We start from the raw sequence: 71,818 nt of genomic DNA, 5'->3' as shown, positions 1-71,818 counted from the left end.
GTCTAACTTTAAATGTGAAACTCTTTCCACACTGTTGGCAGATAAAAGGCTTCTCTCCAGTGTGAATTCTCATGTGGACTTTAATGTTTCTTTTATCAGTGAAGCCCTTTCCACACAATTTGCAGGTAAAAGGCTTCTCTCCGGTGTGAATTCTCATGTGGACTTGAAGGCTTTCGTTTTGAGTGAATGTTTTTCCACACTGTTGGCAGATGAAGGGGGTCTCTCCAGTGTGAACTCTCATGTGTCTATTAAGGTTTCCCTTTCCTGGGAAACTCTTTCCACACTGTTGGCAGGTAAAAGGCTTCTCTCCGGTGTGAATTTTCATGTGGCCTTTAAGGGGTCCTTTTTGAGTGAAACTCTTTCCACACTGTTGGCAGGTAAAAGGCTTCTCTCCAGTGTGAATTCTCATGTGGACTTTAATGTTTCTTTTATCAGTGAAGCCCTTTCCACACAATTTGCAGGTAAAAGGCTTCTCTCCGGTGTGAATTCTCATGTGGACTTTAAGGCTTTCGTTTTGAGTGAATGTTTTTCCACACAGATGGCAGGTGAAGGGGGTCTCTCCAGTGTGAATTCTCATGTGGACTTGAAGGCTTTCGTTTTGAGTGAATGTTTTTCCACACTGTTGGCAGGTGAACGGCTTCTCTCCAGTGTGAACTCTCATGTGTCTATTAAGGTTTCCCTTTCCTGGGAAACCTTTACCACACTGTTGGCAGGTAAAAGGCTTCTCTCCAGTGTGAATTTTCATGTGGCCTTTAAGGGGTCCTTTTCCAGAGAAACTCTTTCCACACTGTTGGCAGGTAAAAGGCTTCTCTCCAGTATGAATTCTCATGTGGACTTTATATCTTTCGTGTTCAGTGAAACTCTTTCCACACTGTTGGCAGGTGTGAGGCTTCTCTCCAGTGTGAATTCTCATGTGGATTGTAAGATTCCATTTTTCAGTGAAACTCTTTCCACACTGTTGGCAGGTGTAAGGCTTCTCTCCAGTGTGTGTTCTCATGTGGACTTTAAGGTTTCCTTTATGAGTGAAACTCTTTCCACACTGTTGACAAGTGAAAGGCTTCTCTCCAGTGTGAACTCTCATGTGTCTTTTAAGGTCTTCATGTAGACTGAATCTCTTTCCACACTGAGAGCAGGTGAAAGTTCTAGTTCCTGTCTTCTGACCTCTTTTTAGTGTGGAAGTCTTTTTAGTCTGTGAGCAACTAAAAGATTTTTCTTCATTTAGGTCTTCATGATCTTTATCTTCCTTTTCATTCAATACTTGACTTTCCATTTTCAGCAGCATCATGCCTAAGGTAAACAGAGACAAACACAAGTTAACTCCAGTTTAATGGCATTACACGACACATATAGCAATATTTATACCTATGTTTCACAAAGTGGTCACATACTTCCCCCACTCATTATCCAGGTCCCTCACCAACCCAATGAAATAAAATGTAGTCTAATTGTTTATATTAATGTGGATTATTACCCTATTTTAAATTGAAAAATCATGCATTCAATTAGTCAAAATAGAGAGTAAAGACATTTATACTATTATAAAAACTATATGTTTTAAATAAATGCTGTTCTACAATTTCTGTTCATCAAAGAATCCTGAAAAAAATCACATTATGAAATAAATGTTTTTCTCCAAAACACATTGGCCACAATTATTGATAGCCCTAGAATTTTTTATGAATAAAATATCCCCATTAATATATTCCCATTAATATTGACCTTTTTTAGCACACCTGGGGCCTGTACCATGATGGTAGTTGAACAAACTCGGGGTTACAGGATTGGTTTTGAGTCGACAAAACCAAACCGATGCATTCAGGCTTTATTGGTACCATGACGCAGCTCATCAACTTTCTCTGTCAACTCAGGCTTTGATCCTTAAACTATGATTACTCCACACGCGCATGCACATAAAAGAGTGACGTCGACACTGAACAACCAATCGCGTTCGATATGGATAGAGCGAGAGCTATATATTTTTTCACGCAGGAGCAAGAGATTATTCTTCAGAAATACAAAGAATATAGAAGTGTTTTTCAAGCTCGCAGTAACACTGTATCTGCTGCCAAAGCAAGAGAATCTTGGAGGAAGATTGCTGATTGCGTTAATGCATAGGCTAAGTTAAACAATTAATGTAAATTTATGTAGGCTAATCATATTAAAAATGAATTAAATGCTAAAATGAAAATGTGTGTATTCGTGTTGATTTATACATACATACATACGTGTGTGTGTAGATGTATGTAAAATGTGAATGTATAGGCTATTACATCCTAAGAAAGATTGATATTCATTGATTTTTAGATGCAACCCCAACTCCAAACGGTCTTGGCAGCAGATCAAGACAAAATATAAAAATATAATTCAAAGTGGTGAGTATTTACCACAACCTTTTATTGTTGTTGTGAACATTTAATCACAAACACTTGTTTGCAGAAAACAGAAAAAAGTGTGAAATAAGGAAAACTGGGGGAGGGTCACCTCCTCAAGATTACACTGGCGGAGGAGTTGGCGCTGAGTAACAATAAGGGGCGGCCGATTATGGATGGGATTGCAAGTGCTGTACAGTCTGACCCTGGTGCTGGCTCCTCTAAGCAAGTGACACTGGGTATGTGTGTGCAATAGGGTGGTCCTTATCAAGTCCATTTTTTTTTTTTTTTTTTTGCAAAATGTTAGTGTCTTAACCTCTTAAACTGTTCCTTTTAACTTCAAAATTAGAAATATGCAAAAATGTTGACAAAAAAATGATATTTAGAGGTAGCTCAATCATGTGGAAGATTGCCTATGTTAAGCTGTGTGGTGTTATTGTGATATGCAAGTAATATTAAAAGTTGCTGCAAATGAACTACATTTTTTTTAAATCAGAGCAACACTAACATGACAACAATCTCAAAAAAAGCACAAAGTTTTCAACAATCCCTCATTTCTGATGCTCAGCAGCCAGTGTTGACTTTTTGCAGTCTGGATAGATCCGTCGGTGATCTACCACCACATAAAGGAGAAACTGCAATTGTTCTTCAGACTGTGTGAGATAGCCATTGTATTCTTGAATCAGAGCCACTCCTCTCTCGGCGTGATCATTGACTACTTTCATTGCATGGTTGCCTGTGCCTCCTGATAATCTGCTTGATTCGGCCAAAGTTCCGGGTCAATTTCAAGGAACGTAATGTAATTTTTTAAACCAAAAAATGTGCTCTAAACCAAAACAATAACCAAGGTGATCATCAATAGAAATATTGATTCCACCAGGAAAGGTAATTCTGCTAAACCAGGTCATGGATGGATTAATTTGGATTTAGTTTCTACAATAAGTAAACTGAGATATGCATCTAAAATACATATTTAGGAATATATGGTGCATTAGATGCTTTTATGGAGATTTTTTTTGGAATTTTACTAGCCAGGTACAATACCAAATCAAATAATCTGTTTTTATGAAAATCATCAAAATCTCAGAAAGTTTAAAGTTATTGAGCTACCAGTAATTATTGTGTTACTGCCATAAAAATTGGCATGCTGTATTTTCTTATATAAAGGAACAATTTGAAGGGTTAAGAGTATGACAATTGGAGACTTTAAAAATAAGGACCACCCTAGTGTGCAATGCATTACTAATGTTTTAAAAAAAGTTAAATATGGCTGACTCTGTTCTGCAGTAGAGGGAAATACAGTGTCCCTGTTGAAGCCAGCACAGTATGCAGCAGACAGAACACAATGAACATAACCTGCTTTACAACAGTTATGCTTTACAACAGTTATGCTTTACATTGGCCTTTTATATATATAATACTAAGTGTTATCAACATGTCAATTTATTATAAGCAACACAAGACTTGACATTTACAGGTGGGGAGACTGGACTGATTTTCTACTGTTTAGTGTTAATCACCATCTAACTCAGCCAGTTAAGAGCTACATTTAGCCTTAGATGTTATATGAATATGGTCCCTGAAGCACAGGTTTTATCAGCTGACAATAAAAAAAAAAAAAAAAAAAATTAAACATTATAGGCACAAATACAAATTTACTTTTAGAAATAGTGTTTTTTTTTTTTTAAAAAAAGGCAAGTTTATTGTTTTGGCAAGTTTACTGTTTAAATTAAAACATGTATGAAAACTTGTGTGATATTCCCTTAAAATAACGTTTTAATAGATTTTACTATTATTATTATTATTTTAAAATACATTTTACTGTGCAATTTCTTTCTAATTTCTTTGAGTTAGACCGAACTTTTATTTTGGTGGGTTGTAGACATTTGAGTTTCTGTGTGTTTTAATAAACTATTATTATTATTATTATTAGGCCTACTTTGAGTATACTCTACTGTGCAGTAGTAATATATTTCTGTTATAATTTCTTCAAGTTATTACGAACTTCTATTTTGACAGGTTGTCGTAAAGATATTACAGTTTCTGTCTGTGTATGAAACGAATGAATGACGATAGTTTTATCAAATGAAATGGTGAAATTCTCGTGAAGTGACTCTCATAGCAGCTCTGCGATGAAGTGCACATGTGTAGCCTACCCTACATCATGTCTCAATACAGTGAAGCGCTGAAAACACCACGAGCGTGAGTCACGCGTGCTTGTGTGTGTAGTGGAGCACACATTGAGCGCTCATTCCCAGAGACGCGTAGAACAACTGCAGTCTCTTTGAGCTTTAATATTCATAGACACTAGTCCATATCGAGATTTGATTCAGGATAGGGGGTTAGCAAAAACCTCTGGCATGCATAACCTCTATCTCCTACCAACATGCCATCAAAAAGCCCTGTCATAGAACAGAAAAGGGGAAAATTGTGTAAGTTTTGATATTAAAATTAAAACTTTAAAGTGTACTGTACCAAATTTAACTTGCCTTCCTCAAAGCGCCGACACAAAATAGACTCACGGAAAATTTGTGAGTCATGCACTGAGCCAGGCCATTTGGCATCCAAACTTGTGATCATGCATTCATGATCAAAGATTGTTGAGCATCACAAAATAGAGAGTGGCTGTAAGAAAGTAGATAAAGAATTGAAAAACCCCATTTTGACCATCAGGGCAATAATTAAGAAGTTATAATCAACTAAAGATGTTACAAATCTGCCAGGAAGAGGACGTGTGTCTATATTATCTTAATGGACGGTGAGGATGAAAGTTTTAGTGGCCAAAGACTCTTCAATAATCACAGATGGAGAATTGCAGAGATTAGTTGAGTCTTGGGGTCAGAAAGCCTATTAAAAAAACAAAAAAAAAACAAACAACCCCTACATCCCCACATGTTGTTTGGGAGGGTTTCAAGAAAAATGCTCCTCGCTCATCCAAGAACAAACTCCAGCATATTCAGTGGTCAGACACGACTGGATCTTCAAACAACACAGGGTTCTGTGGTCAGATGAAACAAAAAAAAGAGCTTTTTGGCAGCAAACACGCTAGATGGGTTTGGTGCACACAAGGATAAAAAGTACCCCATGTGTACAATTTAATATACCATTGGATCTTTAATGTTGTGGGGATATTTTTCTGCTGGAGGTCCTGGGCTTCTTATTCAGATACATGGCATCATGGATTCTAACAAATATCAACAGATAAAAAATCAAAACCTGACGGCCTCTGCTAGAAATCTTATAATGGGCCGTGGTTGGATATTCCATCAGGACAACGATCCAAAACAAACATCAAAATCAACACAAAAATGTGTTAGAGAGCACAAAATGACGCTTCTGCCATGACCGTCCCAGTTCCCTGACCTGATGAGTGGAGTGAACTGAAGAGAAGAAGCACCAACATGGATCTGGGAATCTGAAGGATCTGGAGAGATTCTGTATGGAGGAATGGTCTCTGATCTCTGGTCAGGTGTTCTCCAAACTCATCAGGCATTATAGGAGAAGACTCAGAGCTGTTATCTTGGCAAAAGGAGATTGCAAAAAGTATTTAATAAAAGGGTATGAATAATTGTGGCCAATGTGTTTTGGAGAAAAACATTTATTTCATAATGTGATTTCCCCCCACTTTCAATTATTTTACTTCAATGAAAGGTTAGATTTTTGCCAATTTTTTTATCAAAAGCATAAATGATGCAGATTTATTTTTTACAGCCATTTTTTTATCATATTTACCAGGGGTATGATTAATTCTGAGCCTGACTGTGTGTTTCTACTCCAAATCATTTTTTTAAATATACTCATTTACACATTATCGCCCAGCCCTAGCACAATCTTTTACAGTGTACAATTATTTTGTATAAATACAAACCTGCAGAAAAATCCAGCATTAACCAACATTAAAAATAAAATCAAGGAACAACCATTTTGGGACTTTTATGTTCAAACACAGGAAGTTACATCATATACCAATTTACCAAGGACCCATGGACGCAGCAAGAAGGTTTGTAATTCTCTCAAATTGGAAAAAAAAATAAAATAAACCTTTGTAATGGTTGGTATGTAGTTACCAAATTTGGATGTCATGTAGTATGACCCCCCAAAAATAATTAATATTAAAATTATTTCTAAAAATATATATTTTTATTTTAAATTTCATAGTGACCTTTTGTGGGAAGCTAGCTTGTTTTGTTTAGGTGGCCAATTCTGTGCCTGTAAATTTTGACTGAATTTGAAAATATCATGTGGTGTGACCACTGCAGACTGTTTTCCATGATAGATATATGTCCCAAAGAGGCAGGTTTTGTGCTTTTATATTCAATTGATTTAAATACAAAAAGTACTTTAATATTTAATATAATTTAGTATCATTTGGAATAGATTTTTATGCAATTTGGGATTTTTTTTATTTATTTATATTTCAGACGGTTTATGTTTACTCTTAATGAGAAAAATGCAAAAAAAAAATATATATATTAGAGCATGTAATTTTAGTTTAGTAATTATGCATTTAGTAATGTATTTATTATTGCCTCTTTATTTATTTAAAACTATTTTAATCTATTTTACCAGATGCCACTGCCAAGCAAAGTAAAAATTCTGACCCTGCAGCAAGAGCAGAGTACCTTGCTAGGAGAAGAGTGAAATATTAATACAGTTTAAAGCAGCTGTTTTCTATGTGAATATATAGTAAAGTGTAATTTATTCCTGTGATCAAAGCTGAATATCAGTATCATTACTCCAGTCTTCAGTGTCACATGATCCTCCAGAAATCAGTATAATATGATGATTTGCTGCTCAAGAAATATTTATGATTATTATCGATGCTGATCTAGATCTAACGATTTTAGTTAGCCTATACTATTTTTGTTACTATTGGAAATTGTGGAAACAGTGATACATTTTATATGTCAGGATTATTTGATGAATAGAAAGTTTAAAAGAACAGCATTTATTTTAAATATAATCTTTTGTAACATTATAGCCTAAATATCTTTACTGTCACTTTTTATAAATTTAATGTTCCTTGATTAATAAAAGTATTAATTATTTAAAAAAAAAATTATTGACCCCAAATGTTACCTGTATACAATACTTGTATTTCTATAACATTATTATTTGTTAGAAATAAATTCTAAGTCAAGTTAAATGAAATGGTGCACTTATGTTTGCGATGTGATTTTTATTTAAAAAAAGTTAAAATGTTTGTGTTAAGGAAAATTCTGTGATTTTTTTTTATAAAATTTGGCTTAAATCTATTTTTTGTATAAAATGTATTGTTCATTGATCTCTTTAAATAGATTTTTAACTATATAAGGTCTTCGTTGTCATTTGGAGCGACCACTCATGTGGTGCGACCAATAAAAGCAATCACTGTATTAAATTTAAAATAAAATATCTTATTTCTGTGGCTGAAATATGAATCACTAATACAGTATGCTTAAGTGAATTTTTTGGTATTTTAAAATTGGCCTGTTTAAAATCCTTATACGTCATTGACCCAAATTCGTTTTTTAAGTATATATTTTTTATAAGTACTATAATTTGATAAAAAAAAATAAAAAATAAAAAATCTGGAAAAATACATTTGTCTGGTCATGACTCACTTCAAAAATATATCACTCATTTCTGTAGAACTAGACATTTTAATGAGGATTAAATGATTGATTTCAGCTTTGAGAATGAAACTGACCTGTTTGTTCCTCAGTTTCTTCTTGTTTCACACTGAATGTGTCTTCAATCTTGAAGTCTTCACTCTCCTCTTTAATATACACCATCTTTATATCTTCACTCTCCTCTTTAATATACACCATCTTTATATCTTCACTCTCCTCTTTTATAAAAGCCATCTTTATAATAGTGTCACATGGATCTCAGTTGCTTCACCAGAAGCTTTTCCTGTTTATGAACACTTCATCCTATTTAAGAGAATAATTAACAGAAAGAAAAACATTCAAAACTAATTATATGTGTGTGTCTCAATCAGATCTAGTTCAGTAGTTCAGTTCACTGGTAAGAGAGTCAGTCAGAGTGAGAGTTATTGGACTTAAATGACCTGATTAGACTAAAAACACTCAAAACTAACATTAGAAGATTAGTGAAAGTTATCATTATTGTCAGATAAAGCTTTAAATTGTTACATTCAACAATCAAACATTCATTTAACCGTTAAACCTATGAAATTGCGTGAATAGTTTGCACACAAACCTTTCTTCTTCAGCCGAATCACAACAGATGCAGCGCAGCCTTATGACGTCATACCAACAGACCAAAATAAAAGTCCTGTTCACAAGCTTAAATCACAGATGTGCATAGAAATTGACATGCAAATATAAAAACTTTTATTCGGCGTTGAATTCTTGGCGAAATACATATTTAAATGATGGTGAATGAGGTGCTAAAAATAACTGCCAAGAAAGAGTTTGAACCACATCTAATATGTGTGATTCTGTTAATGGCTAAACACTAATGTTTGTGTGCAGAAACCATTTATACATGGGGTCAGGAACTTTTTTCAATAACAAAACAAATTCAGTTTTCTTCTAGAAAGAGCTTTAACAAAAACAAAAAATGTTTGCCAATAGTAAACCTTTTGTATATCCACTGACTCAAAAAACAAACAAAAAAAGCATGCAATCATACATAATAGTAGGTAAGTGTGGTGGAAAACTGAATATTATTTTTTCAATTAAAGTTTCTGTCTCTTAGTTTTCTGACATACCTCATTTCCACTTATTCTTCAACATCAGCATTGCAATGTTTGAAGTGGATGTCATAAGAGATGTCAGTTTACCAGGACGGCTTTAAAACGAGTGGTTAATTTATAAATCCGCATGTTCATGCAGAGCTAACTCAGTTTAGTGCTTTGAAAATCTAGTACTATTAAACACATTTAAAGGTGAATCGAGTTTTAAGGGAATGCAATGTGCATTCTAAAAATCTAAATAATTTGGATGATAATGTATTCAGAATATATAATAATATTGATTCATCCTTTCTTAACAGCAGTTAAAATGTGAAGTTTATCATTTTATAAAACTTTTTGTTTTAAAGATGTTACCATAGACATTTTTTAGACAATAAAAAAATATGAAACCGATAGACATAGTTTTTTTTAAACACATTGCTACCTAAACATGTAGTTCTAATATAATAATTCTCTGAAATAATTCGAACTGCTGATTCTATTTCTATAAAATGTTAGTTGCTGCTATTATAGTTGGTAGAATGTCTAAAGTGGACTATCGAAAAAGAGTTACCGTTTATTTTAGTCTAAACACATTTTTAACAGTCACTTGTCACCACCTGGTGGTGTAGGTTGTAATTGATACAATCGTTATGTGAAGGATCATGTTATTTTCAAAATGTGATTTACTCTATTTTGATCACTTCAGTGTTTATATCCAAACTATAAACATTTATCCCAGTACCTCTGTGACAATATGAATATTTGTAACTCAAATAACAATGTTGTTGAAGAGACCGTTTGTGAAGCTGTAAGAACTTACACATCCCGTCCCCTTTTTTCCTAAGAAGGTTGACCACAAAGCCAAAAATATGATACTGTGTGGTTGAAAAGACTGTGTGTTTCACACATAAACTGCTCTTTCTGGCTCAGAACGCAGATCTGAATGTTAGCTGTGATCCTCAAATGTTTAATCAACAGAGCCAAATCGCAAATGTAGGAGTAAGATTGGATGGGTGTTTGAATCAAGATCACAATCTTTTAATGATCAATCGTGCAATTTTATTGCGCAATGTATTTGTGCTGTAATCGTATCGCTTTCTTAGTCTTTTGAGACAATAAAAGCAAGTTAAAATTCCTTTCATTTCCCTAAAAAATCAAACCAAAACTGGAAGTCCATCCCCCGTCAAAATTCACTCCCCGGACTTCGGTCAAATGTCCAATGTAGCAACTCACCGATGCTCACCTTTGTCTATTTGACAAAACTGAGACAATACTCTAGGAAACAAAGTTTGAGGAGAGCATGGGGAGAGTTTGTGGTTCAGGCCAGTTTCTGGTCACTGTCATCATCACGTCTGTAAAAAAATAAAGCTAACATCTGTCAGCTGTAACATTGTAGTCCGATGAAGACAATGAAGATCCCAAAAGGCTCAAATAACTGTAGTATTTATTAAATAAATCAAACACAGGTAAAGGCTGCAAGGAGCAACTTCAGTATACAATGATAATAACTAAAATGACAAACGGGTATTCATAGTATGAGTGTCCATGGCAACTAAAGCCTGGCGGGAAACTACAACAAAGGAACATAGGAAACGGGTAACTACGTCCATATTTTTTCCCAGTCTATGGTTTTCTCCCAGTTTGCTTAGTGTCCGTGACATCACCCGTAGGTTTCTGTAGAGCAATTTTTAAGCCATCTAGGTAGCGCATCACCGCACATGCCTCCCGGATAAACGAAAATGGGCAAAAAGGCGGGATTAGCTGAGGTGATGTGACGCTAACAGACAGCAGACAAATGGCTAGTAGTGACACCAGCGGCAATCCACCTGTCACTCAAGTGGCCACGCCCTTAATTATGCAGAACATTACGACTTAATATAATTTAAATGGATGAGATATAGAAAAAATTCACCCCCCTCACAGTTGTCATGAAGGGCAAAATCAGCTATATAGACCAAAACCACTTTTTGCACCAGACTGTAAACACAGTTTTTCTGCTGTAAAGTTGGGCATTTCAACATGGGGGATATATGGTGTTGAAAACTCAGAATCGAAGACCAGGAGATGTTGGGATCGCGTTCAAACAGAAGTTATTCTTTATTGAAAACTTCGCTGTACGTTGCTGCAGTCATCCAACAAAATCTAAAGTAACATAACTTTACATGGTATCTTATAGGCATTTTAGGAGGAGGGACTTTTGAAGGTGGAGACAAATTCAAACAAAGCATGTAACAGGTTTAGGTAACACCCTAGACTGAGGGTCTGGCCAATCCTAATTCAATCAGCATAACAGTCTATTGCATTGCTAATCCAATCAGACTAACGATTCAACGTCTGGAGCTGGAACTTTGGCTCCAAGAGCCATTTGGGCTCCGAAAGCCATTTGCAGAACAGAAGGTGAGATTCTAAGTGATCTGACTCATATCAAGTGAAAACCGATTAGGCAGGTTATCCGGCTTGCTCAAGAGAAACAGGCCCAGTCAGCATAACACTATCATTCAAATTGCATAGACAAATCATTTGTGTGCTAATCCCATCAGTCTGAGTGAAACTGGGACTCCAAGGGCCATTAAAGACAATGAGGAGAAAACAGAAATTGCAACTTTGCTGAGCTGAATCATTGTCTTAACCTTAAAAGCTAAATACAATATTCTTAACCGTGATGTTATGTATGGAAGCATATTTGAAATAGATTCTTAAATTTGTTATTCCACATTATGGGATTGACTCACTTTTGCGGCCAGTCAGTGAATTACAGTTTAAGTCACTTTAGTGCTGGTTTCAAGAGAGAGACAGGAAATGTTGCCGCTTGGAGAAAACTAATCCAAAACTGAGCATAACTGTGACTTTACACCCCCTCCCGGAAGGAGCGTCCATATGCCATAAACAAAGTCCAACTGAGGAGAGATGGCAGGGGCTCTGGAGGAAGACGAGGGGCCAGCGAAGGGCTGGAGACTAGAGGCGTTGGTGGCTTTGGAGACCAAGGCGGAGTCACCGCGACGAGCATTTGAGATGGTACCAGGGGACTGAGGTGGAGCCAGTGTGACTGATGACCAAGGCGGAGCCGAAGGGGTGGAGGGAAGAAGCATAGCTGAAGGCCCGTAAGTCTGTGGCACAGGCATGGTGACGTCTGACCAAGGAGGAGCCGAGTGATGGACACAGAAGCTGGAGGTGGAGAGTCAATCCTCTTGACTTATGCTGGGTACACACACACACACACACACACACACACACACACACACACACACACACACTTGCAGGAAGCTGAGTGTTAAGATTTAATATTCATAAGTGTAAATTTGGAGGAAACAAGCCTTTGTTTTTCATTTTAAGAGCAGACATTTTACAATACCTAAACACAATATTGGGTTTGAAAAATAAGAAAGCTGCAAAGTGCATTTCAATCTGTAAACATTTGAAATTTTTTGTTTAACTTTTAAGTTTGTCACTGTTTATGTATATGTCTTTTTATGTTTGTTTATCGGCTTTACTCTTTGTACCCCCCTGACTGTAATTGTAATTCTTAAAATCAATAAAAAAAAAGATTAAAAAAAGAGGGATTATAACTTTTTCTAAAGAGACAATAAATCCAATAAAGAATAAATAAAGACAATAAAGAATGAATATATTTCTGTATGAAAGGTTATATATGGGCTAATGGTGGGTACAATGGGGTTTTTTTCACTTGAATTTTATGTGAAAATCATTCCAAACACTAACGCAATTTCTTCCTGCATATCGTCCGCCATGCTTATTCTGAAGTCTCGCGTCATTTTGCGAGAATTCCTGTGTTCACAGTTGAGACTCTGGTTGAAAATCTGTTCGTGCGTGGTGTGCTGTCTTTGTCTTATCATGGCACACCACACACTATAGGAGCAAAATGCTTAAATCTAGGATTTTTTGTCCTCATGTTTGTGGTCTATCACATTTTGAAAATCTTATAAGATGTAAAAAATCTTTTGGTGTGTACCCAGCATGAACGGAGCTGGAGACCGGCAGACCCAAGTTTCCACACAAAAGAGTGGTGTAATAGAAGTCGAAGGGCAGATTTGAGCTCCCTGTCTGCGGTGGGCTCTGGGGTTGAATCCGTGCTGCGGGGTGAAGGCTAGCTGGGCTTGGCAGGGTGATGGGTGCGAGGTGAGGCTGGACCATGAATGCCTTATTACACAGTACATGAACAAATTTGTATATTTTACATTTAGCTTTACAGTTAATAAACTGTCCAAAACAGACCAATGAAATCTTGTCTAAACACTCATTTACTTTTATAATATATTGCATACATTATAAAGTATATAGCAAAATACATTTTATATTTCAACATATTTCAGACAATTAATTTGATGAAACTTGATGCATCTTATTGAGTTGATGTGGGCGTTGACTAGTGGTGGAATGGATCACAAAATTCACGTTTTGGATCATTTACGTTTTTTGAGCCACGGATCGCATAATTGTTTCGGATCTGCAAAAAAAAAAAAAATTTAATAAATAATAATAATAACAAATATATATGGATTGGGGGGTGGGGATGCAACTTAGCTTTTCACTTATTACTTAAAGCTCACTTGAAGTTCCTCGATACTACAGCAAAAACTACTAGCTTAACTGATAAAGTTCAAACATTATTAAAAACAAGTGAACAGTCAGTAATAAAATAAGAACAAATACACAAATTACAAGCAGAGATTAATACTAAATATCAAATTTACAAAGTATAACAGTAGTATTTAGGTAAAAAAATTAATAATTAAGCCTAAATGTAAATAAGACTTTGATCACAGTAAAAATTAAATATAGTTTTATCTTTGTTAAAGCTGTATTTTGTTGTTTTATTAACATTAATGACACAGACAACAGTAGGAATATTAAGTGTCATCTGTCACTTTAAGGCTGACTGCACGGACCGAAAAAAACTGACAAACATCCAGTTTCTTTCTCAAATGTTCACTTATGACATAAACGAGAATACCAAGATGGGTATTTTGACATAATTTTGTGTTTATGTGTCCGTCCAAGGGCAAGGAAACGTGCCGACCTCTCTTCTCTCTCTCTCTACGTTTGCACGCACAGTCCCGATTTTTAGCCTCTTCTTCTGTAAATTGGCAAGTCAAAACAAGTCCAGATTAAGAACTTTCACTCTATGATGGTTAAATTTAGAAGTGAATCCGCAAATCGCATGCATGGTGGGGCACTTAAATGTTTCTATACATTTATTGTTCATGTCTGTGTGACAAGTATTCGCTGAGTTTTGTTAAGTTTTGTGAAGCGCTACAGAAAAAAGTTCACAGAGACAGTTTGTTTTCTTTATTTTACAAAAGCACAATGTTATGTTTTGACTGTAAGTGGACACTAAAAGAATAAAAGAAGACCCTTTTTATCTGAAAGACCATAAATGCCAGAGTACTGTAAGTAGATTTCGCTGCTACGTGAAAAGGAAAAAAGAAAAACAGCAGAATGCTCTGGCGTGTTATTCGATCCCAGAGGGTTCAGGTGTCCTTTTTGGTGTCTGTTTAGAAAAAATTTCCACACTTAATGAGTGAATTCTCAAGTGGCAATTAAGGGTTACTTTATGTTTGAAACTCTTTCCACACTGATCACATGTGAAAGGCCTCTCTCCATTGTGAATTCTTATGTGGACTTTAAGGTTTCCTTTATCAGTGAAGCTCTTTCCACACAATATGCAGGTAAAAGGCTTCTCTCCAGTGTGAATTCTCATGTGGCCTTTAAGATGTCCCTTTTGAGTGAAACTCTTTCCACACTGTTGGCAGGTGAACGCCTTCTCTCCATTGTGAATTCTCATGTGTTTTTTAAGGTTTCCTTTATCAGTGAAGCTCCTGCCACACAATTTGCAGGGAAAAGGCTTCTCTCCAGTGTGAATTCTCATGTGGCTTTTAAGATGCTCTTTTTGAGTGAAACTCTTTCCACACTGTTGGCAGGTGAACGCCTTTTCTCCAGTGTGAATCCTCATGTGTTTTGTTACATTTCCTTTATCAGTGAAGCTCTTTCCACACAATTTGCAGGTAAAAGGCTTCTCTCCAGTGTGAATATTCATGTGGGTTTTAAGGTGTCCTTTTTCAGCAAAGCTCTTTCCACACTTTTGGCAGGTGTGAGGCTTCTCTCCAGTGTGAATATTCATGTGGGTTTTAAGGTGTCCCTTTTCAGTAAAGCTCTTTCCACACTGTTGGCAGGTGTGAGGCTTCTCTCCAGTGTGAATTCTCATGTGGCCTTTAAGGTGATATCTATCATTGAAGCTCTTTCCACACTGTTGGCAGCTGTAAGGCTTCTCTCCAGTGTGAATGTTTACATGCCTGTTAAGGCCATTTTTTTTGGTGAAACTCTTTCCACACTGATTACATTTGTATCGCTTTGCTCCAGTATGAATTTTCATGTGGAATTTAAGGTATTGTTTTTCAGTGAAACTTGTTTTTTGTGAGGAAATCTTTTCAGTCTGTGAACAACTAAAAGAGTTTTCTCCATTTATGAAATCATGATGTTTCCAATACTGATCTTTCTCTTCCATTTCATTTAGTTCTTGACTCTCCACTTTCAGTGCCGTCAGATCTAAAATAGACAAATACAAGTTAACCAGAGTTTAATGGAACAACAACAACATACATCAATACATTTACACATTTTAGGCATTAAAACCAAACGCATGTATCGTCGCTGTCCGATGAAAACCGCGTATGTCCATTTTGCCGATTTTGAGATTTTTCGATGGATAGAATGTCCAGGTTCATTTCCGTATACAGTATGCTTCACATATCTAAATGACCAATGAAAAGTTGTGAAATCATGTCATCTGATTTCCACGTATATCCATTTGGTGTCAAAGCTGTCAATCACGCCGCGTATCTCCCGCCCTGTGGAGGCATCTCGCCGGTCTAAGCGTCTCTGGAAGCTCAGCATTGGATAGCCGAATAACTCTGTGAGGTAAAGTATCAGCAAACGTTTGTTTTTGACAACTGTTCAAGTTCATTATATATTCACAATATATTCACAACTGTTATTTACCGGTAAATGGTCTAGACGAAGTAATTGTCACTGTTTATTGTGGAGATGTTAACGCACGGGTCTGTTAACTTAAGCAATAGGCTACTTTTAAGGTAGTCTAATATTTTTTCTGACTAATAAATTACTGACACAGTAAAGGGTAGATTTAAATAAAGAATAACGAATTTTAAATAAAGAAAAACATAATTTAAATAAACAAAAAAACTAAATTTAAAAAAAGAAAAAATGAAATTTAATAAAGAAAAAAACGAAATTTAAATAAAGAAAAATGACATTTAAATAAAGAAAAAACTCAAATAAATAAAGAAAAACCCAAAATTTAAATAAAGAAAAACGAAATTAAAAAAAAAAAAAAACGAAATTAAGTTAAATTAAAAACGAGATTAATTTAGATTGATAATGGGTAAAAAGGCTAATAGCCTACATGTTGGGTCCGTGTACTTTTTCGTTCATTCATTATTCTATTTCGGAATGAAAGATGAAATGTAAAAAAAAAAGGGTGCAGCTTGTTTTTTTCTTTTAAACAAAAAAACAGAAATGGCTGTATTTTTTTGTACATAGCATAGCCTACTTTGTTATGATTGTAGTATCATAATGATTAATAAATGCACGCACAATTATCCGTGAACTTGATTTGAAGCCTTTCAACTTGTTTGTGCAAAATTCAGAATTAAATGAATGTGCAGCAATTTGTACAAATAGTGTCTGTAGGTCTACTATACTGTTGAAAGTATGAAAAGTGAACAGCACGAGTAATAGGATGCACAATTTGAGACGGGTCAGACATGATTTTGACCACTTCATTAAGTTTTGTTTTGTGAATTTTGAAAGTGAATTTCGTTTTGTATAAATTGTATCTTAATTTTAATCAATTTTTCATCAACCAATTGCCTGGAGTGGATTTAATAAATAGGAAGCAAATATATAGCAGACAATATAATTATGGAGGCGCCCGCGCGGTCACTTGCATTGCACGTTAAGCGCATCTCATCCTAACTTAACGAAACTCAGTGTAGGCTATGCCTCACACAGACATGAGAATGACATCCAATACACAAAGCTTGAAAATTCTTTAAACGAAATAATTCAAAACGAAAAGAAAAAGGCTACTCTCTGATTATGTATGATTATATGATCATAGCCTAGCCTATTTTGTGAATTGTTCATTCCCGGTTGGCACACATTTTGCTGCCCTTACAAAAGTGCCGCTCTAGGCAATTGCCTAGTTCGCCTATATGGACGCGCTGGCCGGTCAGCAATGAGTGTATTGATTCATTGTCCCTTCATAGTTTGCAAGAGACATTTAATAAACTGAGACGTATTTAATAAACTAAGCGTATCCTATTCATCTGTCAATATGAAACGCGACTTGGCAATTCTAATTAATGATCGGAAGAATGCGTATCGACCACCGTTACTGTAAAATATGCACGTATGTCCATTTAAACTCGATTTTGGTCAAATGTGGACTATATCATTACACTGGCAAGAATATGGTTACATTTAAAGATGCCGTACCAAGTATGACAACGCTACGTTCAACTGATTTTGAAATTACGGTGTTTTTTTCACTTCCTGAAAAGTAACCGTTTTGGACATACGTGAGTTTCATCGGGCAGCGACGGTATGCTAGATCCTATACCCACTAAGCTACTGAAAGAGGTGGTTTAGAAAATTCTCCAAATATTCGTAACACTTTTCTTACTTTAGGACACTTTAGGAACTCTTTTTTTCCATCATGTTTGGATTCTATGTGTTCAGGAAACTGCCAAAGGTATTATGGAAGTGGTTTTGAATGTGAGTAATGTACTGGTAAAACGTTAAAGTCATTATTCTAATCATGTGCTTTAGACTATGAAGGCAAGTTCTACAATGAGAAAGTCCAGTCTGGAAAGTTTCCAGTCCTGATCTTTCTCTTCCATTTCATTTAGTTCTTGACTCTCAAGAGACAAATACAAATTAACCCCAGTTTAATGACACCACACAACAGAGAAAGACTATAGCCGCTTTCCGACCAAGTAGTTCTAGGAACTTAGTTCTAGGAACTGTCCACTTCTAAACAGTTCTAAGAACTATTCTCCCCCAAACTCGGTTTTGCTGTTTGCATTCGCACTGGCCAAGTGGCCATAGGAACTGGTAGGAGGGGTAAGGGAGTGACGCAAGCACGGCGACTTTTATTTTGACGGCGCGACAGACCTTTATTTTGGCGGCGCTGAGAACGCCAGAGCAAACAATGCTCGCATTCTCTGTGTTTATTAGTTAGCGATCTGTCTAACAGTACTGTTTAATATGTTATTAGATAGAACTGTTATAGAAAGTAGACAGTATATGAAAAAAGGTTATTAGCCTATGCCGTGTGGTTGATGTCCAGTGTTGCTAGCTGGGCAGATAAACATAATAATGTTTGGCTTGGTTCCCTCAAAGTTGCGTTGGATTTTCTCTTCAGCATAAAGGTTTAGAGACCCATCTATAACTGTTTTCCATGTTTGTATAGTTAGTTTATGGAGTAAATATATAGGCTATAATCTGTGTATTTACATTCTAGCTGTTTTAAAAATGGCGGGTGCTGGTGTTCCACGTGCGTTCGGTCAATCAGCGTCACTAACGTCACGGATAGTTCCTATAGTGCTGGTTTAGACCGACTCTGAAGTAGGACCCAAATTAGTTCCTACAAATGGAGTTCCTAGAACTAAAATCGTTCCTAGTTCCTGCGGTGCGAACACGCCGACATCCGGGTACTTTAGCCAATAGTTCTAGGAACTGTGAAAAGGTTCCTCCGGTCGGAAAGCGGCTATTGATACATTTAAAGCATAAATGCCAAAAACATGTATGCTAGACCCACTAAGCTACTGTAAGGAGTTGTTACCAATAATCTCAGAAATTTTTCTCATTATTCATAACCCTTTGCTTCCTTTAGGACATATTCCAAAATCTTAGGAATTTTGGAAGTGGTTTGGAATGCGAGTAATGCACTGGTAAATTATTTAACTCACTGTTCTAACCATGTCCTTTAGACTATGAAAATGGGTTCTACAAGGAGAAAGAAGGGTGGACCAAACTGTGTGTGCCACCTTTGCTGTCAAAAGCCAATCACAGCACTGGAAGCGAAAAAAGCACCAAATTGCAATCCTTCTTGTCGGATGGGGATAAATGTACCCTTTCAAGAGACATTCCCCATTTTGAGTCTCTGGTCATTCCATTAGGATAATAAGACTAGAATATGACTATGAAGAAATTTTCCCACCGGTTAATTGCTGTGTGTCAACACCAGTAATACCGGTCTCAACGGGGCATTCATAACAGTGCAGATCAGAGTGAGCATTTTCAATTAATTCCTGAGCTTCCATTGGAATTAACCAGTGGACACACCGTTATGAATGCCTGTGCGGCCATGCACAGTGTACTTTTGAATTAGCACCAGTTCGGGGCCAGCAATTGCTTGAATGGTGGGTTCATTATTATTCTTAATGAAAAGCACAAACGATTAGAAAAATACAACTAATCCTCTACAGATTCCATGTTAGCATCAAGCATACACATCCAGTTTTTAATTGTAGTGTCTGTTCTCTAACTGAACGTAACGATTTTTATAAAAAAAATAAAATAAAAAAACAACAGTGGGGGGCAGTGCAGCAGTTGGGAAGCTAAACACCAGTAACACAGACTATCACAGCAAGCCTAAACAGACACAGTACAAATTTCTGCATTTCTATCATGACAGAGAACAATACATTAACAGATAGTCAAGTCACGTTGATTTAAACAATGCATATAGCTTTAAAGCAGCAGTACAGTGATAAACAAGAAAATGATTCAATTATCCTAAGATGGGATTCATATCTATGGTGGGACTCATCTCTTCACCACACCGACAACATCGTCCATCGCCGTGGGAGTTTTTAGATCAACAAGTCTCAGCTGTCCCCCGTCAGCCCCTCTGTTCCTCCTCCTCCTCATACTGACATGGATACACCTCTGGCCTTTTGTGAGCCAGATACTCCTGGGCATTTGGATCTCATGGCTCCGCCTCCAGCCGCTTATCCTGTTGCTTCGCCTTGGCCCCTCCCTCTCTCGTCTCCACCAGGGATCATTGGGCTTACGGCTCCACCGGGCTCCCTTGGACCACTGGCTCCACCTCAGTCGGACATCGCCCATCATGCGCCACAGACCTATGAGCCGTCTCTCCACCCCTACGGCTCCATTACGCCTTTACCTCAGCCCTCCGGAACCACCTAAGGGGGTCGGCACTGCAACTCTGTCGCAACCTCAGAAGCCATCAGAGTCGCCCGGTTCCATTGGCTCTCTGTCTGCACCTAGGGCTCTACCACCATCGGTACCGTCACCATCAATCATCACCATGAACATGTCAAAGAAATCTCCGCCATGACTGTGTGTTTCCATCCCGGCAGGACTCTGGGATTGCACCTGGCTTCCCCCACTACAGGCTTCTCCCTGGCTCCTCCCACCTTCTACACCACCCAGGTTTCTTCAGTTGTCACCTCATCTGGGTTTCCGTCCTCCACCAGAACCTCCTCCTTCCCCTGTTGGCGCGAGCTTGCGCCTTTCTGGGAGGTAGGGTACTGTCACGCAGTGATCATGTATATTTTAGCCTACGTGATAATCAAGCATTAATAAGCGTATAAATCAAAGCTTTTTAACATTACTGAATGAGATCTCGAACCCAATAAGAGTTAAGACAGTGCACGCTTTGGGGTTGTTGATAGACGCAAACTACTCAAACTGCTTTGATCACTGTTCTGAATCTGATCCAGACATAGCCTTTGTTAAAAACACGATTTCCTCAGCTTTTTGATCAAAATGTATATTTCTTTTTTAAATGAAACTTATCCAGATTCAAGTGTTGATAAAAAGAATGCATGAAGCTCAAATAAAATGTTTTAAAAAAGCAGAGGGTCCGTTTATTATTTTGACATATATTCAGATATTCATTCATCAAAATTTTCTGAGGGCCATAAAGGTTTTGTGAAAATCATCAAAAGCGCTGACGGGAAAAGATTTAAGGGGGACCTAAAGTGCACTGCTTGAAATGAAAGGAACAGAATGTGGAAATTCTCATGCTTCAGTACTATATTTGTGTTATTTGCATCACATTTTTTAAGCATTCTGAATTAATCACATGCATTAATGTTGGCAGCCCTAATAAATACAAGTTTTTCATGTATGTTACATGTGCAGCAGCATGTCTGTGAATGTACTGGCAGTAGCCAAGTCTCTGTACCTGCTCTGCAGAAGCAGCACCAGATCTATTCCACCAAGACCAAATACATTAAAATTGCCATATCCATTACCATGCAAATGTCCCAAGAATTGACATAACACACACATATTATATATATACCATAGACTGTAAAAAAAAATATAGATGTAATGTCTGTGATGTCACGTATACATATGGTTACACTTCACTTGAAGGGGTGTGCATAAGACTGACATGACACCTTCATAATCATGACATGACTGTGTCATGAATATGAAGGAGGTTTTATGCATGTTTATGACAACTGTCATCAAGTGTAATTCACTAAACTATGAAATTTTTTATGCAAATATGACATGTTTGAAATATGACATGGAATCAGGAACAGGCAAGAAAGCCTTCAGGGCGGACCAGACAGGCGCAGCCTCCATGGTCCTATCAAGGGACCTCCCAGTAACAGACACCGGCTCAGGGACAGGAACAGACAGCGTGGCAGCGGCCATCTCTGCTGAGGGCTCAGGTTCAGGCGTGGCGGCGGCCATCTCTGCTGAGGGCTCAGGCGACATGGCGGCGGCCATCTTGTCCGGAGACTCTGGCTCGGTGTCGGCCATCTTATCTGGAGACACAGGCTCGGCAGACGTGACTTGAACAGGCTCGGTGGCGGCCATCTTGTCCGGAGACACTGGCTCAGCAGACGTGACTTGAACAGGCTTGGCGGCAGCCATCTTGTCCGGAGACACTGGCTCAGCAGACGTGACTTGAACAGGCTTGGCAGCGACCATCTTGTCCGGAGACACTGGCACAGCAGACGTGACTTGAACAGGCTTGGCGGCGACCATCTTGTCCGGAGACACTGGCTCAGCAGACGTGACTTGAACAGGCTCGGCGGCAGCCATCTTGTCCGGAGACACTGGCACAGCAGACGTGACTTGAACAGGCTCGGTGGAGGCCATCTTGTCCGGAGACACTGGCTCAGCAGACGTGACTTGAACAGGCTCGGCGGCAGCCATCTTGTCCGGAGACACAGGCTCGGTGGCGGCCATCTTGTCCGGAGACACTGGCTCAGCAGACGTGACTCGAACAGGCTCGGCGGCAGCCATCCTGTCCGGAGACACTGGCTCGGTGGCGGTCATCTTGTCCGGAGACACTAGTGAGACACACTTCACAGAAGTGACTTGAACAGACTCTGGATCGGCAGACGTGACGTGAACAGTCTCTGGATCGGACTGATCGGCAGACGTGACGTGAACAGACTCTGGATTGGACTGATCGGCAGATGTGACGTGAACAGACTCTGGATCGGCAGACGTGACGTGAACAGTCTCTGGATCGGACTGATCGGCAGACGTGACGTGAACAGACTCAAGTCTCTGGACCGGACTGATCGGCAGATGTGACGTGAACAGTCTCTGGACCGGACTGATCGGCAGACGTGACGTGAACAGACTCTGGATCGGCAGACGTGACGTGAACAGTCTCTGGACCGGACTGATCGGCAGACGTGACGTGAACAGACTCTGGATCGGCAGACGTGACGTGAACAGTCTCTGGACCGGACTGATCGGCAGACGTGACGTGAACAGACTCTGGATCGGCAGACGTGACGTGAACAGTCTCTGGACCGGACTGATCGGCAGACGTGACGTGAACAGACTCTGGATCGGCAGACGTGACGTGAACAGACTCTGGATCGGTAGACGTGACGTGAACAGTCTCTGGACCGGACTGATCGGCAGACGTGACGTGAACAGACTCTGGATCGGCAGACGTGACCTGAACAGTCTCTGGATCGGCGGACGTTACGTGAACAGACTCTGGATCGGCGGACGTGACGTGAACGGTCTCTGGCTCGGCGGACGTGACATGAACAGTGTCTGGCTCAGCGGATACTGTCAGTTTGCAGGACTCTTTTGCAAAACCCATAGTAAGAGTTGATGCAGCCAGCAAAAGAGCATGGACAATATAATGTTGAAGATTCCAGCTAGGGTGATGAAGTGGCATAAGGGAGCTGAACGGCTTGGATAGTCCTCGACGGAAAAATATCATAAGATCTAACTGGTCCATACAGGTCAAGTGAGCCAGCTCCAAAAAGTCCATGACATATTCAAAATCAAATGTATTCTAATAAAAGTGTTTTCCAACAGTGATGTAATGAAACATTGACAATTTAAGTTTGAAGGGAGTAAAGCCTCTGTTGAGGCTATTAAGGAAATGTAATTTTGCTTTAAAAAGTTAATTTTAAATCATTCTACTTCAGTGTGATATTTTACCATATTATCATGCTTAACACTGATAATTTGAATAATTGTAATGCGATGATCAGATGCAGATATCTAAATCAGAGAATGTCGTTTGGGCGGTTGGTGTGTAGATTATTTATTTTCAACAGCAGATTCAGGTGACTCAAAGTGCACCAGATTAATTAATTTATCTTTAAAATGTACAAAATTTTCTTCCAGGGGAACATGCCCCTAGACCCCCCTAGAGATACTGAGATGGTCTATGAAAAATACTAATTTAATTATCTTACTATTAAAACACATGATCAGGAATTTACCACCTCTGCCTCGTTTTGAACCAGGAAAAACCCTTTTATTTGATTTGACATTTTAGAATAATTATTATTTTTTGGTTTTGTTTAGTTTCACTGGTAAATACCTTTTTTCTTTACAATGAATTTAAAAACAAAAACAAATGCTGAATGCTGATTAAATAGCCAAACATCTTTGTTTGGATTGATGGATGTGTGTTGATTGTGTAGTGAACTGTGCAGTTGTTGCCGTTAATTTCAGATGGTTTTAACAGTGAAAAGCCAGTTTGGCCTGGTAAATACCAAATTAACATCTTGTTTATGTATACATATTCTTTCTTGTTTGTTGAAAAACATCAACACAGATATCAGTATCGGCCATGAAAAATCATGATCGGTGCATCACTACTCGATACTGGCATATTAATTTGTGTATTATTATTAATCCCACCCTCTTGTTATCGTTTTACTTTTACCTCTTTTCCTGCACTCTAGACAATGCAATGCTCTGGTTTCAATATTTTACATAAGAGAATGTGCTGACGCTCCTAGTGCATTTACATATTTCACACTTGTATGTATATTCCCAATAAATATAGGCTATCTTAACATAAAAATTGAGTAGATATTTTGTTGAATGTTACTCAAAATAATAGTTTTTTAGGCTATCTCTGTATTATTTTGCCTAATTTTATGTGTGACGTCGAAATGTCCAACAACAAATGTCCAACATGGAAGTCAGATCTTCTCAGGTTGTAGCATTAGTTTTTGTCTGTTCATGTGATATCAACGTGGCGACCCGCTCAGTGTCAAATAAAACTACTTTAATTAGGACACTCTTCAAAAATATATCACTCATTTCTGTAGAACTGGACATTTTAATAAGGATCAAATGACTGAGTTCAGCTTTGAGAATGAAACTGACCTGTTTGTTCCTCAGTTTCTTCTTGTTTCAGACTGAATGTTTCTTCAATCTTGAAGTCTTCACTCTCCTCTTTAATATACGGCATCATTGTAATAGATTTCAGTCGCTTCACCAGGAGTTTTTCTGTGTGTTTGGACAGTCTGTCCTGTTTAATATCAGAAACAATTAACAGAAAAATAAATAAATGCAAACTTAATCTCTGTGTGCGTCTCAATAAGATCTAGTTTAGTAGTTCAGTTCACTGGTCAGTCAGTCAGAGAGTTAATGGACTTAAATCACCTGATTAGAAGAAGAAAAAAACACTCCAAACTAGCATTTGCAGCTGGTTAGTAAAAGTTGTCATTACTTGTTTGTGTTTGTAGATCTTGTTTACACTGTTTGACCAGCAGGAGTCGTCCGTGTTTTAGGTGATTCGAGCGAGTCGACACAGTGAATCATTCTGTGCAGCTTTGATTGATTCAGTTGACCCTTGAGTTTCAAAAGCTCCGTTTCTCTCATCACTACTTGCAAATAGCGGAATTCATGTTTATGATAAATTAATTCACGATGTAGGGAGCGAAATGAGACACACCTTTGCTGCTACTCATGTATGTATTTGCTTAACTTGCACAAAAAACGTACAATAATGTTAGATAACTCACTTTAATGTTATATTCAATATGAATTAACCTTTTTTACATAACCTGTAAAAGATATTAAATTGATTCACCAGTTTGCGTTCATTTAAACACTTTAAAATGCTTAAAACAAACCTTTCTTCAGCCGAATCACAACATATGCAGGAGCGTGGCGCAGCCTTATGACGTCACATCTCCTCTCCAAAATAAAAGTCCTGAAAACAAAAGTGGCGTTGGTAAAATACACATTTAATCTTAATCACTAATAACTACCACTTAAAAAGTCTAAACTACATCAGCTGTGTGCGATTCTGTAAGTGCCACTGATGTAACACTAACACTAATGTTTGTGTGCAGAAGTGGGTAACTTTTTTCAACAACAAACCAATTATTGATTGATGCATTTTTTGTGTATGTGGAAAGATTGACAAACCATTATTGTTTTTGATAAAGCTCTAATAAAAATACAAAAAACTTCCGGCCTACACTTAACAGACTAAAAATAAAATGCAACAACCATTGGGTAACATTTTGCAATATGTTATCAATTGTGCAAAATTAATGCAAATGTTCTAAATTAATTACTAAAAATATTTATTTTTAATTAAATTGATTGTGTGTCCACTGCTTTATTTTCCTTATAGTGGATGAGTGTGGTGGAAATCTCTCACTGTTTTACACACATGACCAACATTTATATTATTTTTTGATAACACTTTACAATAAGGTTTTATTTGTTAAATTAGTTTACTACTTTAGTTAACATGAACTAAGAATGAACAGTAATCTTAGTATTAATTTCAGCATTCTTAAAATCAAATGTTGTATGCTTAACATTAATGCACTGTGAACTAACATGAACAAACAATGAACAGCTGTATTGTTAATAAACAACATTCACAAAGATTAATAAATACTGTACCAAATTTCTATGAGGCTCTGCCTCACAACTTCAAGTTTGTCTGCGAGCTGACATGAGGCTCAGGTGCTAAAGTGTAATCTGTCAACAAACATCCCATAATGCACAGCGCAGCTGACTATAGACCAACGCTACTTTTGCGTCATCGAAGGGTAATGCCCCTTTTTGGGGGAAGACAAACGGATTCCCCTGAGAACAGAACTGCTCGCTCTAGATCTGCAAAGATCTCTTCTTGATAGCAAAAATGGCACAAACACACTCTCATGCCGGCCGAGGACCGTGAGCGGTATTTAAAGAAGCTACTGGATACGGGGTTACAGAGGTGTCCCTTTGAAATGGTCGAAAACTGGATTAATAATCAAATATGGACTATTCAGCCATCTACCACTATCTTGTGGAATCACCAAGTAGCAGCCTATTTTTTTGTCATTAACACACTCACAAGTATGACAAACTAGACGATGAGGCCATGTCAAGAGGAGTCGGTGGTTTACTTGGATCATATTTCACTTGATTTAAGCTATTGACATAGTTTTGTTGTAGACTAGCTATATTGTAGATTTGCGTCGACCTCAAACTACTGAACGAAAAGTATGTTCTGCCAACCTTGGATGACATCACTTCTAAACCATCACTTCTAAACTGGGAATTTTTTTTTCAGTCTGGACGCGACCAGTGGTTTCTGGCAGATTCTTCTAGATGACGCCAGCAAGAGGTTGACTACTTTCATTACTTCCTTTAAGAGTTACTACTTTCGTTGTTTGCCGTTCGGTATAACTAGTGCTCCAGAGATATTCAGTATCACATGACTGAGCTACTTCGGAATGTCGAGGGAGTGTGCTGCTACATGGATGACATCTTGGTATATGGTCATGCGCGTGAAGAACATGACCATAGACTTGATGCCATAGACTAGACTCAGCCTCAGGGCTGAAGCTAAAGAAGGAAAAATGCATCTTTGGCCAAAAGGAACTGGGTTTTGTGGGACATAGTCTCAGTCAAGAGGGCATCAGGCCCAACCCGGACAAGGTCTGTGCTATTCGGGACCTCAAAGAACCCCAAAATCTGACAGAGTTAAAGCGGATGCTGGGTATGATTAATTACCTTTGCTGTTACCTGCCACACAGCGCTACTGTGCTACAGCCATTGAATGAGCTACTAAGAGCCATTGCAAAGTCTCTGCTTATAGCAGACACGCTGTCCAGACACCCCCTGGCCAAATCAGAACCCTCAGAGCTCGAAGAGGAAGTCGAGGCCTACATAGCTGGAGTTGAGAAGCACCTGCCAGCTTCTTCTCAGAAGCTACAGCAGATATCTGATGCTACGAAAACAGATGAGGAGCTGCAAAGTGTGCTTAAATATGTTCAGCAAGGGTGGCCTAAACATGTAAAAGCGGTGCCTGTCGATTTTCGGGTCTACCTTAGCCAACAGGGTTTTTTGATTGAGTCGACAGGGCTTCTCTTGCACGGGTAGAAAATAGTAATAGTAAATACAATCATGATCCCAAAAAAATTAAAGACGAAGTACTCGCTCGCATTCATGAAGGCCACCAAGGGCACTGATCTAAAACGCAACGTGAGTCAATGTCAGTTGTGTCAGATCAATGACAAAGTGACAAAGTTACCCCCAGGTCCATGGAGATACCTTGGAGATTCCTTGGAGAAAGGGCTGTTAAGACAGCAAAGATGATTTAGAAGCAGGATGACCCTTTCTTGGTCCAATAGCAGCTACGGGGTGCAGTCCATCGTAACTTCTCATGGGTAGGCACCTCAGTACTACAGTTCCAGTGACAGCAATTAGATTGACCCCAGAATGGCCTGACTTGCAAAGAGTGAAAGTTAAGGATCACAGAGTGAAGGAATCTTACAGATACTTCTTTAATCGATGACTTGGTGCTAGATCCTTTTCACCGCTTCGTCCTGGGGACTCTGTGCGCCTAAAGTTGGATGGTGAAAAGGAGTGGACAACAAAAGGGAATGTTAAATACTATGTGCCGAGGTCATACTATGTGTCAACTGACCATGGAGAACTTTGCAGGAATTGCAAGCCATTCCAGGGAGTACAGCTACTCAACATGAACAAGATCTACCCGACTGTACGACGGATGCTGAGGAAGGTAACCTGCCCGTGGATCCAAGTTAGCAATTACCCGAGGCAAATCAGGGACATCTGTTCCTTCCTTAGAACCTTCTGCTGCTATGCCCCATACTCCACAACACATTATGTCGCCCTAGATGACACGCTGTAGGTGTGTGATAAGAAAGCCTTAGCATTACCAGTCATAATACAGAATCAAAGTACAGAAATACCTTTGTAATAGAAATAGACTTTTTTCTTTTTGTAGTTGACAAGTGCATCACAGAGACTTTATTTGTGGAAAGATTTGTTTGCATAACCTTTTTTAAGTTTATGATGTTCACAGCAGTGTTTCTGAACTTGAGTTTTAATTTTGCTTTTGTTAAAAACAATAGTATTGGAGTTAGTAACAAGTTTTCTCATTGATCATTATGTATGTGCATGTACGTTCAAGGAAGTGTTCGGTAAAAACAGTCGAAACATGCAAAGTCTAGCGTGGTTTCTGACAGTGTTTACAATGCCGCTCAACAGCCAAAGTACAGTATTCAATACTTTTTGAGAACTCTAGTGTGTTTTTGTTTTATTTATTATAGCATTTGTGCATTTGTATATCTGGGCCACATATCCATAGGCCAGGACACACCTGTAAAAGAGATTTTTAATCTCATTGAGGTCTTCTAATAAAATTAAGGCTAAATAAAATGAAATATGCGTTGTCGTCCTATCTCATCTGACCTAAGTCTACCGGGGCCGTCTCCAATCGACAATCTCCCTGGGCCGTCTCCAATCGACGATCCCGAACGTCTCCAATCGACGCTTAATAAATACCTGGGCCGTCTCCAATCGACGATCCCTAACGTCTCCAATCGACGCTTAATAAATACCTGGGCCGTCTCCAATCGACGATCCCTAACGTCTCCAATCGACGCTTCAATATATAATCTATTTCTCTAAACTATCTCACCTGCTGCGCAGCAGAAAATGACAGACAGACTTCAGCAAATGTCCTTTGAGTTCTTTATTTACGGCCGGGAGAGTACTCGAGCAATTCTCAGAGAATCTCTCTCAAGAAAAAGAATACATCAGGTTTTTATAGGACAAATACAGACACATCAAAATAAACTCAGCGTGACTAAAATCACTAACATAACGTCACCTTCTATCAATATGATTGGTTCAATTTGTAAAGCACACCCCTCCCTTCTTTACCCTCTGTTACTGGCATAAGCAAAATCATCAAAAAACATTGTAAAGGGTTAACAGTCAGTTGATTACTCAATATATATCATGACATAATGCAGGCTAAAAACAAAAGGTTAGTAAGACCTGTCCTAAAAGAAGAAGTAAAATTTAGTTTGTTATTTTTTGTTAGACCTAGAGGAGGAAGTTAGGTAAGTGTTTGTCATAATGTTAGACCCAAAGAAGAAGTCAGGTTAAAAGTTTAACAGGTTGAATTAAGGTTAGAAGTTTAACAAAGGTTAGATTCAGAAAAATTAGTTTACTATCTTAGTTATTAAAAATCCACCACAGCGTTGACAGTTTTTATGGATCACCTCACATCATTGCCATATGAATAGCGTGCACTGTCCGTAGGTGTTCACATTAGCAGTAATGAGCTAACACAAGAATGACTGGAAATCTCTCTTTTTTAATACAGATTGCATAAAAAGAGAATAATTGTTTTCAATTGAATTAGATAATTCTAAAGTAGACGTGAATATTTCTATATGTATATTGTCCGTGTCTGTGTGACAAGTATTCTCTGAGTTTTGTTTAGTTTTTGTGACACGCATCAGAAAAAAAGTTCACAGAGACAGCAGAAAGCACACTCAGTTTTGTTTATTTTACAAAAGCACAATGTTTTGTTTTGATTGTTGGTGAACACATAAAAAAAAGACCCTTTACAGTTTTGCATGAAGTATTGCTTTTATCTGTATGACCATAAATGCAGAGTATTTTAAGTCGATTTTGCTGCTATGTGAAAAAAATCCAGCAGAATGCTCTGGCGTGTTAGTCAACCCCAAAGAGTTCAAGTGTCCTTTTAGGTGTCAGTTTAGACTGAACAATTTTCAACATTTCATGAGTGAATTCTCAAGTGGCAATTAAGGGTTCCTTTATGTTTGAAGCTCTTTCCACACTGATCACATGTGAACGGCTTTTCTCCGGTGTGAATGTTCATGTGATACTCAAGGTTTGTTTCTGTGGTGAAGCTCTTTCCACACTGATCACATGTGAAAAGCTTCTCTCCGTTGTGAATTCTCATGTGGACTTTAAGGTTTCCTTTTTGAGTGAAACTCTTTCCACACTCTTGACAGTAGAAAGTCTTCCCTCCAGTGTGAATTCTCATGTGGCCTTTAAGATGTCCTTTTTGAGTGAAACTCTTTCCACACTGTTGGCAGGTGAACGCCTTCTCTCCATTGTGAATTCTTGTGTGTTTTTTAAGGTTTCCTTTATCAGTGAAGCTCTTTCCACACAATTTACAGGTAAAAGGCTTCTCTCCAGTGTGAATTCTCATGTGGCCTTTAAGATGTTCTTTTTGAGTGAAACTCTTTCCACACTGTTGGCAGATGAATGCCTTCTCTCCAGTGTGAATTCTCATGTGGACTTTAATGTTTCCTTTATCAGTGAAGCCCTTTCCACACAACTTGCAGGCAAAAGGCTTCTCTCCAGTGTGAATACTCATGTGGGTACTAAGGTGTCCTTTTTCATCAAAGCTCATTCCACACTGTTGGCAGGTGTGAGGCTTATCTCCGGAGTGAATTTTCATGTGGACTGTAAGATGTCCCTTTTCTGTAAAGCTCTTTCCACACAGTTGGCAGCTGTAAGGCTTCTCTCCAGTGTGAATTTTTACATGTCTGTTATGGCCGTTTATTTTTGTGAAAGTCTTTCCACACTGATTACATTTGAATGGCTTTGCTCCAGTATTAATTTTCATGTGGACTTTGGTTCGTTTTTCAGTGAAACTCAAGCAACTAAAAGATTTTTCTCCATTTATGTAATCATGATGTTTCCCATACTGATCTTTCTCTTCTACTTCATTTAGTTCTTGACTCTCCAATTTAAATGCCGTCAGATCTAAGAGACAAATACAAGTTAACCAGAGTTTAATGCCACAAAACATCAGACATAAAGACATTAACATATTTAAGGCATCAAAACCAAAAACATGTATACTAAATCCTAAACCCACTAGGCTACTGAAAGAGGTGTTACCTGTAATCTCAATATGTGTTACTCTTTGCTTTCTTTAGAGCAAATTTCAAAATCTTTTTCCATCATGTTTGGATTTTATGTGTTCACGAGAATACTTTTTGTGCGCCAATAAAACAAAATAACGACTTTATTCAACAATGTCTTCCCTTCCATATCAGTCTCCAACGCGCATTCACGAGAGCACCACGACACATGCATTACCTCACGTACATCTTCCTCTGCTTGAAAACACAGCCCTGCATTTTCAGGTCATATGTCAGAACCATAGACTGTAAAAAAATATGGACGTAGTGTCCGTGACGTCACCCGTAGGTTTCTGAAAAGCATTTTTGAAGCCTAAAGTGGGCGGAGCCGGCCGTCGCCATCTTGGCCTTGCGTCACTCCCGGATAACAGAAAATGGGCAGAGGCTGAGAAATCACGCCCAAATAGCTCAACGTGATTGAGTTTAGCTCAGGCTGTTAACGGCTCTGGGTAACGTTAATGCTATAAGGTTATGCTACTGACAGTACCAAGTCTGCCGCGACTGCACAGTGCCTCACGCTAAACTGACACTTGATGATGTAAAGCCAATTAAAAGTTCCTGTTTTTGCCCTTCGAAATATTATAATAGTTAATAGTCATGGCAACAAGTGAGACTGTGTATCGTGATTCTGTACTATTCTGCTAGTTGAAAATGTATTGCAGTAACTTAATATTACTCTGAGAGTGTGTGTGTGACAGTGATTTGTGCGCATACATGTCAGTCTTTTTTAGAGTCTATGGTCCGTCAGCGCGTCATCGCTCGTCAAGTTCGTAGAGAGCTTTTCAGTCCATTTTAAATTCTGACTTTGGCCGCCTCTCAAATGGGTTAAACCATAGATATATTGCCTATGAAGTTCAAGTAAATGCGCTAGAAAATCTGCGCTCATTCATGGATGTGCATTTATAGCATGGACGGAGAAAGCGCCGACGCCTGCATGATTTCATCTGACGGTACATATTATAGCATATTATAATCTATCTGTTCCGTGAGAGCAGAACGAACGAGCCTTTATTGACGTTTTTAAATTTGAAAACTCCAAAAAGCAACGAAATTGTCAGACATCCATTAGTGCATGTTCACAGAGGAAAACAACTGAAATACAGCGCTGGTTGTTCTCTCGAACGATACTTGACGATAACGACGGAATCCAAAGCCGTGGGCTTTGTACCCAAGTAATGGGTGTATTAAATTGTATGAAATAATCCCCGAAAAAAAAGCACAAACACTGCAGAGAAAGCAAGTTCAGCAGTAACATTTGCTGAGGTGAAGTGACGGCTAGTAACAGCAGACAAATGGCTAGCATTGACATCAGCGACATCACCCACCTGTCACTCAAGTGTCACTCACACCCTTAAATGCAGAAATTTAAATATTCATCAACTAAACGGATGAGTTATAAAAAAATGCACCCCCCTCACAGTTGTTATGAAGGGCAAAATTAGCTGTATAGACCAAAGCCACATAGAGATCCAGGCTGTAAACATGTTTTTTTTCTGCTGTAAAGTTGGTAATTTTAACATGGGGGAGATACAGATTTGACTCACTTCTGCAGCCAGCCCAAGCGGCCAGTTAAAGAATTGCAGTTTAACTCACTTCCGTGTTGGTTTCAAGAGAGAGAAGGGGAGGTTGCCACTTGGTCAGAACGCATCATCAACACACGTATTGATGACACACATGGTGCCCTCTTGAACACGCGTCGGAGACTGATACGGAAGAGAAGAACTTGTTGAATAAAATCGTTATATAGTTTTTTGTGGCACACAAAAATTATTCTCGTCGCTTCATAAAATTAAGGTTGAACCACTGTAGTCAAATTGACTATTTTAATGATTTATTTCCTGCCTTTCTAGACCTTCAAAGTGTTCATTAAATTGGTGTCAATGGAGCCCCCCCAAGACATCAGATTTCATCAAAAATCTTAATTTGTGTTCCGAAGATCTTACGGGTTTGAATCAACATGAGGTTGAGTAATTACTGACAGAATTTATCTATCCCTTTAAGAATTATCCATAAAAAAATGCCTTTATAAAGGGGTAAATATCAAAACTGCAGATTTAAAGGGTAACTCTCGCCAAAATGCAACCTAGGCTCTTTTTGTTTATCTACCCGAGGCAAACTTTCATTTTAAATCATAATTAGAATGGAAACGCCACTTTTAAGTTTGACAGTATTTTCATTTTAGGATAAAATGCCTTGTGAATGGGAGTGAATGGGGCACTTTTATGATAGCATCAAAAATCACTATTTTTAAAACACTAAGGAGGCTCGATACAACATGAAACTTTGCTCAAAGTATCACCAGCTCTACACGGCTAAAATAGAGCCCGTGCAGCAGGGCAATTGGGTGACGGTGAGACGCTGTAGTCGCAGGACAAAACACCGCTCTTCCGTTCCGATTGCAACTTCAAATAGGTTCTCCCCTCTCAGTGAAACACCCACTGTGAATCCTGTTGAATGTGCCCTAGTTATTGGCGATTCTATCACACGGAACGATAGTCACGTTTTCTGGGAGCCAGAGCACCTGACATCAAAGCAAATTTAAAAAGGCTGGCTAATGCTAATCGTAAATTCTCTAAGATTATTATTCATGTCGGCACTAATGATGTTCGACTCCGCCAGTCGGAGATCACCAAAATTAATGTTAAAGAGGTGTCTGAACTCGCAAGTACGATGTCAGGCAATGTAATTTGCTCTGGCCCCCTTCCTGTTCGCAGGATTGATGAGATACTTAGTAGATTGTCCTCACTCAGTGGCTGGTTGTCTAAGTGGTGTCCGCAAAATAATATATAATTCATAGACAATTGGAAAAGTTTTTGGGGCAGACCTGACCTGATGACCGTCAAATATCAGTCATAATACAGGTAAAACAATAATAATGAAGTGCTAAGATTATCACAAATAAACAAAAGATTTTTTTATGCACGTCATTCATATTAAATCATATATCCACCCCATACCCTTTACAATTGAGAATCACTTTAAGCATGCAGACCCAGTTAAGACAATTTGATGTATTCCACTTAATACACAATAAAACAGTATACAATAAGATTCGTTAACAACAGTCTTGGTGTTCTTCTAAAATGAGGGCGAGCCACAAATCCGTGAGTAAAGTTTACAAACCCGTGGGAACGGATTGCGAAAGCGTGGGCACGGTTTATGAATTTGTGCACAGATTGCAAAAACTGAAGGCACGGTTTAAAAATCTGAGAGCGCGGATTAGAAACTCGTCGTGGGCACAATTTGTTAAACAGAGGGAACAGTTTGAGAATTTGTGAGTACGCTTTATAAACTGAGCGGACGGACTGCATGACCGTCTCCACGGATTATTATTTTTTTCGCCCACAGGTGACTTCCCGGGCTCCGTAATACGGAGTTTCAATTTAACCGTCCATATCAGTGGGAACAATGAGGCCGCGCTTTTGATGCGCAGAGGCGTTCGATGGAGGGCTGCACTTCAGAGAGAAATGAACGCAAGTCGTCCTCCACCTGCAGCCTTGATCTGTATTTGTTTTTAATTAGGGTCAGTGCGGAAAATCCACACTCACACAAGTAGGTGGAGGTGAAGGGGATTAGGACTTTCATAGCCTTAGTGGAGATCTGGGGGAACTCGTTCTCCACAGACAACCAGAAACGTGTGATCGGCATTTCTCCCAGTCTCTGCTTCAAGTCCATATTCATGCTGAGCTCGACCAGGGCCTCCTCATCCTGCAGGTTCAGTCCATCACGGGGTGTGGGGGAGAAAGAGAACGGATTTCTCACCCACTGATTTCCCATTGCGTCCTCTCCGAAATACTCCCCAAACTGGTCACGCAACCCATTCAAATGCACAGTGATGACCGGTTGGACAGAGATAAGAGGCAGCCCTGTCTTCTCCGCAACATCCTCCAGGATTGGGAACATTTCCACCGAACCTCGTTCAACACGAGCACACCACAAGTCCAGCTTTTTCCTGAACCCAGACACTTGGTCGTGTGCCGAAAAGACATGACACTCTTTGCCCTGGAGAGAGGTGTTGAGGGAGTTGATCCTATCGAAGATGTCGGAGAGATAGGCCGACCTAGCAAGCCAGTTCATGTCTGCCAGATGTTTTGCCAGTGGGGAGTTAATCTCGGTGAGGAAGAGGAGGACTTGTTCGCACAAATCGCACAGCCTGGTGAGGACTTTGCCCCGAGAGAGCCATCTGACCTCGGAGTGCAGGAGCAGCTGCTGGAAGTTAGCGCCCATCTCATTGCAGAGGATTGAGAACAGGCGTTTAGGGCACGCGATTTAATTAGGTTCACACTTTTGACAGCCTCATCAAGAACGGCACGTAATTCTTGGGGCATCATTTTTGTTGCTAAAGCTTGGCGATGGATAATGCAGTGCTTCCAGACAGCCGCAGGGGCAACTGCCTGCACCTGTTTTATGAGACCGCTGTGACGGCCAGTCATTGCTCTTGCCCCATCAGTGCATATCCCACAACACCGGCCCCAGTCAAGGCAATTAGCCTGGTAAAAGTTATTCAATGCCTTGAAAAGTTCGTCAGCTGTTGTGCGGGTGGGTAGAGGAACGCAAAACAAAAAATCTTCCTGCACACTGTGCTCTTTGATAAAGCGAACGTACACCGTCAATTGAGCACAGTGTGCAACGTCAGTGGACTCATCCAGCTGAATGGCGTGAAAAGGGCTTTTACGAACACAGTCCAGGACCTGCTCTTTGACATCACCAGCCATGTCTGATATTCGTTGCTGGATGGTATTGTCAGAGATAGGGATCGTGTCAAGTTTAGCAGCAGCTGCTTCTCCCAGCATCACTGAACACATATCTCTAGCTGCAGGGAGTAGCAATGTTTCGCCAATGTTATGGGGTTTGCCTGCCTTCGCTATACGTAGCGCAACACGATAAGATGCTTCTGTCGCCTTCATGTTAATAGTGCCAAACGACTTTATTATACTTTTTTGTGACTGCAAATCATCACATTTCATCTCAAAAAACTCAACTGGCTTGTTCACCAAATTTGTGTGCTTAGTTTCAAGGTGACGCCGAAGTTTGCATGGTCTCATGCTATCATTTGCTAGCACCTCCTTGCAGACCACACACTGCGGCAGAGGTGCAGCCTCAGATCACAAGTTCAGTATGGCGTACCACAAGGCTCAGTACTAGGACCGCTGCTGTTCACTCTATGCTACCATTAGGAGATATCATTAGGAAGCATGGCATTAGCTTTCACTGTTATGCTGATGATACTCAGCTCTATATTTCTTCATGCCCCGACGAAACTTACCAATTCACAAAATTAACGGAATGCATAGCTGATATAAAAAAAATGTTAAAAGCATATTTAAAAATAGCACAGTTGAAAATCTTAAGTTTATCTTAAGAAGTACTAAAGAAAAACTTTTAGTATATTAAGTACAAAATTAGTGTGCGAAAATGGAGCACTTTAAAGAGTATGTTGCAGGTTAGAAGACCCAATAAGTCATTGTATAGAAAAATAATGTAGGAACTAGATTTTCTTCAAAAAAAAAACTTCTAAATGCGCTACAGTGGCTTCTGGAGTCGTTTTTGTGAGAAAATTTTACTTCCGCATCTGAAAATGGGCGTGACGGGCGTGACGTAGCACGAGGGAGAGCGGTCGATTCAAACAACAGGGAAATAATGGATCGCATGACGTTTCGGACGCTGAGGAAATTGTTCATACTTACTCGTATGACAGAGCACAGCTATACAATTATGAGCCTGCTAGGCAGCCAAGAAAGCAGGGACAGGCCAGGATTAATGTTAGACAGAACAACGGTCAGAGGAGACAAATTGAGTTGTGGTGTGAGGAGATAGTGAAGAACAGGGCAGCTGTCTTGTTGAGAGACCAGTGTTAGCTTATAGATACGTTTCCTTGAATTAATTATTTTTTTTATTTATTAAAACTAACATCATAAATATGATATTTTTTTACTTTAAGCAAATAAAAGAAAACAGCTCCTTGGACAAAATGAAATGTAATATTGGTAGTAGGCTATAAACAAAGGTTTATTTTAGTTCAGATTAACATTTGAGGGCAGCAATTGTATTCATAATGTCAAAATAAAACCGACGTAATGTAAATTGAAAGCATTTTATCCTACTATTCCTGTCAAACGTCCATGGTTGCAGACAGTAGTGTTACTACAGTAAATCCATGGTGAATGTTGCTGATCTGTGGACACTGGATAGTTCATTCATTGCACAGTTTATTCCTGGTTTCCACGTCAGCACTGTTTGATCCGTTAATAACGGAGAAATGTGAATATTTCTCACTAGATCTCGCACCGATGTTATTACTTCAGTGGTGAATTCAAATGCTTTATTTACTGGATCTCGCAGTAACAGTGTTGCTTGATCAGGCTCGCGCTGCACTGGTCCAAACTGATAAACGGTCCACACAAACACAATAACGAGTAGCTCAGTTTTCATTTTCCGAAGCCGACGCGGAAGAGAAATCCCGTCTCTTCACCTGCACAAACCGCGACCAGGCACGAAAGATAGCGCCGTCCCTTTTCTTGTTACGAAACCGGTGGACTCGATGTCCTGACAGGCTGGAGTTTTTGCAAGCTCCACAAACACAATAATTTACCATGACGATGATAAATTGAAATACAAAAACTACTGAAAACACACTGACTCACGACCGCTCTTACTGAATACCAACCTACTCTGCACTGAGCTACGGTAGAGCCGCAGAGCACAGCACACATCTCCCTCATGTGACGTAAAATGACGCGATGTTGAAAAAAAACAAAACTTTTTTTACAAGCAGTCAAAGAAACGCTCACTTTATCTACTAAATTGGTGTCCTTATGTCGTTTTAAAACATTTTAAATCCTGCATTATCTTTTCATATGATATTTTCATACACGGTTATATATTCATTTTGATTTTTTTTTTAACCTGCAATATGCTCTTTAAGTACATTATGGAAGTGTACTTTAATAAAATGTATTTTAGTGCACTTTTTCAACCTATTAATACATTATAAGTATAATTTGTATATATTTATTATATATTATTATATTTCAAATAATTTATTATTGTATTTAAAATGCATTAAAGATGGTTTCAGTTTTACTAAAAGTGGCAACAAAATAATTTTAAAAAAAAGCTGAAATAGTATATTAAAAATACACTTTAGTTCATCTTCAGTGTGTCTCAAAATAGCACAGTTGAGTACACTAAGATGATCTTAAGTTTATCTTAAGAAGTACTAAAGATAAGCTTTTAGTATATTAAGTACAAAATAAGTGCGCGAAAATAGAGCACTTTAAGTACATTATGGAAGTACATTATGGAAGTGTACTATGTGCACTTGTATTTTAGTGAACTTTTTTTCCACCTGGGGTTAAAAGCACTATATAAATGAAGATGATTTGGATCTTGACTTGACTGAAGTACGAGCACAGATGCGCCTCTCACATGCATGCGATTGTGAATTCAGCTCTCTTTCACAGCAATTATGTCAAAATGCACATCATGTGGACTATTCAATTGTGGAGTGTGGAGTATCCAATATTAACAGAGTCTGTCATGTCCTACATAAACGAAGACAAATGGGAGAAAATCGGATGTGTAACTGAATCCGTGCATTCATTCTTAAAGGGACATCCGCCTCAAACTGTTGCCATAAGTTTCATTAATGTTAATAAAAAACATACTGGTTTTGACTAAATCACTTTTTTATCCTTATCATCAATGTATTAATGTATTTATATCATATATTTAATTCATAAAGTGAAAATAAAACACTATACAGTGTTTAATTTTTACATTTGTTTGTTCAATTTCAGTAGTATTTCTTACTACGTTTAATAAACCATGCTACTGTCCCTGAAAAACGTAGTTTATTTATTTGTATATTCTTCTATTATATTTGTAATATGCTTCTTTGTTTCTATTTTTAATATAAAAAATAAAATAAAATTGCCTGCCTTGCTTTAATACAGAAGACTATGTGTAATGATTGCGGGCAGCTTAAAGCCCATGGTGCAGGTTTTTTTTTTTTTTTTTTTGGACAATTTTCTAGTTGGTAATAAACATTTAAACAGTTATCCATTGTATTTGATGTTGTAGGGTATTACAAAAAAGAAATATAATAAGGAAAAGTAGGTGATATTTTAGCGGTTAGCGATGATTCTTATTTCTCCCGCATGCATTCCATGACGTCACTTGAGGTACTCGCAGACGAAAGCCCGCCTTGATACCATTGAGAGAGAGTGAGACGAGTAGTGAGAGTAGCAGCTAGTGAAAGAGTGACAGTGTCAGATATATAAGTAAATAGACAGATAGACAGATAGATAGATAGATATCATAGCATAGCATAACATAACATAGATAGATAGTGAGAGATAGCATAGCATAACAGATAGAGAAGAGTACTTAGAGAAAGAGTAGATAATAAATAGACAAAATGGTGTATTACTGTGTTTGTGCCGGGTGCAAGAACTCTAGCAAAACTGGACATAGGGTCCATTGTTTCCCCAAGGACAAAGGGATCTTCCGAAGCTGGGTGCAATTTGTCAAGATTAGGCGGGCAGATTTTTCAGCTAGCTCTGTCACTGCCTACTCGAGAATATGCAGCGCGCATTTCAAGGAGGAGGATTACCACTCAGGGGATGCCAAGATGGTCGCACTTGGTTTAAAGAGTGAGAGGATGGCTAAGTTAATTCCTACCGCCGTGCCGTCTGTGAATGCAAACCTCTCTGCTTGCCCTGTCCCGAGGTCGAGAGACACCGTCTGCCGCAAGCGAAATATTGCCACGGTAAGCATCATGCTAACATTAATGTTTACAAGTTGCGTGTTAGCTAGCTCTGTGTGTATGTTCCCTTTGACACAGCCTCCACTACAAGCAAGATCACTCAGACATTAGAAGAGCATATTTCGTGATTCACGAATATGAGCCAAAACCAAATTGCCCTGAAGTAAATGTCCATATCGTCATGAAAGCTTCATGGCTAGTGTTTGGATCAGTGGTGATGATCATCAAGCGGCTTTCACAATAGTGTATTTGCGTTTTGTGTTAGACTGCTACGGTTCTCTTTCACATATATTTGACCGTGACCGTGTCGCCAGGGCTGTAGTGGAGGCTAAACGCAAGTAAACGCAGTTTACCCACCGCTGAAATGTCAGAAACAGTTTATCCACTTCTCACTTCAGAGTTTAGCTACCTCTCAGTAAATTCACTACCTCATAGAGTTTATGCACCACATGTACTCTAGACATTTATTACCACTAGTATTGGTGTAAACATTTAACAGTAACCTTCAACATCATCAGATATGTTCTGAATGTCTTTTATGTATTTTTTAAAACATTGAGTAGCGCATATCAGGGTCCACTGTACTGTAATCTAAGTTTTTTCTCTTGTGTACCCTCTTAGCCTTTTTCTCACCCACTCACACTGTTATGATTTTGGTACGGCTGTGCCATAGGTTATTGTTTCCACTGGGAAACTAGTTGTAGCACACACGTCCCATTTTATTGATGAACTTATGAAATGACTGGGAATATTTACTTATCGTCTTGGCATTTCAAAGATAAGTAAATAATTCTCAGTACTTCCAAGTTGAAAATAAATTATTAAATGTTTCCATGTACCCCTGCACTGTGCTCGTGTACCCTTGGTTGCGAATCACTGATCTAAGTATTCATAGTGTACCCACCTCTTATTTCACCACTACACCCTTGCATTTCGCTGACCCTTTTTTATATTTGTTTTCGCAAGATGTTGACAGACGCCTCACAGCAGGAGACCGTGGACAGTGTAGACACTGTGGAGAGTGTCGATACTGGGGATCAGCCCTTGCCCTCCTCCACTTCTGACGCTGAGACACAGTGTTATCTGAAGCCCCCCCGATGGTCTCACGGTAAATCTTGGGTATTTTAAGGGTAGATATTCTGTCTAAAACATTGCCAGTATCTATGCAAGCAGGACATTTCCATACACATTGATTAAATTAATACATAGCCTACACCAAAACATAGCCGCTTAGATTTGCCATAATTGTCACATGTTTGGGTATGTTTACTGCCTCTCCACAGCTGTGCAGGTTAACCTGAAGCCCAAGATGGTCAGCGTGGGCACACAGACGTCATTCAGCCCACAAACCTCCACTCCCCTCGCTAGTCCTGAACAGACAGATGAAGATTATGATAATGCCTCTGTCATCAGTGATTTATCGTGGGTGCTCGAAGAGCCGATGCATGAGGAGGATGAGGAGGACTTGTTTGATGAGGAGCCACCTTACACGTGTGACCCCCACCACAAGTGAGATAATTTAAAACCAACATAGACCATTTTGAATGCTCATTTTTTTGTGTACTGTAGCTTTGGTAGAGTATTTTGATGTGTGGCACATTGCCAAAAGTATGTATCCATTGTTGGAACCTTGAAGCTGTTTTTGTTAGTGCATATCAATTAATACCATTTGTTCTAAAACAGGTCTGGGGAAGGCATTGGATGCAGCTTCAAAAGAGTGTGACCAACTACAGTTGTGGAGGCCTGCTATAGTGAATCACCTCTATTGGATTGCAGCCTCAACCCCAGATGGCAACCCAGCGGTCATGGAGGCCAAATGGAGAAGTTTAGTCAACCACATCCAGGACATCCATGACCATGACACCCCTTGCCTTCTCCAGTTGTGCCCATGGCCCTCTAGACGGGGATCAGCGCAACAAAGAGTGGCTGGACCCAGGTACAGTACACGCAACGCAGTATGTGGTATTATGCACGCTCTACAGTTTTGTTGTATTTGCTGTCTGAGTGATTGTCTGGATGCTTTGACGTGACCTTTGTGATGAAATTATTTTTTCATTCCCTGGCAATCTCATAACATTCTGTTTACTGTTTATGTTTGCTATAATTCATATGCAGGACAATTTCATGTGTTTCCATTAAAAAAATTAATTTTGTCTATCTATCTTCTTGTCTATTTGTACGTTTTCCATCTGTGTGTCTGTCTGCCTACCTGTCTTGGTCTTTGCAGGCTCATTGGCAGCAGTAAAGTTGGAGAACATAATCACGAGGACTGCCTTACTAAAAGATGTTCGACAGCTGTCTCCACAGCATCAGACCTTCTCCCTTGAGGCTTACCACTCCCTCATCTTGCACTTCGCGCCCAAGCACACAGGGTTTTCATACCTTGGGATGTATAGCAGGTCAGTGCTATCCAATGGAATAATACTGCCAATTATTATGCCTTTTATAGTAATAATAGTACCTATTATCATGCCTATTGTAGTATTTTGTCATACATACACCAAGTTTCAAAAATGTTCTCAAATGTGTTATTTTGTAGGCTTCTCTTAGCGGCGCTGCATTACAATCACAATGCCAACCGCGAGACAGCACGGAGAAGTGATGGGACGGAGAAGTACTGCGTGCGTTATCCGCGCTTCAGAAAAGGTGCCCATGTGGTGCGTCCCATCAAAGAGGCAGCCTCATACGGTAAGCAGTGTCATGCAGTTCTATCATATTTTGAGATGGCGCACGAGACATCTGTGATCAGTGGCAATGATCTTTATACAGTATTATTATTATTATTATTATTATTATGTCTGCAGGTTATGCAACATCATTAATGAAGGCCCTTCGGGAAAGCTACACCAATTCAGTTCTTCGAGAGGTTAGCGCCAATTTGTCCTCCGATGCACCCGCCCCCATCGCCAAATCCTTCGAACAGGTTCCTAAGGAGGAGGCCGTCAGCCTCTACCTAGCCCGGCAGTCACGCTACAAGAAAACCTAATTTCACTCTTTTTTTTTTTTTTTTTTCCACAGACAAGTCCAATGATTTAGCTGTAAGTATTTATCTTTTTTTCCTTCTGTCCCTGTCATCTCATTTGGTGGTGGTTTCCTGCATGCTGCATGTTTTGTTTTTTCTTTGTGTGCTGTTGCTTTGGTTTTACTTTGCACAAAATCATTACCTTTTTTCATCTTTGTAAGTGGCAATAATTGTCGCTGTACCCCATTCAAGGGGTCCTGCATGCTGCATGTCTGCTCCTCTGTCTGTTATTTGCATGGAATTTGTTGTATGTAATTAAAAATAATTTACCAATCATTTTACCTGTGCCTTGTCAACCTCTGTGTGCGGTGTTGTCTGGGCTCACTGTGTGTCTGCTTGATGTGCTTTTGCATGTATCACTGCATATGCATGCATGAAAGTGTGTGTGTGTGTGTGTGTGTGTGTGTGTGTGTGTGAGTGAAAGAGAAAGATCAGTTGACCCTCAGGTAAGACCACAATATTGCAGGCAAAAGAAACAATGTGCAAACGTTTCAGGTCTAGCCCTTCATCAGTGTTCCTTGTATGTTTTGTGCCTAACCATTTTTTTTATATAGATTTGTTTACTTCCAACCTGTGTCTTTGTTCAGTAATCTTTGTCCTTGTTCAGTAAATGTTTAAATGTTCAGTAACCATTACAAGCAATGCCAATAAACAGTTTTTTCTTATCAAAATTCATGTGTTCTGTGTACTTTATAACATTTTAAGGGTAATTGGGCGATCACAACAGAATAAGCAATTATTTTTATTCATTTTCATCCAAACGAGGCCATTGAAAGCCCTGATAGGTCTGGTCACCACTTTGAAATTTTTGTCTGATGGTTGAAACCACACAAGAGGGTAGAGGCTTCCTTATACTCCTGCCTAAACCTCCATAAGCCCAGCGTATAGCCTGCCTGTACGCAGTGTACCGGTATTGCCTAGGGATAAGTAGGAAAGATTCTTAAGTTTAAAACTCTGTAAGTAGGTTGTAAACGTCATTTTAAGCCTGTCTCTTATGCATGTTTATTGTGTATGCAACACATCTCCTGACACCTATTAGCTGTTGTTCAAAGGACTGTAAAAAGATTGGTAAAGTAAACATAAACCATGAACATACTCGTGCGTGCTGGCTTGAAGGGGACCATGATCCTCCCTGAAGTGTGAGTATGCTATGTGTAGCACAAACGGATTCAGGCAGCATGCCTCAAATCCAGGATGCTGCGTTAGGCACGTTACATCTGCTGGCCGCGGGGTGAGGTCCTCGACCAGCGACCAAAACGCGCTCACCTCTCTACAACACAAGCTCTCCACCACAGTTTCCATGGGACGACACCGCCCACACAGACACCTGACAAACACAGCGACACAGACGCTTACTACTCACTCCCTCTCCCGGTAAGCCTGACGGTGTCAATGACAATCAATCACGAGGAAAACTAGTTGGCACTATCAACAATAATCACACTGAAGACATGACCAGCCTACTCGGCATCGGCTACGTTTGCAAACAACATTTTCACCGGAGAAAGAGGTAAAAGCTTATAAATAAACACTAGGTGATTATTAAATGTAATTATTAAATGTAATATGCCTTCTATTTATAGATCTTCTGACTAAGTTTAGGGTACTTATCTGAGCCAACGACATAATCACTCTCACTAACGTTAGATATAAAGAAAACGTTGACTTTCACTCGATGCTATTCACTGACAGTAAAAAAAGTTTGTTGTATGCACTGCTGTTCATAGACTACTAGCTCCAGCGGTCATTGCTGGGTTTCTAAATGGTAGCAACTCACCAGGACACTTCACCAACTCTCCAGTCATTCTCCTCTAACCATGCATTTATTTGTCTTTGACGGCCATCGGCTCTCGGTATTTCCTCATTCGCCCTCTCACGTCTAAACGGTTCGAAATTATATGGCTGTGGGCCATCATAAATGTTAACTGTGGGTCTTGCCACCTCTTCCTCATCCCAGTTAGACGCCATAGTCAGTGCTAGAACTAGTTCTAGTAGCTGAGCAAGGCTGAGGCTACCTTCCACCACGTCTACCTCATGTGACGTCATCGCCGAATTGCGTAAAAAATAACCGTTACTAACCAAAAACTACAAAAACTGGACTTTATCACCATTTTGGAGACATTTCTAACTTTATATACATATCTTGACTGCTTTATGTACCCATTAATCGACAGTGGTGTTTAACCTGCACCATGGGCTTTAAAGGGCATTTTTTTTATAACATTGGGTTGACTAAAATTGGAAGAAAAACTAAATAAATGTCAAGGTTCAAATTGAATTCAGTAGGATTTTTTTCCTTCTAGACCTATTAAACTTTTACCGCAGTCAAATGAGAAAAATAACACAAAACAGTAAACTACACTCAAAATGCACATATCGAATCGAAATTTGATTCAAAATCAAGAATGGATTTTAAATCTAATCGTGACCTCAAGAATCGATTTGAATTGTGAGGTACCAAAAGATTCCCACCCCTATAATCGACCCTCTGAGACGGTTGACATCGTAATAGTAATTGGTGCAATACAGTTCCTTTCAAACAACTGCAATTAAAAAATGCATAGCCTATTTTATATATAAATTCAACCCGTCAAATAGGCTAGTAGGAGTGACTGCGTTACACGTCACTGCTGAAATCCACCCGCATTTGGCAGGTTGGTGTGTGTTAATGTCAAGACCTGTATATATAGTAAACCATCAGATTGAACAATTAAATTTCAATTGATTTCCAAAACTAAGATGCAGTGCAACTTATTCTGTTTTGTAAAGGTCAGCTTATTTTTCTAGTCGACAAAATCACTGAACAGTACTGCACTGTCTTTACTATATGGATTAAATATAGGCCTTCACTAAAGTTACTAAAGTTGTTCAGTCAAAAGCAGCAAGCAATTTCTGAGTTTTGTTGTTTGATTAAAGGAACACTCCACCGTTTTTTAAATAGGGCTTATTCACCTTCTTTCATACATTTAGATAGTTGGGCAAATGCATTTTTGTCTCAGTGCATGCATTGTTTTAGTTTGACAGGGTCGGCGCTAGCTTAGCTTAGCATAATGAATGGAATCCTTTGTTGCCAGCTAGCATGTCCTGAGTAAAAGTGATATAAAAAATAAAAAAACCCACCTAATTACTTCTTGTGGCCTGCGTATTCACAACAAGTATAGCAATGCAGATTAACCCTCTGGGGACCAAGGTGTTTTTGGAGCCCTTGAGATGTTCTGACATGCCTTGAAATTTGTGCTTTTTTCAGTTATTTATAAACATGTTAATGGCAAAGGTGTAAAATCACTCTATATAGCACAAACAGGGCTACCAAAATATGCGGGCAACGTGTATGTAGATGTTTGTATTTTTAAGAGAATAATGTTTATGCGTGGTTATTGGAAAAAATAAAAATGAAAGTGGCTGAATTAAGACCACAAAACACATATTAAATATGTGTCCACAAGACTTTTGTCTAATTGATGTTGTACCTTTGAGTACTGGCTTCAAAATTATGTGAAAATAGTCTTGCTTTATCGTTCACAAAAAAAAATACATTGATTTAAATGGTGTAAAACAGGTTTTGCTTGGAAAGCCAATATGCGAGGGGGGCGTGAAGGAGTAGTTTACACCTGGGTTGTCCCACCCACTCTGCAACTAGACTCTGCATAATTAGCCATTCATTCAGGTGTGACACTGACTGAGCCACAATGCAAGGACAATGCCTATATAGAAGAATACTTATATTGACCATTTAAGATTTCGCTTACATCTATCTTGTAAATATGTTTAGCTATTTTATTAAAAATGTTACAATTACAACAATAATTACAATTTCAACAATATTTCAAGTGTACTCTTTCTTTGTAAAAAAAAAAAAAGAAAGAAAAAAAAGATTATAGGCCTACATTTTATCATATGTATTCATTAGTTTGAATATAGCCAACATTGGAACATCTAACATCTTAGTCTATGACTTTATTTTTGACAAAAATAGTGTGACTAACGCCTGACTAACGTTGTTTTATTGAAATATCAGGGCATATAAATGTTAATTTACGTTGCTTATACAAATACATTTTATTTCAACATATTCCAGTCGATTTTTACTCATCTCAGTAGGCTATGGCAAAGCAGTTTATTCTTTCACACACAGACACGCGATTCATATTTAGGCTAAACACTCTTTACAAATATGTACCCTTCATTCATCTCACAGAAACGCGAGTCATATTATAGAAATGCGATTCATCTTTTTGCGGTTTACAGGCCTACACTAACGTTATAACGTTATTCCACACTTGAGAAAAGAAAACAGCCTACCTCACTCCTCAGCGCGATCTGCTGCTCATATCAGGAGATATTTCGCCTCATCAGCACTGTGGAAACTTTTCTCCATAAAGGCTATAATGTCTCACTCGCGACCATGCTCGCGACGCGCTTTGTTTACAGCTGATGTGGGGGCGTTTCACAGACTGAAATGGTTCTCAGAATTTGCATTTGAATAGCGCGCGCTCTCCGGGGAGTGGTCACATTACTGTGAATCATCTCGTAATGAGGTCGACTGGAGTCGCTCTCTTTGTATACAGATTACAGAAACTAAGAATATTTGTTTTTTATATAAATGACTTCAATTAAAAGCTGCGATCTCAAGCTTTATGCCCGTGGGTCTGTTTGCCTGTTTGACTGAATTTTCGCGGAGTTATAGATCATTTTCGAACGCGTTTCAAACGGGAGTTTACTGACAGAGAGAAGGCAGAAATCGCATCATGTTAATTTTTCTTTATTTGTCAAAAAGCAAAACACTTTATTTTTATTGTGAGTATACAGAAAAAAAATAGAAACTGAACAGGATCGATTGATGTATTACACGAAAATGAAAGATCAAAATTAACAGAGCATTTAGTTTATTTTCATTGCTAAAAAAAAAAAACGAGCAAAACGCGCGGGCGCGTTTGTGGTCCCCAGAGGGTTAACACTAGGCGATTTCCTAGGCAGATATTGACATGGGACTATATTGGGGGGAAGCACTGCTATTTGGCCGCAGAGATAAATAGGTAGATATTGTGTTGAATGTTACTCAAAATAATTGTTTTTAGGCTACTTATGTATTATTTCGCCTAATTTAATGTTTGACGTTGGAATAACGAATGTCCAACATGTGGCGACCCGCTCAATGTCAAATAAAACCACTTTAAAGGTGCTCTAAGTAACTTTTTTTTACCTTAACTGAACAGCTTCGGAGTCATTGGAATGGTTATATTACTTATTTGGGGTTGAATGGTGGTCGTTTCGCACCCCCCTGGTGACTGTGAGCGGAAAATCCGCACTTGCAACTTTGAGCCGGCGGGCCACCGGCCGCCGCATCAGGAAGTATCGCGTGATATCAGGTCTCGCGATGTAAACAATTGCTTTACGGCCAAAAGAAATCTGCTAAAATGCTGTCATTATTGCGCTCCCTCACGCTGTTCGAACCCGAATGAAGAAGACGTTTTAAAGAATGTCCCATCTGCTTTGATGTCGTTGATCTACTAGCCTCTGGTGCCTGAGAATCGCCAAAGAGTTTTTACAACAGTGTTGTCAAATATCTATTCCGAAGCTGTGGGGGGGGCTCTAGAGAGAAACCTGCGAGCAAAAAGTGAGAATACAGCGAAGAAATCCCGAAACTACTGAGCCCTGCTTTAATTAGGACACTCTTCAAAAATACCCAACAAATGTCCAACATGGAAATCGGATCTTCTCAGGTTGAAGTAGCATTAGTATTTGTCTGTTCATGTGATCTCAACATGTGGCGACCCGCTCAGTGTCAAATAAAACCACTTTAATTAAGACACTCTTCAAAAATATATCACTCATTTCTGTAGAGCTGGACATTTTAATAAGGATCAAATGACTGAGTTCAGCTTTGAGAATGAAACTGACCTGTTTGTTCCTCAGTTTCTTCTTGTTTCACACTGAATGTTTCTTCAATCTTGAAGTCTTCACTCTCCTCTTTAATATACGGCATCTTTATAATAGATCTCAGTCACTTCACCAGGAGTTATTCTGTTCAGTAGTTCAGTTCACTGGTAAGAGAGTCAGTCAGTCAGAGAGTTAATGGACTTAAATGATCTGATTAGAAAAAAAAAAAAAGAAAAAGAAAAAAAACCACTCCAAACTAGCACTAATTTTTAAACACAAATTACACAGTTGGTTTATATTTAGACAATATAATATTTAACCCTTAATCAGTGTTCAAAAAGGATAATGTTTTTAGTGTTTGGGGTCTGATAGACCCCAAACTTTTAAAGAGCGATTGCATAAGGAAATATACATTTTTTATATGGAAAACTATATATAATTTTTTTATTTACTTCTCAACTATACATATATGCTGTGTTTTTGTGGAAATTTGGAAGGTTTTTTTTTACCTATTTACTGCACAATTACATAAATTGGCTCATGAAAAATGATTTTTTTAAAGAAAAAATCACTTAAATGACAATCTTAATTAAATCTAAATTGTTGGACATTGCTCTATGTGTTAGGGATAGAATACTGACATCTGCTGGTTTGTGGAAAAACTTTATAAATTATAATTAAAGAAAGCAAGTGCAATGACCACATATATCCAATAGAGGTCCATAGAGACTCATTTAATTTTCACTTATTTTTTATTGATGCTTAAAATTCTCCTCACAACTTTATGATATATATTTTGTAAATATATATTTAAACATTCTGAAATGCATAAACAATCTGTATTTTTGTCAAAGTTAGAATTTGTTGTTGTTGTCTGATATATTTTGAATTATCTGCTTTTACAAATTATTACACATACATTTGCAGAAACATTACAAGTTCCCACTATGACATGACTGTAATCACATACTATTTATTTCAGAAAATTATTTATCAACAATTATTTATTTTTTAAGAACAAGATGAATTCTTGTCACTGTTCATTTGTAAAAATTTTCAGATTTATGCCAGTTTAGTTGGTTTTATTTGCCAATTTCTATAAAAATGCTCTGTTGCAGTGGCATACATGTGTGTGTGTGTGTGTGTGTGTGTGTGTGTGTATGAGATAGAAAGTTCGTTCCACTTTGTGTTTATGCTCTAGGGCCAGACCTTTATTTAAATGTATTTTTTTATTTTTTTTAGATTTATGCCAATTTTTTTTTTTTTTTGCCAATTTCTATAAAAATGCTCTCTGTTGCAGTCACATGTGTGTGTTTGTGTGTGTGTGCATGAGATGGAAAGTTCGTTCCACTTTTTATTTATGCTCCAGGACCAGACCTTGGTTTATATGTAGAAATTTTCAGATTTATAATGGATTTACTTTTATTTTTTTGACAAACAAAATGAAAAAAAGTTTTTTTTGGTTTTTTTTTCATTTTCCCATTCATTTTCAATGTGGGATCATTTTGACCCCAAACACCTTAAACGGTAAAAAAAAAAGTACACACCTTTAGAACAACCAAATCAAGCCCAGTTTTTTTGTGCATGTTTAGATAGATTATTTAGAAAAAGTAACAGAGTTTCATGCCCCTAAGATAAAGGTAACACTTTTAAAAAATGAAGGAAAAGTCCAGTGGGGTCCCCTGGGACCCCAAACACTGATTAAGGGTTAAAAAAAAATTCTTTGTAGATTACATTTAATAGATTAAAACATTTGCAGCTGGTTAGTAAAATTTGTCATTACTTGTTTGTTGTTCTCGTTGTATTTACACTGTTTGACCAGCAGGAGTCGTCCGTGTTTGATGTGATTCGAGCGAGTCGACACAGTGAATCATTCTGTGCAGCTTTGATTGATTCAGTTGACCCTTGAGTTTCAAAAGCTCCGTTTCTCTCATCACTACTTGCAAATAGCGGGATTCATGTTTATGATAAATTAATTCACGATGTAGGGAGCGAAATGAGACACACCTTTGCTGCTACTCATGTATGGATTTGCATAACTTGCACAAAAAACGTTCAATAATGTTAGATAACTCACTTTAATGTTACATTCAATATGAATTAACCTATTTTACATAACCTGTAAAAGATATTAAATTGATTCACCAGTTTGCATTCATTTAAACACTTTAAAATGCTTAAAACAAACCTTTCTTCAGCCGAATCACAACATATGCAGGAGCGCGGCGCAGCCTTATGACGTCACATCTCTCCAAAATAAAAGTCCTGAAAACAAAAGCGGCGTTGGTAAAATACACATTTAAATTAATCTTAATCACTAATAACTACCACTTAAAAAGTCTAAACTACATCGAGTCATCGACTATGTGAGATTCTGTAAATGGCACTAATAACACTGTTTGAGAGCAGAAAACAATTACAAAGAGTGGGCAACTGTTTTCAATAACAAACCAATTATTTCTTGATGCATTTTTTTTGTGTGTGTGTAAATTAAAGATTGACAGACCGTTACTGTTTTTGATAAAGCTCTAATTAAAAAAATAAAATCCGGGCCACAGACTAAAAAAAATACAACAACCATTGGGTAACATTTTATCAATTGTTATCAACATGTTATCAATTGTGCAAAATTAATGCAATTGTGCACAATTAAATAACAAAAATAATTTATTTTTAATTAAACTGATTGTGTGTGTCCACTGCTTTATTTTCCTTAAAGTGGATGAGTGTGGTGGAAATCGCTCACTGTTTTACACACATGAACAACATTTATATTATTTTTTGGCAACACTTTACAAAAAGGTTTTATTAGTTACATTCAGGGCTTGACATTAACTTTTTTGCTTACTAGCCAATGTGGCAAGTGGTTTTCCAAAGTTACTAGCCAGACAGCATTTTTACTAGCCACATTTTTGTTGTGAACTAACCTGATAAAAGTTGACTATGGCAAGCTAAAATTTACTTGAACTAGATTTACAACCCTTTTAAATGTAAAACCACTGTAAACACCCAAATCAAGACTACATAAATGTATAACAATACAGGTCATTATCATTAGCTCTGATAAGGCTGTGTGTAAAGCTCCTTTTCTTTAAACAAAACCATGTATTAAGATAAAGACATAAAAAAGTTGCTTCTTATTGCATAATAAAAGTGGTGCATGGATGTAGAAGATTAATAAAAAACTAAACTAAAAAAACCTTTAGCATTAGAAACACTGTCTGTTTAAATATCAGAATCAGACACAGAATTACTTTATTGAGCTGCAATGGGAAATTCTTTGTTACAAGTTGGAATGGAAAGTAGGTCAGTCTGGAAACCTCACGAAAAATGCATGCCATGGTTCGGACAAAGTTGCGTTCCTCTCATCATAAAGAACACATTTCAGTTTGTGTCATTTTTGTGCTCAGGCCCTAATAATGACTACTGGTTAGGTTGACAAGAAATGGATAGAAATATACAATGTAAATGTAAACACTCCTTATCATCAAAAACAGCAGTAAATAATACAGAGTAGAAAAACATCTCTGCTTTAGAAAAACAATGAGCAATGAAGAACAAATTATTTTTGGCTCATCAATTCAAATTCTGCAAAAATACTTGAACGTGAGAGTGATATTGAAGGAGAGGAGCAGATTAAATGTCCTCACAGCTTTCATCATCAGATTCATCCTTTCTCTGCTGGTCTCTGTGCTCCATGAAAGCTGGCCTTCGAGACCGGAGACTTCCCACATGCCACAACTTGATGGCTGGGACTGGATCAAAGTCTGTGATGGAAACAGTGGACAGCTGTACAGTCAGCTGGTCTGACAAGGTCTGATTCTTAAGACTGGTCCGCCAGTCACTTCTGACCAGCTTCATGGCACTAAATCCCCAAAACGCTCCCAGCTCACCAGCATTTCTGTCTGCCTCTGGCCAATATCGGAAGTTGGTAATGTGCATGGCACGCAGGATCCCATGGCTCACATCTCCAAACCTGTTGTCCATTGTCTTTGCCAGCAGGTCTATGAGGTGGTCTTTGGACTGATTCAGGGAGTGGTCTCATTTAATGATAAATACAGTCTATTTGGTGGTTGTACCTGGATTTGTATTTGAGCATTAAAGCCATGGTGGAGGTCAGGCAGTCATGGACTTCGGCCACAGTCACTGAGGAACTCTGCATGGTTAGGGACAGGCTGCTGAGCTGAGTCAGCAAGTCACGCAGGAGCAGGAGAATTTGATGACCGCCCCATCCTTCATAATATGGAGAAACCCTCGGGCCTTTGCCTTCTGTGTTTCATTCCCAGCTCCTCCAGGCAAGTAAAATGCCCTATGGAAACTCCCCATAGGACTTTTGGTTACCCCAAATGCATACTGACAATAAAAGGCTTACTGTGTGGCAACCTCTTGGTGTAAAAGCATCTTGGTGTCAAATGAAAGGTAATACTCTGAAGTTTCTTGTAGACTATTTGGATTGTATGTCAGTGTGCCATATAAAAATAAGGAATAATTAAACAAAAGTCTCTATTTTTGCATTTTCTTTGTTGGTTCAGTGGGTGTGTATAAGATGGACTATACATCTGCACACAACTAATATTGGATAAAACATTGAATATTTAATTTCTATAGATTCCTGTGAATATTTCAAGACCCAATATGCTGCATCTACTTATTGCTAAGGGATATACACTGCAGCTAGAAGTTAGGGAAGCACCAAAGGCGGAGGAGGGCATTTTGCCGTAAAAGGCCACCCGTTCCCCTTTGGCCTTTACAAATATACATAAAGAAATGCTGCATGTTGAAATCCCCACCCTGTAGAGAGAACTACACTACTGTGGAGATATACACATGGAGGACAGAGATAAAAAATGACCCAAAAAACATAGCTTGGGCTAATGCCCTTTGAAAAGGACGGTTTTATTGAGCTTCTGTCGCATGTTGTTGCTCTGTAAGCTAAGGTTAGTCATTTTAGCGATGTGATGCAGCCTTAGCTTAAAAAACAGGGACACAACTAATGTTAACAGCGTATGGTGGTGGCTGTCTATCTATGCCATACTGTGTTTCGCCGATGTGCTCCCCGAACACAAACACAGCCTCTGACCCTATCCTCTTCCGTACAATGTACACGACCTCTAGCAGTTTGATGCTGTGATCGTCTGCTACTTGCTGATGCCTGACAAATGACCCACTCTGCTGCCCTGACGACCCTCACTGTGCCTTCTGATGGAATCACCAGACCTCCATTGTTTTTTTGAAGTCAGCAGGTGGTAGCTCTGGTCCTTGATGGCAGATGCAGCGTCTGTCACCAGGCTGGCACGGCAGACATCACAGGGCAGCTTCTTCAGAGCCCGTCGCACAACAAATCCTGAAATTTGAGTTAGTATAATAATATCATAACTTATAATAATAATCATTAATAAGAATGGGGAAATTAAGGGAACATTTCTCTTTTTGGACTATCATTATATTGTTTTCACCCAGATTTTGACTATTGGCTGTAACATAATTTAGTAATTCTGACAGGTCAATTTAGCTCAAAAGGAATTATTAATTAATTTATAGGGAATTCGAAAGAATCACTTATTACGACCGAGCAAATGACTCGTCCAGGGTTCATTTGAACCGGCTGTAACTATCAGCTCTGCAGCGGATATAAATATCCAAACTATAGTGAAACACTATTTATTAGCAAGGTAACTTAGATCAGCAGTTTAAGACATTGAATTCGTAAGTACATACAGTGGTGTGAAAAAGTGTTTGCCCCCTTGGTAAATATGATCAAATATAGCTGTAAAAAATAAATCTGCATTTTTAATCCTTTTGATATTTTAATGAAAAAATAACATTATGAAATAAATGATGTGGGACTAATTTTCTGCCAGAGGTCCTGGACATCTTGTTCAGATACATGGCATCACGGATTCGATCAAATACCAACAGATAAAAAATCGAAACCTGACAGCCTGTGCTAGAAATCTTATAATGGGAAACAGGATGGAGAGATTCTGTATGGAGGAATGGTCTCTGATCTCTTGAGGTGTTCTCCAAACTCATCAGGCATTATAGGAGAAAACTCAGAGCTGTTATCTTGGAAAAAAGAGGTTGCAAAAAGTATTTAATAACAGGGGGCAAACAATTGTTCCCAACGTGTTTTGGAGAAAAACATTTATTTCATAATGTGATTTCCCCCCACTTTCATTTATTTTACTTCAATGAAAGGTTAGATTTTTGCACATTTTTTAAATAAAATATCAAAAGGATTAAAAATGCAGATTTATTATTTACAGCCATATTTGATCATATTTACCAAGGGGGCAAACACTTTTTCACACCATTGTATACTGTTCATGTCTGTGTGACAAGTATTCGCAGAGTTTTGTTTCGTTTTTGTGACACGCACCAGAAAAAAGTTCACAGAGACAGCAGAAAGCACACTGTTTTATTTTACAAAAGCACTATGTAAAGTCCCTTTACAGCTTAGCATGAAGTATTGTTTTATCTGAATGACCATAAATAGCAGAATATTTTAAGTTGATCTCGATGCTATGTAAAAAAAATTCCGGCAGAATGCTTTGTCGACCCCCGAGGGTTCAGGTGTCCTTTAAGGTGTCAGTTTAGGTTGAAAATTTTTCCAACACTTCATGAGTGAATTCTCAAATGGCAATTAAGGGTTCCTTTATGTTTGAAACTCTTTCCACACTGATCACATGTGAAAGGCCTCTCTCCATTGTGAATTCTTATTTGGACTTTAAGGTTTCCTTTATCAGTGAAACTCTTTCCACACAATATGCAGGTAAAAGGCTTCTCAGCATGTGCAAGATGCAGGATTATTCTTGTATCTGCTTCTGGATGATTACAAGGCTGAAGGGCAGACATGTCATACCCTGGTCTGTTGGATAGTACAGAATCTTTCTTGGTGGAAAGGAGGAGTTTACCTGACATGCCTTGCTTGGTTATCTCTTCACTGATATATCCAAATAGTTCATCCTTGTTGTCCTCATTTTTCAGGAAGTCACTGTTCCAGTTAAGTTTTGGAATTGGAGTTCTCCCATCTACTTTAGTTCTTGATCTGGTTCCTCTGCATTGGTGATTTTGTGTTTTGAGGTTCTCCTCTGGATATGTATCAAACACAATATCCAATCGCGTGACAGATTCATAGCTCATGTGTGACCTCACAAACCCGTTAACCATTTTTCGGACAGCGGTCATATTGAATTTAGGGAATTTGGGGGGTCCTGATATACCCAATCATAAATGTAAGTATTCCTATGGGTTTCCCATGGTCAAAGAAGGTAAAATAGACATCAACTTTGTATTTGTATCTCATCTGGCTCAAAAGCTATAGCCGAATCTCTTTCAGGCGGCGGCCATATTGGATTTTTGGCCGCCATCTTGGTCTCAGGGACCATTGGCTCGGGCGCCCTTGCTAAATCATTTCAGTATCCCCTCAGCTACATCTGTGCCAAATTTGGTGCTTGTAGATGAATTTGCGTGAACAATGGGGTGTAAGGCCCCATACTACAGCCTAAACTGCTTTTTTGGACAGCGGCCATATTGGAATTGGAGGATCAAGGGGTCCAGATATACTGGGTCATAAATATAAACATTCCTATGCGTTTCTCATGATCAATTAAGCTGAAAAACATATCAAGTTTGTATTCGTAACTCATGTGGTTCAAAAGTTAAAGCCGGAACCCTTTTCGGGCAGCGGCCATATTGGATTTGGCCGCCATCTTGGCTCCGAGGGTCGCTGGCTCCGGCGCCCTAGCTAAATCATTTCGGTATGACCTGAGCTACATCTGTGCCAAATTTGGCGCTTTTAGATGAATTTGCGCGAAAATGTGCTTAAGTCCCCCAACTATTAAGGGTTCCTTTATATTTGAAGCTTTTTCCACACTGATCACATGTGAACGGCTTATCTCCGGTATGAATGTTCATGTGATACTCAAGGTTTGTCTCTGTTGTGAAGCTCTTTCCACACAGTTTGCAAGTGAAAGGCTTGTAAGACTGGAAACACTGGAAGAGAGAGCTACTCTCTGAGAGTACAAAGGAAATTAACATTTGAACTCACTCTTGTGAAGTTAGCATCACCATTTGAGACGCAAAAGTCTCACCTCAGAATACAAATCTTCCCCTCCTCCCCCACTTCCCCTCTCTCATGCTGAGATCACATGAAATTCACCCAAAAATCTATATGGTTTAATGTGAATAATTATCATACAGTATTACACATGTTTGGTATAATTTGAAATGTCTCAGTGCGACTGGTATAAAGGTCACATTCCCAAAGAAGTAAACCAAAAGGTAATACGGTTTTTAAGAGTTTAAAGATAACTGGCACACAAAGGAGGGTGGGTCTCTAGACAAATGTTCTCCGACTCCCAAAAGCTGTCAACTCTGAATGTAAATTCCCATTGTAGCAGATGTTTCCATGTGAAAGAAGTTTCTGTCTATATAATGAAATGAAACAAGAGGATCAGGGCGATTCTGTAACCCAGATCAGCCCGTGATGCAAAGTGTAAGCAAAACACTTCGCATCATGTATTAACAATGTCAAGGTATTGAATCTTCTCTCTTTATTCAAGATCATTTGATGTTTTGTATCTATTATCTTTGAACTGATTATGAAATTGACCTGATACATTTATCTGACATAACAAATTGTAAACATTGATTTTATTCTAATGGACTCTAACAGTAAAGAGTTAAAAAGAATCGCCAAACATTCGCTCACATTTAATGATGCACAAATATCATTAAAACCTTTTCATTTATGGAGTCAGATGAAATAATGAGAGAATTCACATAAGAAAATGTATTTCATTTAATAAAATTACTTTGCCACGAGAAAACACAGTAACATGCAGAGACCTTCCCCGCTGACTGGATGCCTCCATTGGGCCGACTGAGCGTGGGCTTACAGGCTTCTCTCCGGTGTGAATTCTCATGTGGACTTGAAGGTTTCCTTTTTGAGTGAAACTTTTTCCAAACTCTTGGCAGTAGAAAGTCTTACCCCTCCAGTGTGAATTCTCATGTGGCCTTTAAGATGTTCTTTTTGAGTGAAACTCTTTCCACACTGTTGGCAGGTGAACGCCTTCTCTCCATTGTGAATTCTTGTGTGTTTTTTAAGGTTTCCTTTATCAGTGAAGCTCTTTCCACACAATTTGCAGGTAAAAGGCTTCTCTCCAGAGTGAATTCTCATGTGGCCTTCAAGATGTCCTTTTTGAGTGAAACTCTTTTCACAATGTTGGCAGGTGTAAGGCTTCTCTCCAGTGTGAATTCTCATGTGGACTTTAATGTTTCGTTTATCAGTGAAGCTCTTTCCACACAATTTGCAGGTAAAAGGCTTCCCTCCATTGTGAATTCTTGTGTGCTTTTTAAGGTTTCCTTTATTAGTGAAGCTCTTTCCACACAATTTGCAGTTAAAAGGCTTCTCTCCAGTGTGAATTCTCATGTGGCCTTTAAGATGTTCTTTTTGAGTGAAACTCTTTCCACACTGTTGGCAGGTGTAAGCCTTCTCTCCAGTGTGAATTCTCATGTGCCCTTTAAGATGTCCTTTTTGAGTGAAACTCTTTCCACACTGTTGGCAGGCGTAAGCCTTCTCTCCAGTGTGAATTCTCATGTGGACTTTAATGTTTCGTTTATCAGTGAAGCTCTTTCCACACAATTTGCAGGTAAAAGGCTTCTCTCCAGTGTGAATACTCATGTGGATTCTAAGATGTCCCTTTTCTGTAAAGCTCTTTCCACACTGTTGGCAGCTGTAAGGCTTCTCTCCAGTGTGAATTTTGACATGTCTATTACGGCCGCTTTTTCTTGTGAAACTCTTTCCACACTGATTACATTTGAATGGCTTTGTTCCAGTATGAATTTTCATGTGGACTTTGTTTCGTTTTTCAGTGAAATTCTTTCCAGTCTTTTCAGTCTGTGAGCAACTAAAAGATTTTTCTCCAGTTATGCAATCATGATGTTTCCCATACTGATCTTTCTCTTCCATTTCATTTAGTTCTTGACTTTCCAATTTAAATGCCGTCAGATCTAAAAGAGACAAATACAAGTTAACCAGAGTTTAATACCACAAAACAACAGACATCAAGACATTAACACGGGCATCAAAACCAAAAACATGTACCCTAGATCCTAAACCCACTAGGCTACTGAAAGAAGTGTTAACTGTAATCTCAGAAACTTTTCTCAATATTTGTTTCTCTTTGTTTTCTTTAGGATAAATTCCAAAATCTTTTTCCATCATGTTTGGATTCTATGTGTTTGTAACGACCCTGAGTGTTCTCCTTACCTGATGGTGGCAGTCAGTGGGAGTTCTGAGTCACTCCCCCATGTTAATTGCCAATTAGGGAAAATGAAGTATATAGGTGCTCTGAGTTTTCATTTGGTTAGCACTCTCTGTGGGATAGTTTCTCACAGGAGCAGCTCTTAGAATCCCATTGATTTTCTTTCTTATACTTATCTTATGTCATGTAGCTTTGATATTTTGTTGTAGTTATTTTGTTTATTTCTTTGTTTCTTTATTTCCCTAGACTTTTGTTTGTTATGAGTGATTATAGTTATATCTGTTAAAGAAAATAAAACAATCATTCGTTGAATGTTGATGTTTGATTCCTCTTTTATGTTGCGGCATAAAATTGGGGACTTGTCCGGGATAGCTACATGTATAAGTAACTGTATAATGTTTAAAAAATTTTGCCCTTGTCTTTTCCGAGATATTTGCGAAATATTTGCGAAGATATTTCACAATGATTTTGTATTATAAACTGCATATTTTAAGGCCAAGGTCCCAGAAGGGCACAGGAATTGTTTTATTATAATTTTTAAATGTTTTAGTGTTCACTTGAGTAAATGAGTAGACTTCAGGTATTAAGAGTGTCCCCAGCTGGGTTTACAATCCTTCCATTGGGGCACTGTTTGTTATTTTAGTTTGTTGTTCTGCCTTTCTTATTTTTGAAGGTTATTCTGGCCTTAGGTTTTAAATCTGTCGGGGGTACGCTTCGGGTTTTTGGTTTAAATGTACCAACTGTCCTTGAGTTCAGCGTTTAAATGCTGCCTCGAGTCTGGTACACCTTTGAAGATTAGGTGGGTTCAGTTAGTTTTGTTTATAGTTAGGAACCGAAGTCTCATTTTCATTTAAGGTGACACTGTTTGCTGTTTTCCGTGTCTGTGCTGTTTGTCATGCCTGCTAAGAGTAGCCTATGAAGATGATGTTGGGAACGACTTGTGGTAAGTCTTCATCTATCTTGTAACTAGGTGAAGTTTGCAACAGGAGCTGTGCTGTGCTGTGCTGTGACTGTCCCTGGTGAGGTGGCTTATGGGATTTGTAGTCTTAACATTGTAGTTTATTGGCTCGTTTCCACTGAGCGGTACGGTACGCAATTATTTGCATTTCCACTATCAAAAGTTGTGAATGGTACCAAAATGCCGAACCATACCGTACCACTTTTTGGGTACCCTTCCGTTGTGGTACGGTACTAAAGAGTGCAGCTAGACGTTGATTGGTTGACAGATTATTGTCACTTGCGCATGCTTCAAGGAGAACAACAACGCAACACAAGAGGCAAATTTTTAAACCACAACACCATTGCAAAACAATGCCGCCGCGAAGCATAACGTTACCTTGGTCGACCCAGGAGGTGCAGACCTTCCTGGCTATCACTGGTGAAGAGAGGGTGCAAAGGGAACTCGATGGCATGGTGAGGTTTTTCAGAGAAGAATGTCGTCTGAGCGAGAGAGTGAAACACTCTGTCCACACCCGAAAAAAATAAGCTCACAACATCTCTTAAAGAAAACATCTCCTTAAAGGGGGTCGCACACCGGACGAGAAGCGCCTTGTCCTAGACGCATCGTGGAGCTTCTCGTCCGGTGTGCCGCGTGTGCGATCCCCTTAAACCCAATCTGCAGAATGTGTTGCCACCAACCTTTTTACCCGTCTCCGTGTCCATCACTCTGCGGATTACGCCATTTTACAGAGTAAATTGCAATTATTTTACTAGTCATGGAATGGGAAACGTGACATTAACCTGTTAACAGTGGGTTCTGTGATCATACAGTATATCCCATTTCTTTACTCATCTTATTTTTGCATTTGTATTTGCACTTGATTTTTTTGTTCAAATCTGCTATATGCATGGGGGGGGGGGGGTGAAACACTCATTTTCAGTCAATCTTATGTTAATGAATGAATGAATGAATGAGGGGGGGGGGTGAAACACTCATTTTCAGTCAATCTTATGTTAATGAATGAATGAATGAATGAGGGGGGGGGGTGAAACACTCATTTTCAGTCAATCTCATGTTAATGAATGAATGAATGAGGCATTTATATAGCGCATTCATATGTACTACTGTACACCCAAAGCGCTTTACAATCATATCAGAGGATCTCTCCTCAACCACCACCAGTGTGCAGCATCCACAGTACAACGGCGCCAGTGCGCTCACCACACACCAGCTATAGGTGGAGAGAGGAGAGAGAGTGATAGAGCCAATTCAATGTAAGGGGATTATTAGGAGGCCATGATTGGTAAGGGCCAATGGGTGGAATGTGGCCAGGACACCGGGGCTACACCCCTACTCTTCACGAGAAATGCCATGGGATTTTTTATGACCACAGAGAGTCAGGACCTCGGTTTTACGTCTCATCCGAAGGACGGTGCTCTTTGACAGTATAGTGTCCCCATCACTACACTGGGGCGTTAGGACCCACACAGACCACAGGGTGAGCACCCCCTGCTGGCCTCACTAACACCTCATCCAGCTCATCCACCTCATCCTCACTAACACCTCATCCAGCAGCAACCTGGTTTTCTCCGGAGTCTCCCATCCAGGTACTAACCAGACTCAGCCCTGCTTAGCTTTAGTGGGCAACCAGTCTTGGGCTACAGGGTGATATGGCTGCTGGCCATAATCTTGAGTACCTATAGAGTAGTATTGCATCCTTCAAATCTTCAAAAAGTCTTTAGTTTTATTATATTTATATATAGACAGAGAATACTCCTTCAAACGTACAATTTAATTTTTGAAACTTTGTCCATGTTTAGCATGGGAATCAAACTCTTTAACAGTGTAAAAAACTCAGTATCCATGAAATAGCATTTCACCCCCCCTTTAAAGAGAGATGGGTCTAATGCTAGAACTTAAGGTAAGAGCTCAGTCTGCAAATTATTGTGAAATATCAGAGAGAGAGATGTGAATTATGTCCACATTCAATGGGCTTAAACAGTACAGTAATGTTGCGGGGTAAAAAGTACAATATTATGCTTTGGAATGTAGTGCAGTAAAAGTTTCTCAAAATAAAACTAATAAAACGACCCTAAGAAACTAAAGCTATTGCTCAATGAAAATTAGGTAAGTCTCAGGGGGAAGATGCAGAGATTGTTTGACCGCAAGGTTAAATTCAGAGAATTTCAAGTAGGTGACCAAGCTGGCATTGTTACCAGTTTTGATTAGTCCTTTCCAGGCTATGTTTATTGGACCTTATACGAATGCAAAATGTTTTCCCAATAACAACTATCTATTAAACACGCCTGACCGCCAAAAGAAACTACAGGTGTCACATTCACCGTCTGTCATCGTCCTGTCTTCACTACAGTTCCCAGAATCCTCCATCATTACCTGCACCTGCTGTTCATCATTATCATCATCTCCTTCACCTGTGCTCCAGTTATTATCATTATCTGCATCACCTGTCTTGTGTTCATCTATCTGTGTATTTAAGTTCCCCTCTCACTCCTTTTCATGTCGGTTATTGTTTGAGCACACACTCACTGTTTCGTGTTTCTCTTTATTATTAATAAACCTTGCTATTTTGTATCTTCGCCTACCTTCATCTTCTTCATCAACCCTGAGACGTTACAACAGGTTTGTCATATTAATTTATTAAAACCTTATATGACTCCTGTGACTTCTCCATCTGTTGATATTGTGTCAACTGCAACTGTTGGTCAGAGCACTTCAGAGGTATTTGAGAAGATGGTGGAAAATTCAGGTCCAATAGCTATGGACAAAATTAACCGTCCTTCTCGAGAAGTAGTGGAAACTCCACAATTCTGAAGTTCTTGCTAATTTTACTTCTTATTTGTCTCATTTGTCTGAATCAGAGAAGACGGATATTATTAAGTTGGTAAGTTCATTTCCCTCTCTCTTTTCTGATGTCCCTACCCAAACTTATGTCATTGAGCATGACATTGACGTTGGTATGGCTCAACCTGTAAAACAACATGCATATCAAGTAAACCCTGTAAAAAGGGATTTGCTTCAGAAAGAGGTAGATTACTTACTTGCTCATAATTTAGCAGAACCCAGTTTTAGATCTTGGAGCTCTCCTTATATCCCGATAATTATTATCGTTTTTGCACTGACTACAGGAAGCTTAATACACTGAAAAAACCTGATTGTTACCCCTTACATAGAATTGATGATTGTGTGGGTCGTGTTGGCTCTGCTTAGTTTGTCAGCAAATTCAACCTTTTGAAAGGCTATTGGCAAGTGCCTTTGACATCTCGTGGTAAGGAATTGTCTGCTTTTGTTACACCAGATAGGTTCCTGCAGTACACCGTTATGCCTTTTGGGGTCAGAAATGCTCCCGCTACATTTCAGCGGTTGGTAAATCAAGTACTGTCTGGGTTGTCAGGATGCAAGGCTTACTTAGACGATGTTGTATTGTTTAGTTCTTCCTGGTCTGAAACATCTTGACCAAATGGAAGAACTTTTTGTATGTCTGTCCAAAGCCAAATTAACAATTAACCTTGCCAAGTGTGAGTTTGGAAAAGCCACTGTGACATATTTGGGTAAGGTGGTTGGTCGGGGTTGTGTAAAACCAATCAACGCTAAAGTTGATGCTATTAGTAGTTTCCCTACACCTAATACCCATCGTGAACTCCGTCGATTCCTGGGAATGGTAGAGTACTATCGAGGGTTTTGTCAGAATTTTGCCAGTGCAATTACTCCTTTGACTGATTTATTGAGTCCAAAGAAATCATTCAAGTGGTCAGAACAATGCCAGAGTGCTTTTGATAATGTGAAAGCCCTGTTAGCCAACGCTCCTGTACTCGTTGCCCCTGATTTTAAGAAACCGTTTCTTCTTGCAGTTGATGCCAGTGCTTATGGTGCTAGCGCGGTACTTTTACAGGAAGATGCTGATGGAATTGAACATCCGGTTAGCTATTTTTCTAAAAAAATGTAATCGCCATCAGCAGGCTTATTCGACAATTGAAAAAGAGGCTTTAGCCCTTGTGTTGGCTGTTCAACATTTTGAGGTCAGGTACTATTGTGGAGGTACTATCTGCAATGGAAAACGGAGCGAAAAGCGAGCCAAGATGAGACGAGGCGAGCTGAGCTGGTACTGGTAATGGAAAAGCTCCAATAGTTTACACAGATCACAATCCTTTGACCTTTTTAGATCGAATGCGTGGTAAAAACCAAAGAATTGTGAGATGGAATCTTATCTTACATCCTTTTCATCTACTGATCAAACACATCCAACAACAATACAGAATAAGTCACGGCTGAAGGGCGTTGTTAGGCACGACGCGAATATGAAACATTGGCCGAGGTTCTCAATTAAAGCTGGTGGGTATTAATGTCTGGCTATAATTGTTGTAGAAATTGTGTTGCTAAGACTTTTGTACACCCAAATAGTTGAATTTCCAAAACAGCCTAATACATGAATGAACCTCATCGCTTATGGTCTAGTCTGAGTCAAACATCATAACTAACATGGTCAGGCTGGTTGTCTCCATGTTCTAATGCTGCGGCAGCTTCCCGCAAAAGCTCCCTAACAGATTTTGCCATATCTCAACGTCACGATTACAATATAATCACATTTAAGTAATTTAGTTTCACACATTCAACTCATGCACATGGGACGTCGACGACTTCGCTTTACAGAAGGCGTGTCTCTAGCGTTGTTACTTGAATAAGCCACACCCACTCATTAACATAGAATTTGCATACAGGTTGTCTTTGAAAATGAAAATGAAAACTGAAATAAAAGAGGAATTAAAATGAAAACGAAAATTTATATTTGAATTTGAATTGTGTCACTATTATTGCGTGAGCGTTAATAAAGAGCATTGTAAAAGCTGTATTTGTAGTTTCTTTTTCACGTTTGGCTTTTCATTTTAATATTGGCAGTCTTGCCTCGAGACTGTAGTGAAAATGAAATGTGAAATCACCAATTGCATTTCATTTTTCAATTTGACAGGGATAATGCACTGTCACTGTGAAAATTAAATCATTTAATTTCATTCTCATTTCCACATCCCCCTTTTCCCTACAGTGGTGGAAAGTTCAAAGGATTCCATCAACTATGCCTATGACATCGATGGCATCGTCATTGAATTGAAGGAAATCACCGCACTCAAGGCTTCCCTTCATTACTTGTTGGTGGCCAAGGTTGTCTGTGTTAACCTTCAAACTCATTGGCACTCCCTGAAGAAACACCTACCTCTCAGTGATTTCAGCGCTGACGGTATATCTGCCCTAAAAAAGACCTTTGGGCACACCTTAGGCTTTGTCGTCGGTGGATACCTTTTGAACATCTGCTGCGTCACTGCAGAGAAAATCAATCCGCACCCAGTGTTCAGAACCGAGGTGGCAGCGAGAGGCAACGCTGCGCAAGTGATAAATTCTGTCATTCATGCCGAAATCACATTGAAATGAAAGGCATTGCCAGACAAAGAAATGCAGCGTCCAACTGTACTGAAGAACAACCTCAATGACCTGATCCACATGAACATTGTGAGTGACGACCAAAAGTTCATACTTGACATCTTAATGCAGGCCATCCGAGAAGTTGACCAGGATCCCATGCAGAGAATACTCATTTTTTCTCTCCAATTTGGACAAAAACAAACCGTCCTACTTGAACTAGCGTCTTTGGTCAGCAGGCAAGGAGTGGAGAGCCTAACATGCCACGCAGCATGTACCCTGTCCGGGATGGACCACCGGGTAGATCTCATGTGGTCACGCTACGGGCTCCAAGAAGTTGTGGGCCACAGGGGGAACCTGTACACCTCCACCGGAATCCCAGAGGCTGCAAACTTCCAGTCGAACTTGGATCGGCACCCCATGACTGTTGACAACAGCGTTCTTGACATATTCAACGGTCCCCAACAATATTCTGGGTTTAAATGTTTTTATTTGGTCTTTCAGCAGAAAATCATTTGTAACTACACTTTTTTTATGCAAACAAATAAAACTAACATCCTGACAAATAAGAATGAAAGAAAACAAAAAACAAATAAATAAATAAATAACAACCCACCCAAAAATTCAACCCAAAGGTGCTATCCAGTGGTAAAAGCAGGTGATGAAGGCATAGTAAACATTAATCACTAGCTTGCAGAAAATAAATAAAAGGGGGCCAAATTTTTTCAAATAACAAAATCTTGTTTCTTAGAGCACTCCTAATTCTTTATAAATGTAGTGTGTCCCCAACGATATTCTAAAATCACATTTTTGCAGCTTTATGCAAACACACCCCATGTCCACATGCTGGTCACTAAACACCCAGTGACCAGGGTGATTGCCACCTGCGGGGTTCACATTAACAGGCATTTGAAAATGATTCTTCAAAAGGCCCACAGCTATATCAAATGAATGGATGACCTGGCCAGGAAATCCCAGTGCAGAACCGATGCCAGGATTGAGGCAGTTTTCCTGATGAAGGAACACATCCCAGTACGTCTAGAGGGAAGGGACTTTTTTAACCCACCAGCTCTTCACCTACTGCTGGAGCAGATGCCAATGGTCCTCCCTTTCAGGGACTATTCCCATGGGTTGGGCCTGCGACATGTGGTGAAACCTGTTGCCACACACCTGACCAGCACCCTTGAAGGGCTGTTAAGGAATTCACACAGTCAAGGGGGGTACAAGAACAGCTGGATGGCTTTCCAAATGGAGCTTGCCCTTGAGGAGCTGTTCTTTGGAAGGCTGTTCTATCCTCCATCTAGGCCTTACTCCATCAGCCTCGGGACCCTCTCCACAGATCCAAACAGCCTTACAAATAGAAGAGGTTTCCTGGGACTGTCACCTGTCGGTAGTGCCAGCGTTGGGGAGTCTCCACCACCAATCAAGATCTGGATCAGTGACCCAATACAAAGGCTGAGAATAGAACGGATATTTCCCTTCACTGACACGCTTGAGGCAGGACCGGCTGTCATCGGAGAGGCACTCATGCAGGTCATCCTGTCTGACCTGCATGACATAAACGAGGGAATCTCGATCCAAAGCCTGAAAGGTGACGCTCCTCCTCTGCTGACGAAGTTGGTCGGGTGCCGGACAGTTGAACAACTGTGCCAGGACCTTTCAGAGAGGAAAGGCTTTGACTATCCTATGACCTTTGGAAGGGCACTGGAAATGGCAAGGGCGGCAGTAATGTCACATCAGTAATGTGAGTCTTTTCTAATTACAGTTCAGCGAGGAGACACTCACCTGATACTATTTTGGCAGACCGACTCCATTCGACTGCACGTGGCCCAGTTAGTAGACGTACCGAGTTTCAGCTCCCTCGGACCTATGGAACTTGAGATATTGGGGGGGCTCAGGTCAGGGGGTCCACTCACTCATATCTTTCCAACCACTCAACCGTATCTTTCCAACAACTCACCCGGCCATATCTCGGCGCCTAGTGGCGCTAGGGACACAGGACCAAGTGCATTCGAACAGCTGTGGCCCAATTGCTATACCCACAAGACTTGAGCTGAATAGGGGCAAAAATAAGGGTGGTGCACTACCATATCTCAGCGCCTGGTGGCGCTATAGAGACGAAATGGTAGCTCGTACCAAGGAAGGGCGTGGTGAGCTGGAACCTGCTAACGTCACGTAGTACCGCTTACGTCACGCAGCACCGTGTACAAAAACGTACATTATAGTTCGCCTCAAAGTTTTTTATTTGTGTATTTATTTAATTTGTATTATTTCTTCCCCAAGCTCATAAAATAAATTTGGGTCGAACATAAATTGACAGGGTCGGTCGGAAACTGGAACCAAACAAAAAAAATGTATGCCTTATAGTCATCGTCACATGACCAGTATTTACGTTGCGTTGACAAAAGCAACACTAGTTCTGAGTCACTCCCCCATGTTAATTGCTAATTAGGAAAAATGGAGTATATAGGTGCTCTGAGATTTCATTTGGTTAGCACTCTAGTGTGTACTTTGGGATAGTTTCTCACAGGAGCGGCTCTTAGAATCCCATTGATTTCATCCAGGAGAGAGAAGACTCTCTCAACCACAACAGAATCAAGGACAACCTCAGGGGTTCAACGGCTTCATTCAATGCAGAAGAAGTCCATCGCAACTCCCACCATTTGCTCTGTGCTCTCTCTCCGGCCCAGAGCCGACAGGCCAAGCCATGAGAACAGAGTCGAACTAACCATGCAAGTTCATCATATCTTCTTCACCCAGCAGAGAAGAAAATGATTGCAACTTCAACAACTTCAATTTTCAACCACTTCAAGAATTGTGTCCACTGCACAGACCATGCAAATATCAATTTAAAGAGGTGCTCTGAAAATTATTACCATTTCCTGCTCCATATCACTCACCATTTTACCTATGCATGTATGTATGTATGTATGGATGGATGTATGTATGTTTGTTTAGTTTAGTTATGTTTGTGATTTAGTTAATAAAGCTTGTGCACAATATGTATTTGGTTCTGATTCTCTGCTTGCAAAAGTCTATTTTACTTGATCTTGATCTTGTTACATGCTCAAAGCGCTGTACATGCTAAGAAATAATTATTTTTCGGTGGTCATGAAAGATACGCTTTTCTTAGAATAAATGAATAATCAAAAGAGTTTGTTGGATGAACTGATTAATTGATTGTAATATTAATTTAGCTACATCAAGTTAACTGACCCAAATATTAATAATTAATCATAACAAGTTATGAGTTATTATTAATATTTCCCCTTTGAGCTAACTAGTTACAACTATTTTAACAATTGATTTCCTGCCTTTTTTGGACCTTCAAAGTGTTAATTAAATAGCTGTCAATGCTGTCAATTCCGAAGATGAATGGAGGGTTTGGAGCGACATGAGGTTGAGTAATTACTGACAGAATTTTAATTTTTAACTATCCCTTTTATGAATTTGACATGAAAGATGACGCATACATTTAATAATGTTAAAAAATTGCCTTTATAAAGGGGTAAATATCAAAACTATGCAGATTAAAGTAGAACACTAATGAAAATATGTCATGTTTAAAAATAATATCATGTTTACACCACCAATACTAATGTCACACTTCTTTAACTTTTACTATTTAAAGCAATTGACGTTAATCACATTACGCCATGAATAAGGACTCGCACTGATGGACACACAGCTGAAGTACGAGCACAGATGCGCCTCTCACTTGCATGCGATTGTGAATTCAGTTCTCTTTTTACAGCTAGACACAATTATGTCAAAATTACGGCCGCCGCGTCAGGAAGTATCGCGTGATATCAGGTCTCGCGATGTAAACAATTGCTTTACTGCCAAAAGAAATCTGCTAAAATGCTGTCATTATTGCACTCCCTCACGCTGTTCGAACCCGAATGAAGAAGACGTTTTAAAGAATGTCCCATCTGCTTTGATGTCGTTGATCTACTAGCCTCTGGTGTCTGAGAATCGCCAATGAGATTTTACAACAGTGTTGTCAAATATCTATTCCGAAGCTGTGGGGGGAGCTCTAGAGAGAAACCTGCGAGCAAAAAGTGAGAATACAGCGAAGAAATCCCGAAACTACTGAGCCCTGCTTTAATGTTAATTAAAACATTAGTATTTGTCTGGTCATGTGATCTCAACATGTCTGTCCACATGAGGCGACCCGCTCCGTGTCAAATAAAACCACTTTAAATAGGACACTCTTCAAAAATATATCACTCATTTCTGTAGAGCTGGACATTTTAATAAGGATCAAATGACTGAGTTCAGCTTTGAGAATGAAACTGACCTGTTTGTTCCTCAGTTTCTTCTTGTTTCACACTGAATATTTCTTCAATCTTCACGTCTTCATTCTCCTCTTTAATAAACGGCATCTTCACGTCTTCAATCTCCTCTTTAATAAAAGCCATCTTTATAATAGTGTCACGTGGATCTCAGTTGCTTCACCAGAAGTTTTTCCTCTGTTTATGAACACTTCATCCTATTTAAGAGAAAAATTAACAAAGAAAAATAAATCCTAACTAAATCTCTGAGTGTGTTTCAGTCAGCTCTAGTTCTGAAGTTCAGTTCACTGGTAAGAGAGTCAGTCAGAGAGAGAGTTAATGGACTTAAATGATCTGATTAGACTAAAAACTAATAAAATGCTCAGAATAGTATTACAAATTATTACATGATCACACATTACACAGTAGGTTCATATGAATTAGAAATTCTATGCAACATTTATTGATTTGTAGATTACATTAAATAGATTACACTTAGTAAAATTAGTCATCACACGGTTGTGTTGTTTGACCAACAGGAGACCAGCAAGAGACAAAAAAATTATTTATTTGGCATAGCTTGTAAAAAAGGTTAAATTGCCTAACCACTTTGCATTGATTTAAACACTTTGAAAGCTTGAAACACAAACCTTTCTTCAGCAGTATCACAACAGATGCAGGAGACCGGCGCAGCCTTATGATGTCATACCTCCACTTCAAAATAAAAGTCCTGTTCACACACTAAAATCAGAAATGTGCATAGAATTCTCACGCAAATAATAAAACATGTATCAGTGGCGTTCAGAGTTGAATTCTTGGTGAAATACATATTTAAATGAATGTTGATCAATGATAACTATTAGTCTGAACTACATCTAATATGCGAGATTCTGTAAATGGCTAAACTAATGTTTGTGTGCAGAAACAATTTAAGGGTTCGAGTACGTTTTTCAATAACAAACCAAATTTTTTTTTTAAACAGTTTATTAAAAACAATAAAGGTATGTCAATCTAATTAAAAAAATGTAGGGCCACCAATTTGAAAAATCAATGTTATTAAAAAGTGCATAAAAATGGGGTTATGTAATAAAACAATTATAATGTGTTAATTACTCCCACCCACACTCTAACCTTGGGTTTAATCGCTTTTATAAGCTAATTATGAGGGGTCCTTGGAAAATGTTCTACCTTATAAGTGGTCCATGGCCCCAAAAAGTTTGAGAAAGTTTGGTTTAGCTGAAGTAGGAGAAGTAACAGGAGCACACTTGGCTGATTCTGGGATGACAGAGATTGACTCAGCAGACTCCGACGTGGCTGGAATTGACTTGATTGACTGAAAGATGACAGTGGTTGACTTGACTGGCTCTGGGGTGGCAGGATCCTGATATATATTCTGCTGAGTCCAGTCTTGGCCAGGGGCCTCATTTATAAACGTTGCTTACACACAAAAGAAGGCGTACGCCGCTCTCTACGCAATAATTGCTATTTATAAAAATTAAATTTGACGGGAAAATGTGCGGTCCTTCACGCAAACTCTGACCCAGGAAAAACGGGTGAAATGAGAAATGGTGACACCGTCGGCAGATGGAAGAAACACATGAAAGTGTGTGATACTGTAGACAGTTGTGTAAAAGAAATGGCAATA

The 71,818-nt window shown here is 38.9% G+C and overlaps 4 protein-coding genes across 14 annotated transcripts in view; 1 reads left to right on the top strand and 3 right to left on the bottom strand.

Annotated features, from left to right (window-relative positions):
• Window positions 1–8,636, bottom strand: part of LOC311081978 (uncharacterized protein) — a 9,299-nt gene extending 663 nt beyond the window's left edge. The window contains exons 1-4 of one of the 2 annotated variants that reach the window (XM_084112727.1): window positions 8,574–8,636; window positions 8,059–8,284; window positions 5,733–5,888; window positions 1–1,287 (exon numbers count right to left, since the gene is read on the bottom strand). The exon at window positions 1–1,287 is cut by the window's left edge and continues 663 nt beyond it. In XM_084112727.1, coding sequence (XP_083968853.1) covers window positions 1–1,287; window positions 5,733–5,888; window positions 8,059–8,215 — 1,600 coding nt within the window. In that variant the 5' untranslated portion in view covers window positions 8,216–8,284; window positions 8,574–8,636. The remainder of the gene's footprint in view (window positions 1,288–5,732; window positions 5,889–8,058; window positions 8,285–8,573) is intronic. The other variant, XM_084112728.1, reaches the window with a different exon arrangement.
• A 4,773-nt stretch (window positions 8,637–13,409) lies between these two features.
• LOC311081982 (uncharacterized protein) lies at window positions 13,410–51,506 on the bottom strand. Of its 4 annotated transcripts, XR_014606065.1 has the most exons (5): window positions 51,045–51,443; window positions 49,283–49,425; window positions 25,497–25,576; window positions 24,745–24,889; window positions 13,410–13,519 (listed from the first exon to the last, which is right to left on the bottom strand). XR_014606065.1 is itself a non-coding variant. In XM_084112733.1 (3 exons), exons 2-3 carry the CDS (start codon window positions 24,830–24,832, stop codon window positions 14,525–14,527), a joined length of 1,182 nt encoding a protein of 393 aa, XP_083968859.1. In that variant the 5' UTR covers window positions 24,833–24,889; window positions 25,024–25,076; the 3' UTR covers window positions 14,347–14,524. The 4 variants fall into 4 exon arrangements, 3 of the variants coding, with proteins under 3 accessions (XP_083968859.1, XP_083968861.1, XP_083968860.1); XM_084112733.1 differs by lacking the exons at window positions 13,410–13,519; window positions 25,497–25,576; window positions 49,283–49,425; window positions 51,045–51,443 and adding exons at window positions 14,347–15,618; window positions 25,024–25,076; XM_084112735.1 differs by lacking the exons at window positions 13,410–13,519; window positions 24,745–24,889; window positions 25,497–25,576; window positions 51,045–51,443 and adding exons at window positions 29,361–31,431; window positions 51,450–51,506.
• Window positions 39,598–44,156, top strand: LOC311082339 (uncharacterized protein). Of its 5 annotated transcripts, XR_014606107.1 has the most exons (8): window positions 39,598–40,362; window positions 41,326–41,467; window positions 41,643–41,868; window positions 42,043–42,295; window positions 42,587–42,758; window positions 42,899–43,047; window positions 43,164–43,225; window positions 43,378–44,153. XR_014606107.1 is itself a non-coding variant. In XM_084113107.1 (6 exons), the coding sequence occupies exons 2-6, from the start codon at window positions 42,211–42,213 to the stop codon at window positions 43,393–43,395; spliced, it is 486 nt and encodes a 161-aa protein (XP_083969233.1). In that variant the 5' UTR covers window positions 41,940–41,967; window positions 42,043–42,210; the 3' UTR covers window positions 43,396–44,156. The 5 variants fall into 5 exon arrangements, 2 of the variants coding, with proteins under 2 accessions (XP_083969233.1, XP_083969232.1); XR_014606106.1 differs by lacking the exon at window positions 43,164–43,225; XR_014606108.1 differs by having other exon boundaries at window positions 43,164–44,153.
• Window positions 51,507–57,500: 5,994 nt separating the features above from the next.
• On the bottom strand, window positions 57,501–70,891 carry LOC311081351 (uncharacterized protein). Of its 3 annotated transcripts, XM_084111892.1 has the most exons (4): window positions 70,824–70,879; window positions 70,200–70,391; window positions 59,224–59,275; window positions 57,501–59,193 (listed from the first exon to the last, which is right to left on the bottom strand). In XM_084111892.1, the coding sequence occupies exons 2-4, from the start codon at window positions 70,318–70,320 to the stop codon at window positions 58,185–58,187; spliced, it is 1,182 nt and encodes a 393-aa protein (XP_083968018.1). In that variant the 5' UTR covers window positions 70,321–70,391; window positions 70,824–70,879; the 3' UTR covers window positions 57,501–58,184. The 3 variants fall into 3 exon arrangements, with proteins under 3 accessions (XP_083968018.1, XP_083968017.1, XP_083968019.1); XM_084111891.1 differs by having other exon boundaries at window positions 57,501–59,275; window positions 70,824–70,891; XM_084111893.1 differs by lacking the exons at window positions 70,200–70,391; window positions 70,824–70,879 and adding an exon at window positions 60,866–60,986 and having other exon boundaries at window positions 57,501–59,275.
• Between the last annotated feature and the right edge of the window lie 927 nt (window positions 70,892–71,818).

Source organism: Abramis brama, assembly GCF_963993115.1.
Source record: "Abramis brama genome assembly, chromosome: 4".
Lineage (NCBI taxonomy): Eukaryota > Metazoa > Chordata > Actinopteri > Cypriniformes > Leuciscidae > Abramis > Abramis brama.
This window is presented reverse-complemented; position numbering and strand designations above follow the sequence as displayed.

Coding starts and splice junctions, on each gene's coding strand:
- LOC311082339 (XM_084113106.1), top strand. CDS start 42,211: ATGACCATGACACCCCTTGCCTTCTCCAGTTGTGCCCATGGCCCTCTA. Junction 42,296..42,586: donor CAAAGAGTGGCTGGACCCAG/GTACAGTACACG, acceptor TGGTCTTTGCAG/GCTCATTGGCAGCAGTAAAG. Junction 43,048..43,163: donor CAAAGAGGCAGCCTCATACG/GTAAGCAGTGTC, acceptor TTATGTCTGCAG/GTTATGCAACATCATTAATG.
- LOC311081351 (XM_084111891.1), bottom strand. CDS start 70,320: ATGGCTTTTATTAAAGAGGAGATTGAAGACGTGAAGATGCCGTTTATT. Junction 59,276..70,199: donor AGAAACTGAGGAACAAACAG/GTCAGTTTCATT, acceptor TGTCTCTTTTAG/ATCTGACGGCATTTAAATTG.
- LOC311081982 (XM_084112733.1), bottom strand. CDS start 24,832: ATGATGCCGTATATTAAAGAGGAGAGTGAAGACTTCAAGATTGAAGAA. Junction 15,619..24,744: donor AGAAACTGAGGAACAAACAG/GTCAGTTTCATT, acceptor TGTCTATTTTAG/ATCTGACGGCACTGAAAGTG.